Source organism: Balearica regulorum, chromosome 8 (genome assembly GCF_011004875.1).
Source record: "Balearica regulorum gibbericeps isolate bBalReg1 chromosome 8, bBalReg1.pri, whole genome shotgun sequence".
NCBI lineage: Eukaryota > Metazoa > Chordata > Aves > Gruiformes > Gruidae > Balearica > Balearica regulorum.
Window position 1 is genome coordinate 24975384 of NC_046191.1, and position 72089 is coordinate 25047472.

Consider the following 72089-nt stretch of genomic DNA (forward strand, 5'->3'; position numbering starts at 1 on the left):
TTCTTCTTACGTCTTTTATTCACTTTCGGGTTAAGTTGGTGTTGCTCAGAGCTGGAATGAAATACAATGAAATGACTGAGTAGAAAAGTAAGATTTTGTCAAAGGTCAGCAAATTCGGTTAAATGACCTTGAGCTATATACAAAGCAGCAGCACATAAGTACAGAGGACTACAGGTTCAGCTCCTCTAGGCTGCAAAGCTGAATTATTTTTTTTATTATTATTTTGTGGTATCTGTGTTGATCTTGATAAATCTAATTTGAGAGCGCACTGAAATTTTCTGATATACTACACTTGGTTTTCTTCAAGCAAATATTGAGCTGTGACATGGATATGAGTTGTTGGTTAGCCTACACAGTTCAAAATATACTCACATGACTCCCCACTTCCCCTCCCCTCCCCACCTGCCTGCACACATACACTGGCGTGGCCGCAAACTGCTTTTGGGGAAGGCAGCAATGCTAAAAATCAAGAGAATGTAATAAGGGAAGAGGGATGCTCTTCATGTAGGAGGGTGGGAAAGAAGACAGCAAATAGCCGCACTGGGAAAAGGAAAAAGGGGAAACATAATTTGAAATGAAACATTGCATGCTGGGACAGAGTTAATTCCTTCATCACAGCCCACACGTTGTGGGCTTGTAACTACAATTGTATTGATAGCACAGCAGTGTTTTAGGTGTTGCTGAACAGTGCTTGCAAGGTGTCAAAGCCTTCTCTGTTGCTCACTCTGCACCCCCAGGGAGCAGGCTGGGGTGAGCAAGAGGCTGGGAGGGGGCACAGCCAGGACAGCAACCTGGACTGACCAAAGGGATACTGCATGCCACGTAATGCCAGGCTCAGCAATAAAACTGGAGATTTGGTCTTTCCAAACTATTTGGAAGCTGAGTGGGCATTGGTCTGCTTGTGGGAGGTGGTGAGTGACTACCTTTGCACCACTTCGCCTCCGCCTCCCACTCCCCCCCCCTCCCTTTTTAAACTGTTTTTATATTGACCTACAAGTTTTCTCACTTTAGCTCTTTTCGTTCTCTCCCCCATGCCACTGTGGGGGAGTAAGCAATCTGCTGGGTGGGGGCTTACTTGCTGGCTGGGGTGAACGCACCATACACTGAGAATAGGAAATAATCATAACCATACTGATGGTCAAGTTAGAAATTAACCTGGAAGTTTTAGAGACTCTGGTGCCTTTTTTTTTTTTTTTTTTTTTGCACTTTATTATTTACTTTACCTGAATTATCACATGGGTAGTGAAAATAAAAGGATACATATTTTTTCCTTAATTTTTCTCCTAAGAGTTGAAGAGATTTTTAGAAAAAAATAATTAAATACACAGCTCACACTGGCTTTCTCTAAATGCTAAACCAACTATAGCTGCAAACATAATTACTTATATCTAGACACATGCCAAATTTAGGAAAAAATATGAGTTAGTTTACAAGTAGGTGTTCAATATAGGGTAGACAGACTGCTATGCCAGTTGAAGCTGGGGCTGTGTTGACAGACTTGGCCAGCAGTCAGTAAGTTCACCCAGACAGCATGGCAGCAACCTGCCTCTGGCAATATTTTAATATTTATTCCTCCTTGCTTGCCTATTTGTTCCCATATTTTTCAGGCCTCTGGGTGAAATTCATGCTGCTGAGGTCAACTGCACTGATGTCAACAGAGCGAGAACGTCACTGTCAGAAAATGCTGTAGCGAGAATCCTAGCAAGCAGACAGAATTACAACTTCAGTACAAAGTGCATAACTGTTTTTCTTTTAATGTAAGCAAACATGGTGGTTGAATTCAGAGAGAAAAGGCTGTGATTTTGAGAAACGTGATGGTTTTCACTATGCATACATTTTAATTTATGCACAAAGACCTCTTGACATTAACGCTGACAGGAGCACACTACCCTTTCTCAATATGATGGATCTTACTCCCTTTGAAGGTGCTCTGTTTTCATCAGAAAAGCAGTCCCCATCATGATGTAGGAAGCTATGCAGGTGTGCACCTTGCTTTTCCTTACTTAGGTCTTTCTAGAGCAACAAAACAAAAGGCACATGCCGACACACAAAAGCATCCGCGCCAGCTGCCCCGCCTGATGTGCTGCTGATTTTAAGACTTTATCACTGAATCAATGTCGCTGCTTTGAAGCTGTAGCCTGAACAAAGCATACTACTTAGTAGTCACAACAGCTTATTTGGAAAGAATATTTTTTTATTATAAAGTGATTAAAAAACTGTGCGTGCTTTGGGAAGTACAGCCACAGAGACAATGCATTGGAGACCTTCAACTTAAACACATTTCAGCAGAAACTCTGCCTGCTGCCCTCCTACATACAGGAGAGCTTGTGCACACTTAAACCACAATAAAAGGCTGCCACAGCACTGTCTTTACTGCTCAGTGGCAGATAGACTGAGAAGTTGTTATATTCATGCTAGGTAAGGCTCAATCTGAGTAACAGCAAGCAGATTTTTTTCCAAATAAAATAATCTGAACTACCTGGGGTGAACTTACCCACTGGCCCTGATCTTCCCACTGCAGAGAGAAGGCAGCAGCTGCACAGCCTCCGTCTAAACCAGAAATTCCCAATTTAGAGAGTGTTTCTGCTGGTTCAACTGTGGATGAGCAGGGGGAGCTCAGCAGGGTCTCTCATCCCTTGGGAGATGAAACCAAAACAAACTTCTCTCTGCCCTCTCTCCCTCTGGTAACATGTCTCCTCCCCCCCATCACCAGTCACCATGCCGGCTTCTCTTCTCTAATTAAATGAGTCTGTGAGTCTGGAGCTGACTTGGAAAGAAAGTCAGTGGCTACGACACAGAGAACTTTCTTATTAGCTTGTGTGATGAAGTAGGAGCCTGTTTGGTCAGTTGATGGCTCAACCTACTTTATTTTAATGAATAATCCATGAAGTGGGATACACAGAGGTGCCATGTCAACATAGTCTGAGATCATCACCGTCACCATCAGACAAGCTTTGAAATTAGTTCTAAGTGGCAGTACTTTGTGGGGAGTCTAACAAAACGTGTATAAGCACCAGCCAAAATAAATTACCATCTTCTCCCCTGCAGAGGCATACCAATACCTGCCTGATGCCGTCAGAAGTGCCAGCATAGCATGCCACCACACTGTATATGAACTAAAAGGAAAACTATAAACTGAGATTTTTTTTATTCAAGAAAAACGTTGAAATATGTGAACTGTGACATTTGCAGCTCAAATGATCTACTTATGAAATATATGAATTTTTAACAATGGAAGAGCTTTGTAATCTGTTCAAGGGTGGATTTTTTCCATAAAAATTCATCATATAGAACTATTTTCTGTGAAATATTAATTTAAAATAACAGATTGTAAATATCAAAATTCAGATCATTACTGAGGCCCACATAACATAATTACAGCATTAAGAACTGCTTTGAAAAAAATCAAAGGGTCTGACCCCTGATGCTTTCAGCCAAGTCCAGAAACTCTGAAACAGTTTCATTTGCTAGCAGTTTTGTAACGCATCTCATAGCAATGAGATTGGCTTGACAAAACCCTTCGCCTGGAATATACTTTTGATGTCCGAGACAAGCCTGACATTTCCGCTTGCTATTTAATTTTTAAGTAACTACTGCTTTAAAGTTCTGAGTCCAAGTTTCCTGCCCGAAGTAAACCAAATCTCTTCATTTTTACTTTCATTTTCCACTTCTGCTTTTCTTTGCCAGTCAGATCATTTGGAACTGAGCCCCAGTGGCACAACAGGCTTCCTAACCCTACAGTTTCCACATTTTCCGTACAATTGATCATCACTTCCTCTTTTATGTCTGAGTAAAATAAAGTTCAAGGCTGTGCATTAAAATCTTCTAAATATAGTGCCATTTCGGCTCTCTTGCAGCTAGAGCAGATCTCCGATTTCAGTGCTGGAGACATGGAGGCATCTCACATGGTTTCTGGATGAAGGAAGAAACTCGGCAACTAATACACTGTAAAAAATAGACATTTTCCCAAGAGGGAGCCTGGGTGGAATTTGACTCCATGACATCACAAATCAAAAAAACAACTTCCCTTTTCCAAGTCTGTGTACTACTGTCATTCAGAGCACAGCAGAAGACAGTAACAGGACAAGAGCCTTCTCTCTCCATTTCCCCTCAAGCCTGCAGCTATTGGGGCGGGGGGGAGGGGGAGAGGAAAAGACCCTTCATAACAACAGAACGCATTCCCTCCTAAGGGCCAGGTAATAGCCTTACAGCAAGCAAGTAGCATGGTACAGCTGCCCTAGGAAGCCCCAGAAAAGAAAGGGCCCTACAGCAAAGGCCATTAGCAGAGAACACCAAATAATATATATATATGTTTTTTATTTTATAATATATAAGCAGAAATCACATATATACACTTATATGTATGTGTGTATAATAATAATGATATATAGTGCCAGGCAGAAAAACCCATTTACATCAGAAGGTGATCTCTGGTCCTGACACAGGTGTCCAAAGAACTTGCAGTAAATATGCTTTACTCATGCTATGAGGTATTTAAAAAAAAAATTATTTTAATTATGCATCTTGACATGTCCTCCTCCTGTGCAATGGCTGAAGTACCTTTGACAGTGGGTTTTGTTGTGGGTTTTTTTAATAAGGATTGAAAATATGAACGTGCGGCTCATTTGTGCAGTAGCTCACAAGACGCACTTTCCTACCATAGGGAACGGGGCGTGCATCTGCAACGACGCTCACGTGTTCACTTGACTGTTGTGTGTGTGTTAGTAGGACTTGAAAGTAAGACCTAGACCACCAGTCACACCTTCTCAGAGTCTGTATCTTAGAGCTAATCCCACAGCTTCCCATCACAGCACTCATCTCAGTTGTGGCAGATTAAAACGCAGAGCACACCTCAACCACCACGTGTTTTTTTTAAACTTTAGTCCCTGATGAATTCATTTCCAATGAAGTTGTGTATTAAGTGAAAAAACTCTAACGAGTAATGTTAAGAAGTAACCCCAAACAGAAATCTACCACCAGTTCACTGTGTTTAACAAAAACTACTTGTTGACTACTTCCTCACATTCATAGGAAGTTTTAATAAAAGGAAATTCTAAGAAGCAATTATTTTTCCTCAGTTCCTCTGACAAGATGGATTCTGCTTCAGCAATAAAAGATTAAAAAAAAAGGATCTCCATTAAACTAGAAGCCACTTGGAGTGCTCTTCTCTTCTTTTCCCAATGTGTTAATCGGACACTTCAGCTTTTCAGTGACCCTGAGGAGGGCAGAACATTCCTTTCAACCTCGCTGCTGTGTTTTTCTGATTACACTAGCAAGCCTTTTTGGCCGGCAGCAATCCAGGCAGAGCCAGCTGGTTTGGCGCAATCTGGAAGGCTGTTGTAATAACAGACAGAACAAAAAAAAAAAAAAAACACAAGGAAGAGCCTGGCGGCTGTATAAAACTCCCTCCGAGCTCCCGTCCCCACAGAAGTACACCGGCCTCAGCAATCAGCATGACCAGCCAGTCTCAGGGAATCCAGCAGCTTCTGCAGGCAGAAAAACGTGCTAAGGACAAACTGGAGGAAGCCAAAAAAAGTGAGTAGCTGGCCTGGTTTTACTGTAGTTTTCTACTGTAAGTTCTTCAGCATTACAGTGACTCACAGAAAGACGACATTATTTCACCTGGATACATCACAGCTGTACTGCACCTAGTCTTTCTTCTCACTTGCATTAGTGCTGTGCCTTGACTGCAGCCAGGCATTTAACCAAACCTGAACATTCAGAGTTTGCTTAAAATTCTGTGTGCACATGTGGGCTTGTGTGGGTGTGTGTGCACGTGCCTTATTATGTTAAACAAGTTTTTCTTTGTTATACACATCCTGTCAGCTAGATTTATTCTTGCTTTATCTCAATGCCAATAATGTCATTACAGCCTTCCTCAGGTATTTAAACTAGAAGCCTACATGTCTCTTGCTGCCAGCTCTGGAGGATCAGACTCTAAACTCTCCATTTCCCTTTATAGGTCTTGTATAAATTTTTCCAGTGTTCCTCTTTACTTACAAAATCTAGTAACTTGCCTTCTAATCTCAGCTGGGCTTCAAAAAAATATATGAAAACAAAGGGAGACTTCAGCACAATGATAGTAATGAAAGTCATGGTACAATCACGAGAACTGTCAGTACTGTGATAGGTCATTCCTGTAAGTCTTATTACATGGTACAAGCAATCAGCAAGTGATAAAAAGTTTAATTTACAATAAACATCTTGTTTGCTAAATGCCTAAATGCCCAGGGCAAAGCATGTGTAGATATCAAATAATAATAATGCATTCATATATTTTTATTCTAGTCAAATATAAGCAAAAAAGTAGTAACAACAAATATAAAAATTAAAGTTATCTGCTAGAATAATTTCAATCAAAGAAATAATTCTGCTGGCAGTCTTTCCATTATCTATTTCCTTCATTTTCTGTATTCATCTCACAGTGATTTAATGCAAAAATATGGTGACCTTATTCTCCTGGATGTAGGTACCAACCACATGAGTCACTGACCTGCATTACCAGTGAAACATTAGTACTGTTTCATGGAGTTATCTTGATTTAGAAACCAGCAGTAGGAAACAACATTGTCCTGCAGGACTCAACTGAAATGCATGAAGATGTCCTGCGCTGCAAGAGCATGATGAAGGAATATGTTTTGTTTTCCACAGAGACATAGAAGCTAAACAAAAATAATATATGCAGTTCCTATATCCCTTCCACATAGAAATCAGCATTGCTGTGTGTTCATTAATCATTAGTGCAACATGTTAATTTATACAACAGCACACAGAAAATAAGTAGGAAGGCAATACCCCTTCCCTGAGCACCCAGTCACCACCTGTGCCTTGCAGAAGCAACAGAGGGGAAAAGTAAAAAAAATCTATCTTCATAAAAGAGAAGGCTTACAAAAAGGTGTTTGGGGTTGCTGCTCCCAGCCTGAAAGCGAGGAATAATTAAGTGATTTCACCCTTATCTAGCTAAACGGGGTGCTCTCAGTGGAATAGTTCTTCCCTTCTCATCGGGCAGGGGAAACGCACTGTTCCTGGGAGCAAGCAGCAAGATGGCGCGTGACCTGGAAAGGCATGGCCCCCGTGGAGGGCCCGGGGGTTTGGTCTGAGCACAGGCTGCAGAATCAGGCCTCTAACTATGATAGCTTGATGTTGATTGCCCTTTACTTTTGGTTTGGTTTGCTTTTGTTTTTACAACCAGAGAAGTCAGATTGGCTTTTTCTAAAACAGCCAATTAAAATGAGTTTTCATAAATTAACAAACTCCAAAATGAAAAAGCATCATTATAACATAAAAGTAATGACCCAAGACAAGTGTCTTGTGGAATCCAGACATGGTTACAGGTGCGTTTACTCTGCAAAACACACACTCCTCTGTCATCACCTCAGCCCCACACTGAGTGTTTGTGATAAGCGCAGGGCTGCTCACAGATAAAGCATCTTCCAGACACCTCTGAGTCAGAAACTTGACTTAAACCACTGCCTACACCTACCAGTGCATTAGTGTAGAGGTAGGAGTTATTCAGCAGCTACAGAAAAACAGCTGTTAAGAATTTTGCTATCAGTAAAAATATTTACAGTAAAAATATTTCATCAGTATGACTTTCTTCTCTATTACTTTTAAAGCCAAACATTTTTCTGCTTTTATAAAAATTGTGAAGGAAAATAAAAATTTCTCATACATAAAAATCTGGAGGAAAAAAAAGAAAAAAAAGATGGGAAGGGGGTAAAGAAGACAAAGCCAAACTCTTTCCAGTGATATCCATTGAAAGGGCAAGAGACAAATAGCATAAATTTAAACATAAGAAAACAACTCTAACTGCGAGGGAGGTCAAACCCAGGAACAGACTGCCCAGAGAGGCTGTGGAGTCTCTACTCTGAGACATTCAAAACCCACTGGATGTGGCCCTGACCAAGCTGCCCTTGCCCAGCCTGCTCTGAGCAGGGGTTGCAGCAGCCCTTGGAGGCCCCTTCCAACCTCAGCAGCTCTGTGCAATCCCAGCAAAAACCTTGAGCATTTCCAAGACATTTTATTCCTAGGTGTAGCAAGGGCAAAAAGTTCAAATAACTGCTGATGTGGCATGTTCATCTATAGCCTAAAGACTTTGGTGGATCTTTTCGTTCACGATAAATACTGCCAACAGTTTGTACTAGGGTGTGAACAGCAAAGGACTTGTTAATTTTAGATCTCATGGATCACATAAGTAAGGTCAGGCCTTAATGTTTCGATTCAGGTTTTTCTAAGGACTACTCCACCACAAATTGTGTGCTAAACCAAGCATTATAGCTAATCTAACAGAATAATTACACCTAGAAAATCGTTATTATAGTCAAGAGTACAATAGGTTTGCAGTGAGGTTACAAAACAAAAAAGTTTCCATATTGTCCTTAATGTCAATATTTTTCACAGCAATGTCACTACACCACCTTAGATACCTAACTATACCAGCATAACTTAAATACTGTGGGACAAAGATGTCTCTTCCCCAGACTGATTCTGCAGTTAGATCAGCATAAAGGATCGCATAGTTTGAGTGTAAAAAGTACGATAAAATGAAATACATGAAACGCAACCGATATACCCAGTACAATCAGTTAACCTGTGCACACACAACTGGGAGAAACAAGGCGAGGCCATGCTGCTTCACCCCAGGAAATACCAGCCCAAATCTACCTGGTACCAGTTTAGATCAGCAGCTTCTGCTCAGGGCTGGGCACTCTGATCTGGGCTGCAAGTGAAAGCAGTGAACCCGCCCCGCGAGCGCTAGTGCGTCCCATCCCTGCTAAACTCTGGATATGACCTTTGTCACCACAGACAGCCCTTGCACAACACCACTGTACGAACGAGTCCGACTATTCTATTTGCACTGTAACGAGAGAAGAATGAAAGGCAGATCCTTCATGGGACGCAACCAGGAAAAGTCATTTTCAAGGAAATGTGCAAAACTACCCTTACGCAAACCCTTCAGTGTTTACAGTTGATACATAACCAGATCAAAACGTAGCGTGAACACACATAATATTGTGTATAAACAGATAGTGGGCCCAGTTTTTGCTGACATATGTGCAGCTGTTTGTAATGCAAAATCCACTTTGGATAACTGAAAAATTAGCAAATAAAATTATATTCATAGACATGAAGCAAAGCAAAAAATGCAGGCTCAAGGTCCTCTGTACATGCTTTTTCGTACTTCTTGCTCAATACCCTTTTATCCTGGCTTGCAATATCTTTACTGTATCATTGGCTGATGGCATTTATACCTGGCAAATTATGAATAGTTTGTTGGTAAATGCACACATGCAAGACTGAAACTATTAAATTGGTTAAACACAAACCAAAACAGTCTGCAATCCTTTGGCCTTTTATACACAGCACTGCTTTATCTATCATTTTTGCTTTAAGCTTAATTCGGATCCCAGAAATAACTGAGCACTGTCAGAGCCAAGACATCAATTCCTGAAAATCCTTTTGGGTAAAAGAAGGGAAGCAAATGTGTCATGAACACTGGGTTTAGCAAAACTTGTTTTCCTCTAGCTTTTTATATCTTGGCTTGAGTTTCTAGTGCCTAATGAAATGAAAACTCAGATGAAAGATTTCAGGAAATCAGATTAAAACCAAATATTAATCAAAATAAGATATTGTAAACAGAATTATATCCATGGTGCTGTCTTGGATAATATCCAGGACATATTTTATCTACTGAAAAAGCTGTACGTACTGATCAACTGCCTCTATTGTATTTTATTAAAAGTGCAAAATAGCCTTCTCAAAATGAGCATCCCTAAATCCCATTTTGCAGACAATTTAACACTCTTGAAGACAACTGAAATGGTCCTATTTAAAGAAAACAGGATTAATTTTTGGCAACTTCTTCATATGACATGATTTCTGTGCAGAAATTCAGCTAGAAGCCTCGATGATATGTTTGAAAACAGAAAGCCAATTTTAGCATGGCAGTTTTTGGAAAGTAAGATAACTCGGTGTTTAGGCAAATTAGAATGCAACATTTTTGCTTTTTACTGTCTTTTTCTTGCAAGATCTGAAAATCCCCAACCACCTAAAAAACCTCACCAGTTCTTTTGGGTCTAACCACATGTAGGTATTTCATTATCACAGAAATGCCTAGAAAGAAGAATACAACCTTTCTCCATGCTAATAATGCCTTCCGAGGTTAGGTAAGAAAATCTAATACAGGGCTGACTTGTTACAGAAAGTTGGTTAAGGTTTGGCCAGTTGAACACAATACCTAGAAATTTATAGGCTGTCAGCTACCGTAGTCATGGACAACGGTGGACAAGGACACCAGGCATAGCACAGCTGCTTTGCTGCTCCCTGTCTTCAAGGGTGGAAAGGAGGGACAAAGTGGCGGCAGCAAACCTGGCCCCCACAGCATCCCCTTTGGGGCAAAAGTCTCTTCAAACTTGGAGCTTTCTGTACCTCGCCCTTATGATCGTAGAGGAAATGCCATAAGGACAGCTTGGTTTGCCCATCCTCCTGTATTTCTTGCCCTCTTTTTGCACGATCTTGGCTGAATTTCAATGCTCTGCCACCCTTCAGTGCGTAAGGTTTGATTTCAGCTCGGCTGTGCTCTGCAGAGAATCCTGTCCAGAAGATCAGTGAGACTTTGAAAAGGCAATCCCCTAATGCACAGCTAAGGTAGCAGACAAGTGGTTAATAACAGACTGATCAATTAATTTTGGTTTGTCTCTAGTGAAACAGCAGGTTAAGCTCTAGTTTCTGCTTAACTTAATCAGGTGCAGCATATGCACTATCGCATATGTTGGCAGTTGCCGATTCTGTCCACAACGTTGTTGAACTAGCAGTAATTTACTCACAGCTTTTCCACTTAATTAAATAGGAAGCAGCAGGTTCCTGCTGTGCCAATCCTAAAGGCATCATGGAAAAATGAAATGGCTGCCACCCTACAGTGACACCCTATGTATTGTGCTTACTCCAGTGCACTGTCAAGAGCTGCCATGTATGTATATATGTACTTTTTGGTTCACTAGCTACATTGTCAGAGGCAAATGAACTGTTGTTTTACAGTTAATCTCTTTCCATTTTATGCATTTTAAATGGATTTATTTATCTATCTGGTGGCCAAATATGCAACATATTTACTACAGATGGCCCCCCAGATGGAATTTGAAATTAAAATCCCACTGATTTTGAAATAATTTAATTTGCTTTAGAGATCCAGTTCCTCAGCTGGTGAAATTGGCAGAGCTTCATCGTAGTCACTCCCCCCCAACTTCCAGCTCCAGAGAATCGCCCCCCAGCTCCACTCCTAGAGGAAAACTCTACAAAAGGCTGATCAGCTCCAAATTTGGAGAGGAGAATAAGGGAAACTTCAAAATACAGACCTAAATCTGGTTCCAAATTTTGTTGTCCAGATTGATACCAGGCTCCTACACAAATCTGTCTGTCCACACATACTGGTCTCAAGACTTCATACAGTGAGTGGCAGAAACTGAGTGAATCAGCCCTTGTCAAACAAATACAAACTCTAGGAAAGTACACGTTAGGTTTTAAACTGCCTCTCTCCCCCTTTATACATAAGCACATGCCTCGGTGGCAGAAGGACCCCGAGAAATATAATGAACTACAGAAGAAAGCACTGCGCTGATGAACTGAGAGTCAGTAAAGCTATCTAGTTTCTCACCAGGTTATTTCTTCCTGTAAAGAGCCTTTATACAATCATGCGCCCCAGGTCTCACAATAAGCACATCCATAAATCAAACAGTCCAGGAATCAAGCCTTTAAAAGGAATTTCACATTACCGGCATCTCTCTGCTTCTACTCACCCATCTGCAGATAATGACTTCAGGAGGAGCCATCAACTGGGCAAATAAGTTACTGCTGGATCAGGCATTTTACCCAGGTTTTCGTTGAATCTCAGATGTATCAAAACCAACAGTCTTCCTCCCAAGAGTCATCTTCCTCATTGTGCCATGCTCAGTGGAAGCAGATTGCTCTATGCCACACCTGATAAGGCTTCATAAGCCCAGCACAGGTGCGACCAATCCAAAGTAGCAGCCTGCTGAAAATAAATCAGAAATACTAATGCTCGTCTTTCTAGCCTAGTTGGAGAACATTCCTTAGGGTTTCAGAAAAGATACCATTTTCAACTTTTGTGCTTGAATTGAAAGATTTAAAAAAAACCAAACCAAACCCAAAACTTACAAAAATATTCACATTGCTCAGTGATGTTAGGTAGGTGGTTACAATAAGTAAATAAATAAATGGATGTTTCCTGCATCAGATCAAGATGCCTTTTTTCAGTTGCCTAGCCTCCACTCCCTCATTCTTATAATACCCTGATTTAAGCAACTAAGCAATAGCTTTTTCAGCCATTGAAGACATGTCTCCCGTTAAGAAAAGGGAGCAAGCTTATCCCTTCCCACTGCTAAAATTCTAGCTGTAGAGCAGAAAGAGACCCCCAAAATCAGCATGAGCCCAGGTCTCAGGTATAACATACCAACTTTCAACGCAAGAGGCTTACAGCCCCACCAGTTAGAAAGTGACTTTTTCCTCACCAAGTAGTGTAGCAGAGTCCTGCGGAGATCCACGCAACTTTGCCAACTTTATACAAAACAGGCAGATAGATAGAGATGCATCACTGTGGGGTGGTTACAACACGTTCAACACTTCATGTAAAAACTTAAGCATCACGTTCCCATCAAACCTTTTACTCCTATCCTTTACATAACATCCCTGCTAAACCCAGGAACCACCTTATGCTCAGTCCTGCGGTGACTTATGTGGGCTTGGTTTGACAAACCTTTAGCATTTTACCTAACACAAAGTAACTATTCACAGTGAACAAAACGAAGTATGTAAACAAGCCTGTTCAGGAGGAAGGCTCTAGTTTCCACTGCAACCTAAAATGCCACCTTACAGATCCCTCTCCTGTAAAAAAGGGGGAAAAAAAGACTTTTTAATCACTTTCATATTTTCTATGCATTGGTAGAGAATACCATTGACATCCTTTTAATCCCTCACTTCTGCATTTAAAAAATGTTAAGGGAAAAGGGTGGGGGAGAAGAGGACAAAGCCCAGAGGGTTGTAACTCAGTTTGATAGTGGTTAAGACATATCTTGCCGTAACTTGGAAATCTGCCAGCTCTAAGCAGAATCCAGTTGGTGTGGGATGAAGGGATGCTGGCAACCAATCAATATAGCAAATCTTACAGAATAACGTCTTTTCCCATCAGTGACAACTAAAATCTGTTATCTGGCTGCTACTATTGCTGATGAAGGAAAGATAGATATTTATTTAAACACCAAGCTGTGATTAAAAAAAAAAAAAAAAGCAAAGCATTTGTGTTATGAGAAAATACGTAGTTGCAAAAAGACTTCTGTTGTTAGCAAACCAACAGGCTTTTCATTTAATGTGTGCTTTCGCACAGGGAGTTGGTCTCAGAAGATGGGTACTTGCACGACTAGCGTTCAGTCACAAAACACCCTACCTAAATCACTTTGACTCTTCTGACCATTCTTGTGCAAATAAAGCTGCTGTTGACTTTGCTCAAAACTTTGTCCATTTCACTATGCCGTGTAAAATACCTCTGATTTAGAGAGTTATCTTTTGTGATACAGTGACAAGTGTGAAGTAAAGCCCTGTTTCTTCCCCCCATTAGGAAAGGGAAAGAGGCTGAAGCAGGCCAAGGAAGAAGCCATAGCCGAGATAGACCACTACCGGTTACAGAGGGAGAAGGAATTTAGGAACAAGCAAACAAACGTAAGAAACCTGGATATGTTCTTTTGTAGTGTCGATCTGCTCAACGGTAAAACAAATTGCTTCAAACAGTGTTACATGGAGACTTCTGCAAACCAACATGCTGATACTGATTAAATACAGAGATATCACCTATGATACATTATGCTTCATTTTGATTTCTTCACAGTCTTTGAATGCATTTGTAGAAGGTATTATGGACTTTCACCACTAAAATTGTCCAGATTCTGTATTTGGTTCATGCTTGTCTTTTGAAGACTTATCTCCCTTAAGGAAAAATACCTTTGGGTCCTCTTTCTTTAACTCCAAATAGACCTCATTCCTGTCTTGAAACTGGAGATTTCGGTAGGGTGGATGTTTCAGTAAAATCAAAGATTTAAAATCTTTCTTTCTATTTCTGTTCCACTTTAGCTGACTTTTTTGACTGCATACAAGACTGTATCTTTGATGAACTGAAATCACCAAAACTTTGGAGTTTTTCCACTACGTTTTCATAGTAAAAATGGTCTGGGCAATATTTTCATATCTGAGTTATACCACATTTTATACACTTATGCCATCTTGCAGTTTTCTCTAGTGTTTTCATGAAGGTTCACACACCATTCTCTTTTTCTTGGTGACCTTCCCCTTAGGTTTTTGTTCTTGTTTTTTCCCCTGCTTGTTTTGTGCAAAGGCAAGGAAACTACACGTGCAAAAGCAGCCACAAAAAACCCAAAGAGGTCAAATAAAAACTGCTTTACAAACCTGTCATTTCAGTCTCACTTCACATAAAACATTTTCCAGCAGAGATCACAAGCCCTAGGAACAGATATACACACACAAAGTCTCTAACGTACACTGCCAGCCCCCCGACGCACTGTCACACAGCCAGGCCAGGTGGAATTGTCTCATATGTACAATTTCAGATGTTTACAGACACTAAATAAAAACAACTCTAAAATTTGTTCACCTTTTCAGTCAAGCCAGACTTCTTGTTTTAAGTCTGAAAGAGCAGAAGGAAAAGATGTTGCTTTGGTGTGAACTCAATTTTTTCATCACAAACAAAATTCAAGCTGCAGGGAAAGGCCACTGTTTGTTGACTGAACGTTTCACCCAAGCAGGACAGAGCCCATATTGCTCCTCAAATGACAGCATGTTGTACAAGATCATTGCAGTCCTCCTTCACGTTCCCTGACCCCATTATGTTGAACATTTATCTACCTAGACAAATGTCATCATTATTAACCTGTGCCTGGAAGGCAGTCAGGAGTTTCAGCTAAGCCGGTGTAGAGGGATGTCTGATGCCCAGGTCAGATCGCTGGCTCAGGTATTCAGACACAAAGTGTTTTTAATTCTTTGTCACAGTCTCATTTAATGCTGTTCCTCCTCCTACTTGGTGGTGTTGTATCCAAACTGGGGTAAGTTTTCTCATAATATGAGATGTTCCACATTAGTCCAAAATGAACAACAGCAGCAACATAAAATAATGATTCATTTGAGGTTAGAGTGACAATACACAAGATCTTTTTTCAAAATATACAAAATTTAAGCCCGGATCTCAAACCAATCTTGCGAGTGCTCATGGTGTTTGTAAACAGAGTCTGAGATCACTGAACTCTGGAGATGTGCAGCTTAGTTCTGAATTTTATGGCTTCCAAGTCAGTGTAACATTTTAGCAACTTTGGAATGACACCAACATAAAACCAGTATAGGCAAAATAAGGCATAGATCTTCAAGGTCAGCAGAAATCAGAGTAAACAGAGCACTATCTGTATCCTGACAAGAAAAAAGTCTTCAAATTCAGAAGCAGAAAAAAGGGAAAAAAGTACATAGAAGAGTAAGAATCTACTATCTTAATTTACAGTATTAACATGAACTGAGAGAGCAGGTTCCCAGTCTACAGAGGCTCTTCTTAAAATTATAATACTTTTCTTGAGGTTTTTCCAAAAGTATTTAGTAGCTGGATAACATGCAGCCACCTGGGATCTCTAGAAAGTTATTTTCCCCAGTGGAAAAAAATCAGCTTCCTAAATCTGGTCTAAGCTGCACAATCTTTCCCACATGAGACCCTTACAACTTGTCTAAAAGCTAAAATAAAACGGCAGCTAAAAATAGTTACTATAGAAAACTATATTCTTTTCCCGATATTTACAATTATGTCTATGTCCTGTATTTCTTCCAAATCAGAGTGTTTTACATCTGAATTACGGACAAACCTTACTACCGTGCCAGGTACTGATAAATAGAATTGTAAAGGTGATTGGTGCAAAAGATCTTAACTCAGCTGCTTTTCCTTCTTTTAAGGACTAAGTTGGGCTGAAATCACATGGAAAATAAAGCTAACGACTCCTCCTTTATTTCTGGTCATCCTCTAGGTATTCCACTAGCGTCACACATTAGCTTCAGCTGCTAGTCCACCCCAGAGAACTATGGCAGGAATAAGACGAATATGTTACTTGTTCCTTTCTTACTCTGTCAGTGTGCAGAAATGTCTTCTGCTCTCCCCTGTGGAATTCTTTAGCTGGAAACCAATTTCTCTGCTGGTATCTGAAGGACTTTTCCATAAGGGAAGAATTCAAGGGATGTTGGGGCAGTGGGGGAGGAGGGAGCAAAGTCACAGATTTGGAACGCGTGCATCTGTTTATAACATAACCTTGCTGAAATGTTCAGCGAGCCTAGAGTCAATTAAATTCTAAGCGAATGTCCTGATATTAACTGTGCCAGAAGCTGTCTGGTATTTCGCCAGATAAGAAAATGTAACATTAAAAGACCTTGTCTGAGGCCTGTTGAGGGTTATACATCACTAACTGCTGAAGACATTTCAAGTACTCTGAAACTGTAATTATGCATTGTCAGGAAGGCTTTCCCATGTTTTGCTCCTTAGCCACGCTCACATTCATTCTCAGTGAGGCCAAATGAAGCACATTGGTGATAGAACTTAGCTGACTAGTCATTAAAATAGAAAACAAATTAAAATGAGCGATATAAAAGACAAAACATGTACAATGTTGTTCCCACAGTGAGCTAGGAAACTTTCGTTACATGGGGAGATTCCCATTGCTAATGAGCATATGAAAGAGTTCCCTTTAATTCTGTGTTTATGTGTATAGTTCAACCTAGATCATACCCTTACTTTTGGAAGCACTGTGACATGTTTGCGTTATGTTTATGCTAGATGAAGAAGAAAACTACAATAAACATAGTCATATATAATCCGTTATTTTACTCAGAGGACTTCTGCTTTTCAGGTAATGGGCTCCCAAGGTAACCTCTCTGCTAAAATAGAAGAGCAAACAACAGAAACCGTTCGAAACCTCACTAGCAGCTACCACAAGAACATGGAGAGCATGATGAAAAAGCTTTTGAGCACAATATGCGACATCAACCCTGAAGTTCACCCAAACTTCAGACATGCAGTTTAAGATCCATTAAGATCCATGCTGGGGAAGGATGTTTGCAAAAAGTAGCCTTCTTTCTTGATAAGCATAAATATTTCCTCATCTATTGTTTCTGTATGTGTGAGAAAAAAGAACACTAAAAGCCAAAAGCACACAGTTCCACATAGGCTTTTGATATGACAAGAATTGCCCAAGGTGTCACAAACATTTGTTGGAATATTGTTTCCTGTTGGTAGCTAAGCCCTTGTCATTTAGACAGGGGGCAAGTCAACAACAGCAGAATAAATGATTATTTGACACCAGCAGCTTTTCAGTGGGAGTCTTTATTCCTTTTCTCTTATAAAATGTTCTGTACTAGGATGCGATGTTGCATAAAGTCTGTTTATCCCAATCTTTGTTGTACTTCAAGTCACATGAAAGAAAATCACAAAACCTTAAAATAAAGCATTTCTGGTTTCCCTGTGACACACAGAGTGGACAGGTTATGGAGCATATAGGAACTCTGTAGCTTTTGGTCAAAAAGAATAGGTCAAAACATTTTCAATTGTTGTATGCTAAAGCAAAATGTAGCTGACTTGTACAAAATTATGTTCAAAAGCCATACTCAGAGTATTGTCCTGTTGTTTAACTACACCACAAACTGAGAAAAGGAGTAATCATTATTTATGAAATTGCTTTGGTTCAAGGTGCAGACTAGCACATCCATCATTATCTGTACGGTTACACCCAAAGCACAGGAATCCATGGGCTCAAACTCTACACCTAGTTTAGTTACATTAAATAGTACCTTAACCCACGGGTTGTTCACAGAAATCACGTCACTTAGAGCTCACTTCTGTTACCCTAAGTGACCTTGAGTAATACTTCCCTCTGCAATGGCAGAGATTTCCTTTAGAATAAATTCTGCTGAAGTTAGGAAAATACAATATGATCTGGTGCTTTCAAGGTGAAGCCCATTAAATCTGATGGGAGGTACTGATAAAGCGGGGGTCTGGCACATGCTTGCATCATGAACCCCCTTAATGCCTTGTCTCCACTACAAAATTACACTGAATTAGAAAAGAAGCTTGAAAAATTGCAATGACTAGCAAACAACAGCCGTGACTTTGAGCCCACGTAGACACAGACAAATCATTTCAATTTCACAGCAGCTAGTCACAGGCAATCTCCTGTTCCAGCGAGGTTTACACAGCTGACATGCTGTCATGTGTAAAATGACCGTAAAGCTGTAGTCAACTTAATGTCAGCAAACATGACTCCTCAAGGCTGTGCCTGCATGCTACATAATCTCCCAGCCCTGATTGTTACAGTCTCCTGTGCTTGATTATATTCTCTGGGGACGCAAGGGTGCCGAGGAACAGGAAAGAGACTAGAAATCCTATTGACATCAGCTGAAAGGCTCATTTATTTAGGAGTGCTTTGAATCGAGCTGTGATAGGCTTTGACTTACTGAGGGGATGAAGGAGCTCCGGTCCCAGCCTACGTGCACGAGCCCACACACGCACCCTCCCACACGGCACATGCAGTCGGGATTGCCGCATTGCCCAGGCACACGCGCCTCCAGTTTGGGTCACGGCCACCGTCCCAGTGTAGTGCTCAACTGTAAAGCACTATTTTCTGTGAATTTAAATAGTCACCAAGTGGACATTAATCTCTCACAAGAGCTCACTGCAGTGGTCAGGACTGCTCTGCTTTCCCTTCTGGGCTACCTCAGCACCCTTTCCACTGGTTATCACTTCTAAACACACCGAAGTGTTGCAGGTTTGGGGGCAGAACTAAAGCAAGGGGGTTTCCATGGCCAGCTGTATGGGATGACAATAGACACCCCTGTACAGCGAGAGCAGAATTGCCACAGTGTGGTGGGCAGCAAGCTCGAGATGCAGATTTTCAGATGGCCAGCAACCGAGATGATGTGAAATAAAGCTTTGTTTTTCTGCATCACCCTGCTTCTTTTTATGACATTCCCCCTTTCCCTCATTCTTGCTAAAATCTGTCTCCTGTCACCAACTGTTTCTCTTGCAAAGCTTCTGCCCCCCTTTCAAGACAGTAGTACTCTCTACCCTTCTGGTCCTAACGGCCACGCTCACACCTCTTATTTAAACCTTCTTTAAAATAGATTATCGCATGAATACACCCTCCTTGACAAAACCCTGAGCACAGGGTGGGGGATGCCGCTGTGCCACCTCCCACGCAGTGACACTGCGCTGCAATCATGGCAGTGACCTGCCTGTGCCCTTGCTATCACCTGCATACCTGAGACATAAATAGTGTCTTAAGTACTTCAAACTTTCTGAACATGATTATTTTATTGAGCTGTGTCCATAATGAAGAGCTACCGCTTGTGAAAAAGGAATTAATTCCTTATGATTAGCTCTTTGATCTTGAGATATACATCTGAGAGCTTTGAGCACTCTGTGCATTTGGTCTCTTCTATGTTCATTCCTACTTCTGGACAGGGAAAGGGTGGTTACACCACCTCTTTTAGCTGTACAGAGGTAAAATTAGACTTCATGCAAATTGGCAAGATATGGGGGCTTCTTTTAAATGAAGAGTGTAAAGTATCAGCTGCATCAATGGAATATTGAGGTGCCAAGAAAATGCCTGCTGAATTTACAAGAGCACAAAATACCTTGTACGTGACATTCGCATATTCAGGGTAACAGCAAATAATCCTTCCACGCAAAACAAAAAGGAATAATAGAAGCAAGGAGGTTTAATTTCCACATGCTCTCAAACGCATAAAAAAGTAAGAGTGCTTTCTCTGTATTAGCAGTTACCCACCACGGATGATTACAAACGCCCCTTGATTAAAACAAGCCCTCAAGGTTTAACCAAGGGGTTGAATGATGCCTGTAAGGGCCCTGACCACACACTCCCTTTCCCCCCATGACGTGCTTCTCACTGTGACTCACATTCCCAGCTTGTCCTGAGCCCGTCCCAGTGCCGCCCTCACCTGCTGCGCTCCCTGGCTGCCAGCTCCTGCCCTGCCACCCCCTGGGGAGCATCCCCAGACCCCAGGGAGCCCCCAGCCCTCACACTGCCCTGACACACTGCTGCCTAGTTACGTACCAATGCAAATAAAATGGTGACATTGCAAATACAACACAAGCAAATCTGAGAAATAGAAAGCCACATATACATAGCACACATACCTTTGTAAGCCTTTTTTTTCATAAATACCTGTGAAATCAGAGTCTTGGCAAACACCTGAAGAGCTCCAGTGAAGGTTTACATATCTCTGGCCACATTCTTCCCTTGGAAATGGTGGTTACCTGACCACGACACCACTTCAGACAGAGGGACTTTCTTTCACAGCAACAGTAATTAGCACTTTCAGTATTTCAATTAGTATGTTCTAATTATCAATAAATTGATAATCAATAAAATGAATGGAGCTGATTCAAGGTCTATGTCTGATCCCATCAAAATCAACTGAAAAAAGCCAGTGTGAGATACTAGGACTGAAACGAACTCGGGGAGTTTCCTAGATTGGCCCAATTCTACACTAAGAGATATACTTGGAAGTCCATATAATCTGTAAAACGTAAGTCATTCTCCTAAGTGATCATATGTAGGATATAAGCATATGTGTGAAGCTCTTACAGAACAAGATATTTCGGTCTCTGACGTTGTAGTTCAAGGACTGTGAGCGATGTCTCCCTATAAGATGGGATGAGATGACCTGCCGTGGCAGAGCTCAGGAACCACGGCAGGACAGGCGACAACAGGCTGCCATGACGTACGATGGCTGGAGATGTGAACCCGCAGATACGTACTTTCACAAGCAGCCTTGCCCAGAAGCATCCATAACTGCAGACCAAGGAGGAAAGACGTCTGTGTGTAAGGATTTACCGAGCATCCCTGCAGCGAGAGGCTGTGTTGAACTTCAGGTACGTACCTAGGCAGGGTGACAATTCAGACTGAGTCTGGGGATGAAACATAAACATGTTTTAGGCCACTACACAATACCTTCCAACATGCGTAGTGGCATTGGCTATTAGCTATATTGACATGCGGGTCAATTAAAGGTATAGCTATTGTGAAACAGTAACAGTTCTTAAAAGAATGTCCCTTACTCCTATGGCACACTTAATGGGAAGACATTACCTTCAACTGGAATTTCTCTTAACTAAATTGTATGAGAGCGTGCTGCATCTTTCAACTAGGGATTTGTTTTTTCTCAAATAGTAGCATGCAGATTAATCAAATGTTATCTAGACACAATTCTTCTTCTTCAGCCCCAGCCACTTGTTAGGTTCCTATTCTAGGATGTCCTCACCAAAAGACTAACCTGTGAGAATCATACCTGTGTGGCACCTCATTCTCACCTTCTCCATACCCTGGGGCAAAGAACATTCCCTGACTGTCCAATAACTGAAGGGGGAGCCAAGTGCTACTGAAAATAAACATAAGGGGAGGAAAGGATACCAGGCAAAGATTTTGTGGTGACAGCAGCAATTCAGTTCTTTTACATTCCAGGAACTTACCACAGTCACGTGTTGACTAAGTAGGAAGCTTGAACATTATGTAAAGTTACGTTCTGCTTCACATATGCAATGCATACACTTCAAAATCATTTTCTCCAGTTCGTCACGGAAATAGAGGAAATGCCTGTTACACAATACACAAGTGTCATATATTCCTGTCAGGTTCACAGTGGCCTGTCCTTCACAGATTTGATTATTCCGCATTTTATGGTAGTATAAGGCACTTCAAACCCCGAGTCTTCCCCGAGGAATGTTAACGCTTGTTAGAAGTACATGGCCCAACCAGTATTACTACAAAACACTTGGAAAATGTTACATCGGAGTACTATTAATACACTCTATTGCACTTACAGGACATGACTGCATGCGGAAAATCTGATGACTTGCAAGCTTATTAACGTACTGAGATTCCTCGGTGCTTTTATGAAAGATATGCCACAACTGAATTACCTGACCCAGGGTAATTCCTCAAAGTCCCTCTTGCCTCAGATATCTGATTTATTTACAGGTACATCAGACTCCAATATGCACCCAAATTTCCATATCACCTTTTGAAATACAGAAATTCTGAGTTGAGCTGTGCTCCAAAAAGTGCTAGTTTGGTGAAAAAAAGCTTTCCATGAACTATCATGCCAGAAAAATGACTTCAATTCTTGCTATTAAATAGACTATGCTTTAAGAAACACAGTATTTATAATTCAATTCACTTGTAACAAACCGAATAACATAAATATCAATATAAAAAAGATCAGCAATGTCAATATAACCTAATTTGTATAACCTTCTCTATATATTTCATGTAAATATTTATTTTACAATCCTGTGGCACTGATTTATTACAGAAAATAGGCGGATAGATAAAAACAGATATCTAACAAACATAATTTAACCATGCATCTGTCAATTTGGAAAATAAATCTAGCATTTTGTGGCAGTCCTCTTTCCATTCAGACTTGTGGAAAATAGCACAAATACATGTGCAATCCCATTGCTGGCAGCGGGATAATTCATACACATGCTTAATATTAAGCAAAGGTGAAGCATGGTGGCAGCTCAGAGAGCAGAAGCGAGACCTCCCAGCAAGGACAGGCTGCCAGGGCATCCTCGCAGGGTGCTGGAAATTGCTCCTGCCGTGAATTTTGATCCCCCTCTCTTCCCTGCACCCGGCAGCTGCCCTCTGCCTCGCGCCGGCACCGCTACTCTACTATCCCAGTAACGTACGCTGACTCTTTAATAACCTCAGGAGCTACTTTATAACCCTGGCTCCCCATGCATCAGGAGCATGTATTTTACCTCTTACTTGTGGTTTCCCAGCTGTTAGCAGTAGTGAAGAACGTTTAATAAATGAAATAATGGTGTCTTATATCAGATTAACGCTTCTTAACAACATATCTACTAGTATTAGTTTCAAGGAAAAAAAACCCAGCATTGTTTCCTTTTAACACTTAACTGCTCTGTCTGCATGTGCGATGGGAAATGTTTCTCCTGCCAAACCTGTTCCGCATATTTTCCCTAATGGCTTTTCCATTCAGCTCAGGAGTAAGTAAATTAACATTCAGCACTTTTCTCTCTCTCTTTTTTTTTTTTTTTTACAACCATTATTCTTCCATATCATTTCTTAAATACCCTTTGGAGTTACCCACAAGAGTGACACTGAGACAATAATTTACTCCAAGATAAAGCATCAGCAGAAACTTCACACATTTCCATAACTACTCCAATTCCTACTAACATACACAATTTTTACTTACAGATACGTATGTATGTGAGCACAAGTATGTCCCATATGTATCCCTTATACTAAAAAAGTTTAAGTAATTTTTGTTACTCGTTCAGTTTCTGGTTTTGACCATAAATAATTATCTACCCTCAAACAAAACTACTTCCTACCTGTTTGTGTCAAATTCAAGCCTGAATTGTTCATCAGTTTCCATTTAATTACTGCTAAAATATAGCCAGCAGTCACCACAAAGGTTTTTAGACCTGACCTAGGAGAATGCTCTCCAAAGCAATTACAGGTTTCCTGGAAATATTCCTTCTGAACTTTTATGTAGAAAACTGTTGTGAGAAAAACATCTTAGACTTGATTGCCAGCTGCTGGGCATCACTGGAAGTCGGATGATACCAACAGTGTAGCAATCAACTCAGTTTTGCGCAAATTTCCAAGCTCCACATCGGCGTATATCTCTGGCACTTGCTGCGCTGTGTTGTTCCATAACATCCCAGCACTTCTGCTGCTCTGCTGATACTACTGCTCCTATCTGACACCAGATCCAGTAAGAAAAACACCTTGCGACAGAGGGAGTTGCTAGACTAGCAAGGCACGAGAATAAGGACGATGCGCGTGGTCATGTTTGTGCTAGGCTAGGTCTGTGTGCAGCCACTTTGACTCCCAAAATAGCCTGCTGTCAAAGAAGCGGGCTGCAGGGTACACCAGAGAATTAAAGAGAATTTCAAAGCAGAAGCGTGTCTCCGTAAAACTGGCATGTTCTGAGAAAACTTTGCATGAAGAATTTTTCAATTGGCTCAAGCTTTAGATTGTGATGTTGTATTATTTTCAATGAGAGTAACTTTAAAAAGAGAACTTTTTCTGAAGCACATTGCGATACCCCCTGGAATACTGTCTGCTTGGACAGAACAAATGGGTATGGCCACGTTCAAGGCAACATGAACATTTGTCACAGCTTTGATCTGTAGAGAATTTCAGTAATTCCACAATATAGCACGGTGCTTTAAAAATGTGATTCACTGGTTTGAGATGTGACTTGTTCAAGCACCAAGACCAATATTTATACTCTTTGGTGGTTAAGAAAGATGTCACATTCAGAAGAAAATATGTTCTACACAGAAGCATGTGGACTTGTCAGCAAACACTGAATGCAGTCATATATACTAATATGTTATTAATTGCTTTGTGGATAGAAAAATCAAATCCCTGATGCACTGCAGAATGAAAATATCTTCCCTCTCTGAAATGGTGAGCAAACTTGTATCCTAGACACAAACATGTACTCCAGCATTCCTCAAAATCTTGTGCAGCTTTTAGTTTAAAACTTGAGATTCATTCTCTAATACCAGCTGGAAAAAGATAAGATTAGATGTGTACTAGTTAAGGCAGCACGTAATTAAAATTCAAAGCAGTAACAAAAGCTGCACTATGCTGTTTATAGGTGAGATGCAGGCATAAAGTTTAATGAGCCTCTTTGTTTTCTCACCCCCCTGCGACTTGTTCCAACTCTTTTAACTATTCTTTTGCCTTGTAAACTTCGGGTCCACGAGAGGTGAAGATCAGTTTGAAGGTGCATATAACATAACGAGCGTGTCTGAGTTTGTGTTTCACTGCCTTGCTTCCGCTCAGCTGCTCTTGTGAGGCTGGAACCTTGCAGAGTACTAACAGCAACCAAGTTCAGAAGTCAACCAATAAATTGGTGCTGCAGCAGTTCCAAATGCTTGCATAGGAAAAACATTAGTAGTACGTGCACAAGCATTCGCTGACCTTATTGGCTACTACTGGAGTTCAGACTTCAGCGCGTCTATGAAAGAGCTGGGAATTGAAAGAACAATCTTAACAGAGACCTATAAATGAAAGGAAGCACACTCCAGCAACATGGGTTTGTAGGAGATCCGGTTCTTGACCCAAAACCTGAGGATAATGCCCTAAGGAAATGGCTAGAGGTGCCATATCCAGCTCCTCTGCACTGCTTTCACCAGCCATTGGGGTACCCTACATTTTTGGGGGATTTATTCTAGTACATCCATGAGGCAGAGAAGGTCTATTTTCCAAACATCACACAGAGGTGCTGCTGTGACTGAAGGACTTGAAGTCATCTCTCCATAATTCTGTATACTGAATTCATCTCCCTTTCACAGGATCCTTGCTCAAATTAAACATATCTACCACACCAAGGGCGTGTAGATGCTGCAGTAATTGGTTTGTTGGTTAGTCTCCTTGTAGCCACTGCTCTCATTGTGAAGAATGAAAAAGCCAAGACCAAACACCCCAAAGCTTTCCTGGCCTCTTTCTTTCATCTGGTCAACGTTTTCTCTCACATCAAATGTAACCTGCTTTCCTTTACTTCTAATGTGCATCGTAATTTATTCCCACCATAACTTCCTTAATTTCTACTTACTTTATGGATCTCACTTCCATTATCCTCTATTTACATTTTCAAATCAGCATCTTCGTGCTTTCTCCTCTAACAGAAATTCCTCATAGACACATACCACTTCACGTCCATCACTTCATTTTCCTCCTCCAGACTCCTTTGCCACAAATCCTACCAAAAGAGCATGACATCCATAAAATGAAATGTGTTATGAGACTACTGATTATTATATTACCAAATAATGTCTCAATAATTTATTGTTTTCTCATATCCCAGTTCATCAGCTGCCATATTGTGCTACAAACTCCTGGAGATGGGAACTATCCTCCTCTCCAACCTCAGCCTCGAGTCCCACCCTCAGTGCAGTCCTGGTCCATGACTGCGGTGCTCAGGAGTTACCAAACACAAATTACTACTACTAAACAACAGAGTTGTGTTGTGCCGAGCCCTACGCAAACTGAGGAACAGTGATCCCTGCCTCAAGCTGTTTTGCAAGTCTGCTGCAGATGTCTGGGTGCCGATGCATACATTCAGAGCATTGCCCACTATTGCACACGTGAATCTGACTTTGCCAAACACTGAATAAGTGTTCACAGCCTACTTACGTTGACACAGCTGTACGGAAACACTTACAACTTGAACAAAATGTTTGCTAAAATCAGCTTAAACTTCAAAAGGGGGCCAGGCTGAGCTAGGGCATTAGCCTTTTTAAGTGAAAAGCATTGAGTAATTCTGACCCATACATCTTACATTTGGCAGAAAGCAAGAATATTCCTTGCGTTTATTCCTGGGGTGGGATTAAAAAGGCACATTATACAACAAACAAACAAATCCCATTTGCATTGTTTTTACTGAAAGACTTTAATTTAACAGCTCTGACCTGGATTAAAAATGATGACCCTCCAAATTCCAAACCTTCTTCATATAAATACCAGCTGCCCATTTACAGCATCATTTGAGCCAGTTCTTAATTTGTAGCTGGCTCCCCACCACCTGCCATTAACAGCTTATCCAAAGCTGAACCTGATTGTACAAAGAGAGGAGGAAACCAAAGTTAGTTCTTAACCAACCTATGATCTATCACGCCTAACTATAGCACGTCCCCCTCTAAGCATGGCACTGCTCTGCTGGTGGGCAGATTAATCTATCAGATATACAAAGAAGGGAAGGGTCTACTGCTTTGCAATTACTGTGGCCTAATCTTATTAAAATAACAATATCTATACAATAATTAGGTGTCAGAAATAACAGGTACTGCTCTAGTTATGCCCTCTTCTTTGACTCACTATTTCAAGAGATAGTGATCCAGTGGCCTCTAGTTCTGACCTTTGTCAAGTATTCCTGAGATCTGCAGCTCAGCTTTTCTAATCTTACCTTGAGTCCTCTTCGGTGACTGCCCCCCCCTTACAGACTTCCCAATTACCTCAATATTTGCAGTATTCCCTAAAGCACCACTACATGGAACACTATTAGCTCTTATCTGTTTTATCTATTAACCTTAGGAATATTGGCAAGCTATTACGGGCAATCACTGCGTTTACAGAAAAAGGACAGAAAAGGGGCCACTTTAAAAGCATATGTGGAAATTGCTTGCCATTTAGGATACATTTCACATTTTCTTCTAAAGGAAAAAGAACTAGATATTTCAGAAGCAAAACCACGTATCTCAATTAAGCCTCCCGGCTGTTTTGCATTTGGTGAACTACTCCTGTAATTTTTTTAAAGATGCTTCTACTTGCCTGTATTTTTCCCACACTTTTTCTGTTGCTCACTCCTCATAGAGAATCCTTCAAAAGACAAGAGCCACCTGGGGATGAAGATATCCTGGATCTCTAACTCCAGCCCCATACCCTGTTTCCCAGGTTGACTGCCAGGTTCTTAGGTTGGCGATGCTGTGCATCTGCCTGGGGATGGGAAACAGACTCCTGAAGAGCAAGAAGCTTCAGGAGAAATAGATAGTTCGGGAGAGAAGGAGCAGTCAGCACAGAAGAGACAGTAATAGGATGAGACAGTAGTTAAAGCTAGAGGAGAGATCTGCAGGAGCAAAGCTCATCCCCATTCACACACCCTCAGTAGAACCAGCAAGTTATTTACAGATTTATTTATTTATTTTCTAATCAAAGTGTTTGAGGCTTTTTGAAATCTGAAATTTAGAAATATTGTCTGTAAAGACAACCAAGATCAATTTTTCCCCTCTCACTGGTGGTTTGTTTGGTCTTTAAATTGCAGATTTGGCTTTGCGATCACATTGTATAAGATTGCTGATCCAGATAAAAGGGGAAAGAATTTGTCTGCTTCACAAACCAACTCAAAACACAACATTTTGATCTGTTGGTTTTGGTTACTGCTATTTTTTTTAAACAGGAAAAAAACCCTCATAATCTTCCAGTTTTCTAAAAAGCTCAAAATGTTTCGTGAAAACGATTTCTCATTTTGAGCGGCAGAGCAGTGGCAGAGGTGTACAAATGCTCTAAGCACAGGGAGGAGAAATCCTGGGGGCTCTGCTGTACATTTGGGGTGAGATTTCACACGCACCGCTCTTATTCAGCCTCCTCCAAAGAGAGGCTAACTAAGTAGTCAGGGTGATTTAGAGGTGCTGAACTCTGCTGGCAAAAAAAAAAATCCCAGGTGTTTGGTGTTTTCCATGTTTAAAGCTGCTGTTTAATCACAATTTTATTTTGAAATAGTGCAGAATGCTATCGCCGACTAGAACTCAGTGCTAATTCCATCTCTAATCAGTAGATGGCACCATGAATTCATCAAACAGGACGGAGACCAGAAAGAAGTATAAATATATCCTAAAGAAAAAAAAAAAAAAAAAAAGAGGAAAAAAGCATACACCCAACTTGACACACATAAAGCAGGAATTAAATTCAGAGGGTGTAACTTTCTCCCCATTCCACCTCTCCAAAAATAAATTCAGCTGTGGATCATGCTGTGTTACATCCCAACACTCAAACAGCAGCTATACCTAAAATGTCCCCAGCCTTGTCCTGTCACTGACCTACATTGTCTCATGACCTCCTGTGAGATTAAAAAAACCACCAGAAACAAAACAAAGCAAAAAAAAGCACACCTCTGTCCTCCTCTTGCTCTGAACAGCATCTCTGGAGGAGAAGGCCTCCCCTGGCTGGAAGGAGGACCCAGGAGGAACCCACGGGAGCTCAGAGGAGAAGGTCCAGGCAGGGTTGCAGCTCCAGCCCCAGAGGTTGAGCTGGCATTTGTAAAGCCTCACCTGGGGCTTCTGCTCCACCGAAAAACCCCTTCAGCTCTGAAGCTGAAGCTTGTGTGCAAATGCATGCAGGGGGTCCGTGAGTCCATCCCGCTAACCACGGGCTATTGGCAACTTTAAGGCTGAGAGCAGACAGGTGGAGAAGAGTTTGAGACTTTTTTCTTCCACCCAAATAGCAAAATTTCTACCTGGGATTCAAAGGTTGGTAGAGGCAGCCTCAGCCTCTCCCTCACCAGCGCCCTGCGTCCCTGACAGAGCTCGGCGTGAGCCAGCAGCTCCGCAGCAGAGCCTTGCTGCCCACAGCGCACGCTTGCCAGGAGGCGAGCTCTGTTCAAAGGAGCAGTTCAGCATATCTGGGTGTTTACTGTTCTCCTGGCCCAGCTGCGCTCATCCTAACCTGCGCTGGTAGGATAACTATTTTGACAGGCGCGGAGCTGGCACCCACCCGGCACCTCTTCACACCCACCGGGCTCCCACAGGGCTTCGCTGGCGGGTGCGAAGTGCAGAGAGAAAGCGTGTTCCTGTGCGCACGCCAAGTGATGTGCAAGATGTGCTCACCCCCAGCAAAAATCTGCTGCCTTAAATATGGGCTCCCCATGCTCTTACATATGAACAGTGAGTGTGAAAATCCTGCCTGACCATCTGTTCCTTAAAGGTTTCTTCCTTTTGCTGCGTGTTAGAATTTCTCCCCAAATCTTCTTCAGCAGCACAAATCACATCAGTGACATTTATAGGTTAAGTAAATAGTATGCTGCTGACATCATCTAAGCACGGTAACAGGCATAGTCAGGTTGTGTATGGATAGCTTTAATGCTGTGGACTTCAAGCTCCATTTGTCTTGCTCTCAATGAGCGGTAATTAAAATCTGCAGTAGCAGAAGTATTGCTCCGAGAAGCAATAGCTCTACCATGCAAAGCACAGAAATTTCGCCAACAGAAGAGACAATTCAATCAACAGTTTCAACCGTGGCACAGAAATGAAAACTCTGACATTTAAAATTTAGAGAGAAAGGCAGCACAACAGTAAAAAGATAAGCCTACCTTGCATTGTATGGAGTCATCTCAGGCCCAAGGAGGAGATGCTGTAAATTTTTGCCATCTCAGGCTCTGCATGTCTGGTTGTTGCAAAGTGATTTTTCTTCCTGGCCATTCCTTGTTATTTTCCCAGCCTGCCTAGCAGAAACAACTCAGGAATTACCAATACCATCGGCAGTGACACAATTGATTAAGTATGAGCAATACCAGCTTGGGTTTTGCATTCAGTCAGAGCTCTGTAATGGCAGCACAAGGGGCCTCGCTTGTTGAGCAAGAAGGGCTTTATGTCACTTGTCCCTGCAGCAAGGCACAAGTGAGCTTGACGGAGAAGGCAGCAAACATACTGTCAGAAGCCATATTCGCAGGGACAAGGCAGAACAATGGAGATTAAATGACAGTGCAGAAACAAGGAATTAAATCATCCCCGAGGCTCAGATATTCCAGGCTTCCCCGTGACACCTGCTAGAGGCACAGGGGAGGACCTGGAGCGAGTCCCTGTGGAGGTCTCGCCGCCTGTACCAACAAATTGAGGGAAAACCTGCAGAAACCGGTTGAGGTTCTTCTAAAAATCATGGGCCACGCAACTTTGTGTCCAGCTGCACGCCCACTTTTCAGCCTACTTTTCCAGTGTGAAATCTGGACTGGAAAACAACAGCAGGATTGCTTCGAGCCCAACTTTTTTTATTCTTTTTCTTTGCACGCAAGCATAACTCCTGCCTGCCCTCCCGCTGCGACAGTGTAGTTCACTTGCAAGTAGTTGTAATAAGAAAGGAAAAGAATTGTTCACTATGCATTGAAAGAGGTTACGCAGGCCACTTATATGTGGCCTTATATTCTTATTTAAATTAAAATAATCTTATTTAGATTAAAAACATGAGGGCAGGAAAGGTTGCAAGCAATTAGCATAGTCCTGTTGCCAATGTCCCATTGCTAAACCTCCGAGGTTGCAAGGAGGTTCCTCCATACCATGGATGCTCTCCACGGATACAGGGCTGTGCTCATGCAACAGCAAGACGCTAGCTTATGTTTGCATGATATCAAGGACTATGAGGTCTTAATGAAATTACCCTCACCAGTACTAGAAATGATCCTTAAATGGTGCCAAAGTGTCCGTTTGCAATGTCTTCACCAAACTGGTCTCCTGTGCCTGCTTACAACAGAAGAGTAAGTTATGAAACGAGCCACCACCTGCTTGGTGGTCAATCTGAAATACAGCAACCCATGATTGCTGCTCTGCTCTGCTCAAACAAAAAAAACAAAAAAAAAGGGAGTTGACTTTACACAATTCAATAGCAAGGAGAAAGTGGCCAAAGGCAATATTAATGAATTTACACAATTCATTCATGCTTGTTATCAATATGGGATTGTTTCCCTATACACTTTTCTCCTCGCTAAACGGGGCAATTTTCTACCAGCTTCAAGCTGGATAAAATCTTTTTAAAACTAGTTGCTTAAAAGCAGAAAAATAAGCACGGCTAAGCAAAATTAAGATTATTTGTGCCACGGTGTATTTAGTAGGATATCATTAGGAATTAGGAATTCCATTTAGCCAGCAAAGATATGTTTAAGCTAGCGACCAAAATACACCTTTAAGATGCCCAGAGTGCGTGCCTGCTGCCCCTGCGCGGCTGCTGCTCCTGCAGGGTAGCCGTGAGGCTGGCACCATCCTTCTGCTGTCCCTTGCCACCCCACCTCCGCTATCACAGAACGACATGCCTTTAGCACCAGTCTATGGTTGTCATAACTGCCAGTATTTCCAGTTTTCTGCGTACCTGCAGCTGGTTGTTGCTCTGATAACTTTTATATTGCTACAGAGCAACAATGACTGATCTTAAGCCCGAAGGAGTATTTTCACTGTAAGCACCACTGTTCAGCCCTTGTAAGTGGAGCCAAGTAATTCACAGAGAATTTTATTTGACAAACATAAACATGGTACGTGTGAATTTTCATTAATATTTCACATGAAGAAAACAAGGCCAAATTAATCAGGTATGTACTGCAATTTAGCCATTATGTCTGGGGATAAGCAACGTGGCTCTTACACCAAACCCACACCTCTCTGCAATTCACTCACTGTTTGAAATTAGCGAGGATATTTCTTTGCAAACAGCTTTTTTTGCCCGCCAGACCTTCTCTCTAGAGCTTACTTACATATTTTGATTTGTAGCTAAAGTCTGAAAAAGTTTTCCTTTAAGTCCTCCGTCTCACATTCCCTGCTCCGCAACGCACAGTCCCTCCAGGGCCCTTCTCACCTCGCGGCCACCGCAGCTGCCCATGCTTTTCTGGACCTCCCTTCGCAGGACTCCACAAGGCGCAGGAGGAAAGAAGTCACTTGGCAGCAGATCCTGACCTGACTGCATCCCACCAGCTGCAGATGATGATGGAAACAAATCCCACCAGCCTCGGCAGTCTTCACATCCATCTGCTAGTGGATGTGAGAAAAAAAAAAAAAAATTCTTCAAATTGTACCTGGGTTGTGGAGCAGCCAGAGGTTTGACATACATTCACAAAACCGCAGGAGCTCTACCACAGGGTCGTACCAGAGCTTGGTGAATTCAGCCTGAAAGGCACGGACATTTTCCAAGTGTGCAGCCACGGAGCTGTGGATAATCTAAATTCTGCATTTTGTTGCAAAGAAGCATCTAATTCCTCAAATGTAGCGCTGAGCTAATGTCAGCATTAACCTAGAAAGCGTGTAGCTGTATAACAGCAATTTGAACTCAGGTTTCAGAAGCAAGCTGAGAATTCTGTACTAACAAAATGCACTTTATGACATAGTCCACACCTAGTTTTAAACGCCTCACAGACCCTTAATGGTTTGGAGGGGTTTTTTTCTTGGTGTGGGTTGTTTTCTGGGTTTGGTAATATTTCATTTACAGGAAGGTTGAAGACTGTATGCCAATATATGCACTTGCACCATATTTCTCTAAATATGTTCCAGGAAATGCCATACTCATGAACTGCTCTGTAATGTAATCCTTCAGACTGGAGCAATTCATAAGAACCGGAGAACAAAAAAGCTTTTTCAGCAGGTATAGTTAATCAGGAAGTGAGTACATGGCACATTAGCATCCCCTAAGGGTTTCTAGTACTCAACGGGAGTACGGTCAGTTTGTTGTTTTGCTGGGAAAGCTGTCACAGGACAGACGTCCTCATTAGAGCTCCATTTTCACGTTCTCTGGAGTTCGGAGCAGAAGCTTTACCATCTCTGCTCCGAGACCTTTATTGGTTGTAACCCAGGACCGACGCAAAGGAAAATTCTCAGCCCTACAGTCCAAAAAGTTCACAGTGTAAGAAGCAATTCACACTAAGGATAAACTGTGAAATGCATTCTTAAAAGTGTTTTATTATCCTTTTTTATTCGAGCCTGGTACTGGAAGTAGACATCTTTCTTTGACACAAAGCCCCTTGTCCCACTACCAGTGTGAGAGCTCGAGGGACAAAACTGCAAATTGGTTTCCAAGTCTATTTTAGGAATGGTTTAACTATTAAAAGAAGAAATGTGATATTCAAATCAAATGGCTAAATTTTTCAGTATTAAAAGGTGATGGGGTGAGATCTGCTCTGATAGCACAGAATAAAGAACGAAATGCAAATATCTTGGTGCAGAGCAGCTGTGCACGGTCCAGCGTCTGCTGAAGTCACGCGTTTCTGCCTGCTGAATGTGGTAGGGGATAAAGCCATAGGGGAGCTCCTGGGGGACAGAAAACCAGGGGGCTGGGGCTGGCATTCCTCTCCCGGCACAGCTCGGGCAGCGTCCCAGGCTGCAGTGGGCGATGCACAAGGTGAGCAGCACCCTCGCTGCAGCATGCAACCCCCAGCACCCCACAATAAACTCCGGCTGCCCCACAGTCTGCAGTGAGATTGTGCACCAGGGAACATTCACCCAACACCATTGCATGAAGCCCCCAAAAAGCAGTAGTTTAAGGGACACGGCAGCTCTAAATATTGTGCTTTCCTCCCCGCTGCTGGAGCGGACTCAGAACAGGATAACGAATTACATGAGGCTGGCACGTAAGGCAATAAGCCTCCAAACGTGGAGGCGCACACCTCTCTGGAGCCTGGCAGGCGTCAGCAGGATGCGATGCAGACGCTCGGGCTGTACCTGTGCAGTATTGCTGCATACGGCAGCTAAGCGTGGTCCGTACAGACACTGAAACCCAGTTTATCTCAAACTGTTTCCAACACTAAGGGAATATAAATATACTCACAATATACATAAGCAAACCTACATTTGTTTACAATTAGCAGAGAAAGGTTTCTTACTGTTTCTATTAAACTATTTTTGATTAGTACAGTTCTTATCGCTCACTCGAAAAAGCGGAAGGCTTTTATAGGTCTTTTGCCGTAGAAGTAACACAAACATTATCAGGTGACATCATAACTCAACTGCACCAAAGGGAATGGTGCATTGCTAATTTACATGAGCAAAGGATCCAGCCTCCAGGGTCCTCTGTGTTTTCAAATTAAAATGGACACACTGCAACCTTTAGTCTAAAAGAGGGTAGCCTGGTATAAAAAGTACTGAAAAAAACCTGCTGGTTCAAAACCAGCTGTGCCTTTGTACTAGCTTTTTTGTAAAGCATATTGCATGTATTTTCTTGGCCTGATTCATAAAACAATGCACCCAACCACACACAACACAGCGGGCATGAAATTCAGCCACGTGCTGCTTTGAGTGTGTCTGCATGTACCACTGCTCCAATAATCCAAGTTTAAGTGTCATCGGCACTGGGGGCAAGTCAGTGCTCTGAAACATGTCTGCTTACGGGAAATCTGTCCTACTCTGCTTGTCTAAGGGTTTGTCTACACAGGGGAGATTTACAGAGGCAGTTATACTGCTGTAACTGAGCATTAAACCTCTGTAGTCACACTGATGCAACTCCCTAGTACCAATGTACTTACTTGCAGTTCAGATTAAATTGCTTTGAATGCAATATAATTATTATACTTGCATAATCATAAAAGGAAATATCCCTTTGCAGACAGCTTCTAAGAAGTGAAAGGCTTTTCTGCCCTGGAAAAGACTAGGCAGATGTAAATAATACAGCATGAGCTTTTTTCTTTCTCTGGTTATCTGTGTCTCTTAACAGCCTGCCCGTCAGGCAGCTTGGGCTAACGAAGGGGGGCACGGGTTCAAGGCAACTAGTGTTTTCACATGTTGAGTGACACCAGGTAAGTCACCTGTTCTTGCCTTCAGGTTTGTTGGTAAAACCAGCATTTTTTCTGGCAATTCTTTAGAGGAAAAAATGACAATTTAATACAGTCAGTGTTTAATTTTCCCAGCTCTGATACTTTGTCATCTTAACCTTGACTAAAATAAACCAAAACGTCTATTGCTCCAGAGCTCCACATTACCACGATCCCCACTCAAATGTGACTCCTCTGCTCAACGTATTCAGTCCCGACACTTGCAAAAGGTTTGCATATTCAGAAACAACTGTCCGAGCTCAAAACTGAGCTCTTCTGTGTGAATTTAACTGGTGTAATTCTCCAGAGACAGGTGAGGAAGAGCAAAGACACATTTGAATAAACTTCCTCTGAAGCCACAGAGGAAGGAGAAGTTCTTTGTTTTGGCATGGTGTTTTACCTGCAGTGCTACAGAGATGCACGTGGTGACTGCCATCTCACATGTCCAAAAATAGGTCCTATGACACCATCTTGGCCTGCTAGATGAATGGGATACACAGCAGGTCCACTACCTGGTTTAAATGACCTTAGAGTCTATCTGCTGATAGGTCAGTGTTGGTCTAGTCTCAAAAACCACACTTGTGTATTTGTAAGACTTATTGCAATCAAAGAGCTGTGCTACTGCTCCAGAGCATGACGGGCTGCTGCGGTCACAGCTGCACCTCCCAGCCAGGCACTGGGTCACAGGAGCCCACATGCCTCTGGAGACCCCAGTACAGCATCTCTCACTCATTTACCAGCCTCTGCCATGGCTTCCCGTTCCAGTAAAGGCTTTACGTGGTCTCTGTAGGCACCAGTCTGAGGTGCTTCTCTTTACGCCCTCTCTCAGGCTCCGTTAGCACTAAGCTGGTGCAGTACAGCAGTCTGCTGGTCTGGGATGGGCCCCCTTGCCCAGGGCAGAAAAGCAACAATATGGTCAGCTACAAGGAGAAGAAACCACTCTGATGTGCTGCCCTCCGCTTCTTCAGCATACTGTGCAGGCCCTAACTAGCTAGCTTTCAAATTTAGGGGATCAATAACGTCATGTATTTGAGGGCTGGATGATGCCTGGACTGTCAAAATTACTCCAGGCTTCCTTTGGGGAAGCTAAGTCAGAGCTTCCTTTTCTGAGGTTGATTTTCTTCGCTTGCTTATCTGACAGGTAGGAGCTAGGGACAAACTTCCTTCTTATTTTCAGGTGCCTGCCAGCACACAGGGATGTGGGCACAGACTCTGAAGATTCCAGCAGGCACCCAGCCCCAGCAAGAAGCAGCAAAGCCAGCACCCTTGCCTCTCCATGGCACCTATGAGACATGCTGGGCAGAGCGCTCCACAGTGGGGACAGGTCTGCCTGACATCAAAGCCATGTCTCCACCACACTGGGGGCACCACGCCATGCTGCAAGGGCCCCGTCAAGAGCACGGCTGCCCTGTGCCCTCCACTTTGGGTCTGGATCCTGTGTGATGCCATATGTTGATTACACGCTGCACCCTGCCCATGTGTTTCACGTAAGTCCTGGCATGCAGGAAGCATTTCAGAGATAAAAAGTCACGAGCAACGTGAAGGCTAAACAGATAACAGCTTGACATAAACGAGAAAGACAGCACCTCTTCAAACCCAACCTGCAAATAAGTGAAAAAAGCCAGTGCTCCCAAGATACCCGTCTGAGATGATTCAGATTAAAAGCCAATGATGTGCCACTATACTCCTGAGCACACCTTGGGACATAATTTCCCTGCCCCGCCCCCGAATTTTGAGTAACAAAGCGTAAATCACATGAAAAGGTATGTGGGTCCTTCTCCATCTAACCAGCACAGGCCACGGTCAGGAGGCTAAAAGAGACAACACATCCTGCAAAACACCCGTGAGAAATGAAATGTGGTGAACGTGCCGACACGTCCCATTAGAAAGAATGGAGCAAGGCAGAAATGTGCTAGCACGCAGTCAGTCAGGTCAGCCTTACTGTTCTCCAGATAGAATATGATCTGGAAAGTGTTAAATTTCAACTGCCATCACAATCTTTCAGGAACATGAAACTATTGACTGTTGGGGTGGGTTTTTTTCCTCATAACAGGGGAATAACACGGAAAATTTCCATCCATACTGTTCTCCACAAAGCAGTAAGAATGAAAAAACTGGGAACATCTCCCACAGGAACAGTTTTGGTTAAATAAACACTAAGGTGGAGATAAAGATAGAGCTTGCGTGCTATTCATCAGTGAAGATTAACACTTGGACACTTTCTGCATTATCATATCTTCATGTTTTAACACAAAAGTCATCAATATCCTGAAATGCTTAAGTTAGTGTCTGTCTCAAATATTCACAGCTTAGTAAAATATAGCTGTTATATGCTGCAAATATTCACTTTGCATAATTAAATGATCAATTCATGATCTTGCAGGTACTAAAATGTACACACACTTATCTGATAAACAGAAATTTAAAAAAATTCTACATTTCATCTATTAGCTGATGGACACATTTTATAATCAGTATTCATTATTCTCAGAGTATCTAAATGTACAACTCAGGTATGTGTCACATCACAATCTAAGGACTAAGGTAAGTGTGCAACTTCATACCTGTGAATGAAATTGCTCATATTTGCTAAACTAAACAAATATGCAAATCCTCAAAGGCATGGAGAATAATTTGAGACATTAAACTGTACAACGGGAAAAAAGATTGCATGAGCAAAGAGATGACGAAGACACATTAGATCAGCATGACATCTCACTTTTGTGGTACTTTTTTAAAAGTACTAGATTTTCAGGAGATGCTGAATATTTACCTTCAAAGAAAAATCAAGCCCATCTCAAGGTGCCAGACGAGAAGCCTGCCCTTGGAATAGACGGCTTGGGTTTCACTTCCACTCCGCCAAGAGATGTTCTGCCTCACCTCAGCAAACCTGTAAAATACTATGATGGAAGGTGAATTGTTCCAGGGCACGTAGATATCACAGCACCGCGAGCCAGATAAATAACTGGGAGAGAGTCATCAACCACAGTGCGAACAGTAGTTTCCTTTAGGGTTTTTCTTCAGCTTGTTTTAAATTTGGGCTTCCTTAATTTTTAATCTCTTGCTTGGAACCCAGCACTGAACAGGGAGAGGTGTGGGTCACCCAGGGCAGCATCTTGAGCTCCACTGCTACAAGTGGCTGTTCCAGGCAACAAGAAAAGTAAGAGATGAAGGGCATTGTGCACTTTTTAGGCATAGGTTGTCAGTGAAGTTGCTATGCACGACACTTTTTTGGTACGGGCACTCGTTTCTAGGAAACACTTTGGTAAACAACTTTGAAGTCAAAATGAAAAATTACAGCCCGAGTGCTTTTTTTGCTTTTATCCACCGTACTTTCATGACTGTACTAGTCCATTTAAATGGCAAAGCAGTGCTGAATGCAAACAGCCTCCTTCTGCAGGCTGTCTCCACAGTTCAATTACCAGTGCTTTAACAGTGCTAATTAGCATTCCTCAGAGCTAGATCTCTTTGAGTGACAGGTAACCATGGAGAGTCACAATCCTGTAGGTGATCAGCAAGAGTCTGACTTTTCTTTTTAATTAAAAATTAGAAATGCCTTAAACAAAAATAATAATTCACCGATTTATGCTATTATCCCAGGGTTGCCAAGCTGGTGAGAATATAACATTAGTGTTGTTAAAATGAAACAATTTTTAAATGAATAGACTAGGGCGATAGAAAGGAGAGCAAGTTTATTATCTGTAACAAGAGAATGTACTCGTAACGATGGTACAAAATAGTAGACTCTTCTCCAGAGAGTTGGCATGGAGACCAAAAATAGGACACTTCCCTGAATGTGGGATGGAATTGCCCCAATTTATTTTAGATTTTAATAAGACAGATAGATAAATACTAAGTTGGTTGCACAAATAGAAATTTCATAGGAATATCATTTCAGTAAAATTTAACCATGAGTTATATTGAGAGATAATATTGCATCTGGTCCAAGTGAGAACCAAGATTGAAAACTGAATCGGCCAGATAATCAATTAGTGAAAACTGTTTCCAATGCAACTATGCCATTTCCCACCAGCTAATGATCTAGTTCTCTTCCCAGAAATGGACTCCAGTAGCAAAAAAAATCATAGTCATATTTTTGAAAACTGCAGTGGGTCCAAATCAGCAGTGTTGATTAATAACATTCAGATTAGGTTGTGTCAACAAATAAGGATGAAAATTTTTAAGCTGAGCTTGCCAAAGATGGGGGGAAGGATATATGCATATTTGTCATTATGAAATATTCTCCAAGACTAAGTCATTTCAACTCAGCAAGCTCATTACTTACTCGTAGATTCTAATGACAATGATTGCATAAGACAACAAAAAGGAAACAGATGCCTGAGCAAAAATTATTCTAATAACAATGATCACAGTTCAGAACTCTAACCATTGTTCACAGGTAAAATCATGGCTGTTAATTGTGAAGCATCAAATACTTATTCAATGAGGTTTTTTTAAGCCTTCCTCATATAATTTTTTTTCTATATGCAAAATCGTTAAATCAATATGGTTCTCTATGCTATGGAGGTATTTATATCTTTAAGAGAGTATTCATGCTAGTAAAATTTAACTCTATATGGGAAGGAAGAAACTAAAGGTAATTGCATCCCTATCAAAATTTCTGTCAGATTGAGTAGGACTATTTCCTTCTCAAATCAGAATGGTAAACAAAAAAAGTTAATTTCTACAAATGCAGGGAGGAACACCTTCTTAAAAATGCAAATGAAAAAACAAACCCAGATCGCTTTCCATCTTACCAATTATAAATGTATAGCAGGCACTACTAACATAAATACCTAATTTTCAGTTCATTTATTAAATATTTTAAGCTTACAAATGGATGACAAAGTATCTATGTATAGTTGTCAGGATAGGCAAATAGCCAGGGCTAATCACAGTTTTACTCAAGTTTATAATACAGCCAGATAAAGAAAAAAAAAATTAAGATGAAAAGTGTATCTGACTCTAATACTATCTCTGCTTTTTTCCTTATTTACAAAAATATCAATCACTGAGATTTTTAACTCCACTGAATGCTCTGAAATTTTTATTTTGGAAGGAGAAATTTCACAAGCAGACGTATCAGGGAACTGGCTTTGTGCTGTCAGGAGACTTAAGAACTACCCAGCCCTGCAAGCTCTTACCAAGAGGAAATCCCAGCAGAGCTGGTAGCACCGAGCTGACTCGGTTTCAGCCAACCCTGATGGTTCCCAGTAAATTCAGTTTGATTCCTTAGTAGCTATACACACGCACGTATCCAAATGTTAAGGTCTTGTAATCTTCTTCTTACTGTCATATTTCAGGGAAATAATAAATCAAGATTAATAGTAATGCAATTTTGTTCCAAATTCGGTCTGCTTATGTACCCATGTAGAATGGTTCATTCAAATACTGTAAATTTAGTCACCAGCACTGACAGAAAATTCTTAATAAAAGACAATTAATTGGTGGAAAATAACTCTCAGAATAAAGGCAGCCTGCTTTTTGAGACCAGGTCCTTCAGCTTTTTTTTAAAGCTGTTCTGCTTTCCTTAATCTCTACTGCAATGCAAAGGGAAAGAGTCAGCTTACACAGGAATGGGGCAGGCAAAATAAACCCACCATTCTGTGGAATAACTGCTCTTGTCCTTGTTCTTGGAAAGAAACTCTCTCTCTTATGGATCAGCTAAGATATCACCTACTTAAACAGAAAGCAGATTTAAGCAACTACAAAAATGACAAAGATTCCGGTCAGTAAGTTCCAAGTTTAAAGTTATCAGAATGTGTGCAGCGACTTGATTAGAAATAATCATTTTCCCAAATTCCAAAGAATTTAACAAAAAAAAAAAAAGTGTTTAGTTCAGACTTATTTTAATTTAAAAAATAGAAAATTAAACTTTCTATAGTATTACTGTGCTGTTTAACAGTTTATATCCTGCTTGCTTCACTCACCTAAACAATCACATCCCAGGAAGTTTACGTTTTCGAACGTTAATTATCCTGTCCGAAGATCATTGAGTTTGCCTCAAGAACACTTTTGCTGGTAAACTGATAAAGTATCAACATGTTTATATGCTACTAAAAGGCTATAATCCAGTCTTTGCAGCACCAAATCTCATTTGAAATACGAAATGAGCTCTCTGCTAACTCTTAGCTGAGAGATGAAGTTCAGTGACAAAGGAAGCCGATACACACACTCCCCCCCAAAACAGCTATCAATCTCTCAGCAAGGTCTCCTGACATGATAGTCTCCGTGCCTTGCCCTGTGACTGTGGAGCTGGAAGGGTGGTTAGCTGGGATCTCCTGGTTTCTTTTGCAAAATCTTTGACAAAATCTTGATTGCTCTCATCCTTCCCAAAATCAATGCCAGCAATCAGATTGCCTTCAGTAGAACTTGTACCAAGACTTATACATGCTCCTGTTACCAATTCTGTGATTGATTCCCATGGATATTTCTGTATTAGTAAATATTTATAAAGTTATACATAAGCTATTATTTCTCCATTTCACTGACAGGACCTCCCTTGGCTATGAAAATTGAGTGGCGTTTTTCTGAAACCACAACCATGCTCTGCTTCTCTTCTTTCAAGTCTTGCCTCAATCAGCTTAAAACCAAAATCACCTCAATCTGTTCCGGTCTTTATATTAGTCCACTTGTAGGTAAGCATCATAGGGTAATATAAACAATATTTCCATTTTTTTCTTCAAGGGGTCCATAGCCCTTCACCAGCCTTTGACCGTGGAGATGTCTCCCAAAAGCACGAGTCTTCGCAGGTGGTGCTTTAACACGCTGCCCCTGTCCCTGCTGTGATAATCTCATCTTGCTTTCATCATTGCTTAACATTTCTAAATGTTTAGAATTTGATACAACCCATTTTCTGAATCACATTATTAGGAGTACTATAAATCTGCTGTTCAGAACTCCCTCCGGATGACTGAATAATTATATAGCTGGAAACACTTCCTTCAAGATAAGAAGCAAAATGTACTGAAAATATTAAATTATTAAAGTGAAAAAATTGTTCTACTGAAAAACAGGGCATGACAAGAAAACCTATCTGACAGGAAGTTACAGGGCAAGTTTGTAATTTACCACTGAATTATACAATGAGTTTAATTCTATAATACGTGTCTCTTGCTGCAAAGCCCACGCTGGACCGAGTTCTCTCCCCGTCTCCGGGGAGGTGTGCAGGCTGGGCCCCGCTGCAAGCACAGCACGCAGGGTGCTGGTGCTCTGTCTCCAGCCGGCGTGCCGCTCCTCTGCAGCTGACTACAGCACACCAGGAGATAAGCAGCAAAGGCTGAACTTTAACATATTGTGGAGCAAAGTATTACGAACTGGTACCTGTACACAAGCCCTACAGGCTCTGCACTGAGCCACGTATCAGACTGTCATCTTCCCTTAATCTAAATGACACTAAACTGTACTCACCATCAGCTCCAGAAGAGCCATCAGGTGTATCCTGCAGCCTGAGCTCAGAAGCAGGTACGCTGTAGACGGTGAGCAATGAATTTACCTTGCTCCTGAATCAAACACAGCCTAAGAGGTCAAAAGTTGAGTGTGGCACTCACTGTTACTTGTTTTCCTGTTATATTTTGTGTTAGGTCCATTTCTGAGTCATTTTATAAAGACAGCAAGCTGAGACTGGATTAACGATCTGCTCTCAGTCTCCTTTATGAATGCACACATAGGAGTAATATTGTTTACACATGGTTAAATTTGTTTAAACACGCATGGCACAAGGAAAGAGAATACAGAAGTCAGACATTCAAGAAAATAACTTTTGCATCTCTCTAAAAGAAGGTGTTGAAAAGCTGCTGGCAGTTGCAGAAGCCCTGCCTAGTTTGGCTACTCCTTTCAGACTCCGTGCCGAAATGGGCAATTTCAGTGCTGTCCAACATAGATGCTGCCTCTTGACTTTCCCAGGAACAGAATAGGAATTGATAGCTAATGAAAGCGTACAATACTTTTTCATTTGGCAGCAAAGGGCATGAAGCACATGCAAAAGCCTAGAAAAAGTAGGATGCATCTTTTTATTGCAAACAAGAAGAATTACTTGCAAAGAAAGGAGATAGTATCACAAGTTCATATCTTGAGTTTAAAATGTACTTACGCAGATAGCTTTGCACGTGCTACAATAATTTCAAATGCACAGGGGCTAAATCTAACTTCCAGTGATGTTAAAAAACTATTTCCTACTTATTTCAGCAGGCCATATGTGATTTTATATTCAACAGAACAGGACAGAACGTATTTCTCTTCGGTACAAACTGAGTATCTCGCAATGAAAGGATGCATTGTTTTGTTCTAACTAAAGAGAAATAGCTGATGAGTGAGTAAGAGCGTGATCTAACGCCAATTGAAATCAATGGAAAGATTCTCACTGACTTCTCCAGGCTTTGGATCAAGCCTCAAAAGAGCAGCTATTTCTCTCTGATATAGCAAGGAATCAATTCCCTCTCCCAGTGGTACTCTAAATAATTCAATATTTTGCCTCAGATCATTTCCTAAGAAAAATGATGAGGATGTTGTTTAACCGGGTGATACCCTGAAGTGACAGAGTTTACAATGCATTCAGCCATGTAAAATCTCCTGTGTTGTACATGCCGCACAAAGACAGGGCAGAGTCAAAGCGCCGCTCAGACACCGAGACTCCCTGCCCGCTCAACGGCCACAGGACAAACACAGTCACGTTTCTCCTCTCACTGGCCAGAAAGAGCTGTACGAATTTTGCTAAATCTTGAGGAATGCCTGCACCATGACATTTCTTTAAAAAAGCAAAATTATGTTTTCTTTGCAGTAAAAACACAACCTGTTTGCACAATTTGTTTTGATACTCACAGAAGGGCAAAAATTGCAGTGCTGATTGTGTTCTTATTTACCAACAGAAATGATGTTCTCCTCATTCTCCAATGCTTTTGCTTTATAGAGCAAAACACAACATGGAAATGATATCCTTTTGAGCTCTTTTGTTCCACATGAAAAATGAATTAGTAAAAAGCAAACCAACATTAGACTGAGGAACTCCCCCCCCAAACCACAGCAAAACCTGACTGATTTTTTCTCTCCTGCCATAGTCAGGTAGCTTTCTATACACTAATCCCTTTCTCCTGTAAATTGGAGAAGCCTGCAATGAGTTGGTTACGGACGGTTGGAATAGGGGCCGCAGCACCCGTGCCGTCCCCCACGCACGGGGGCCGACAGGAGCACAGCCCCGCTCGCGGTCACTTTCTTTCGGCCGGTGGCAGAGCAGCGCTGGGAGGTATTCTCCCCATTTGCACAGAAGGAGAGCAATTTGCAATAAGCCATTTTAAGGGTGGAAAAAAAAAATGCCACTTCTCCACTCCCACCAGGCAGCTACCTAGCAACAGCTGACAAATGCACAGGATGAAATTGGTACTGAGCTACAGCTCACGCGATTATCCCCCTTCCCTATCACTTCTGATTGAGTTACACCTGTGGGGAGCATCTCACCAGCAGCACCTCTGATGAGCGCAGACATGGCAGCTCTGGCACATTCGCTCTCTTCCATTCCAAACACAAAGCACAGCCACAGTCCGGTATTCCATCATCATCTATATTGAAATACTAATCAGCAGCTGTCCAAGCATGCTCCTATTTTCCTCCCAACCTCCTTGCTGTATGCACGTATGCGTACTCACGCTCTTGCTCACTGTCTGTTTCAACTGAGCTGGATTACAGGAGCAGGACCTGCTCCCAGGAGCAGGCGTTACCTCAGGTGCACTGTGGTGCCAGTCCCAAAAGCTTGCCCTGACTCCTACGCAAAGCCTGGAAATCCTCACGTACAGAGAGAAACCTGCCGCCGAGTCCAGCTTCCCCTGCCAGGAACAGACAGGGGCTTCCCCTCGCTCAGGACTCCTCAACGATGTTTTCTGGAGATCAGCTAGGCATTGCTGCCAAAGCCCACCTGGCTGCTTGTCCCACCACTGGCACAGCTGGGACAGCCGCAGGGCACGGCTGACTGCCCAAAAACACTCGTGAAATCATCCTCATGGGTGGTACAAAATACACCCACCGTCCTCTCAGACATCAGGAAGCGTGTGGCCTTGGCAAGGCCAGAGACAGGATCTTCAGTATCCTTGCTCTGCCATTTGCCTAACACCCCACGTACAACCTGGGTTTTATTTTTTTCCCCTCCATTAAAGTACTTCTGCTCTAGTGTTGGAGAAGATTACATTTGCTAAACTGAGCTCCTACTCAAGCAAAGAGACTCAAAGTAGTTCTGACAGGTCCTTCAACTTTGTCAGAAACTGCTCTTTCGGTTTCTCATGTTATTGGGATATTTAGGAATGATGAATTTCAAAAGGCATGATAATAAACAGATAATGAAAACCAAACAATTTCCAAACTTTTAGTCAAAGAAAAATTTAGCTGTAGATAGATAGATGTATTCCAGCAATTTCCATTATTGCTTTTATATTATGGTCAACTGAATCGCCTACTTTTCTGGAAAAGGCTTTTTAAAGCGCAGCAATACACCATTAATTCTATATCTATTAATTTAAGTATCTTTCCCAAACCTTCCAACTCAGATTCCTCCTCCAAAACCAATTTTTGATTAAACAATTTGTTACAATACCAAGGGGGATTTGGCAAAATACCATATTTAGGACTCATTGTACAAACCCCATGAACTGTCTCTTTGATTTTGATTTGCTGTGTATACCTCCAAAGATGAGTTAATATCAGCATCACTCGGGCATCTGAATTGCCATAACAATGCCTTGTGAGCTAACTACGACTAAAAGCAACAATTTGAATTCCTTGTTTTCAGTTGCTTTTTAAACTTAAGCAACCTAGAGAAGAATAAATATAGTTAGAAGCTTTTTTATAGCACAAATCATTTAATCTATTTTACGTATGAAGTATTTTACCTTTTTGCATGGAAATTTAGGCACTACACACAGAAGACACACGCTTCTTCCCCACACACATGCACAAGCGCCAGACTCAGTATTCACCTCCTTTCATTCTGCGTTAGATTCCACAGCTCGACTGTTGCGCCGAACAGACCACGATAAGCATCCGTGCGCATCACAACAGCCTTGTCGATAAGGCACAGAGTGATGCCTACGTGTGCCTTCACCCTGAACCTCCAACCATTTTAAACAATAGGATGAGACTCTGTCACAGTCCCATGAGTAAAAGGGAGAGACAGCACAAGAATTTCGTAGTTATACATATCTCAGCACACAAAAAATTAGCTGCTAAAACACCACTTCCTTTTCTAATGAGCAATAAATAAAGGAAATTGGAGAGCTACTCTTTATTACAAGAAAATTAAAAATGCTTAGGGCATACAGAAAGCAAATATATTGGGGAAGATGTTGCATCCAGTTCTCAAATGTATTAACCACTGACTGAAATGGGAGAGGAAACACTCAGCTTTTTCTTTAACCAACCCTGGGTTTGTGTTATTAAACACTCCCCCCGTTGTCGATAAAAACCGGCAGTGCAGAGACCCCGCACTATCCATCTTGCCTCTTTTCCACTCCGAGCATGGCTCTGTGCCATTGGGAGGCTCCCAGCCGGATCCCACACTGTCAGGAGCATGTGTACACCGGCTCTGCTGTGAGACGCACAAAACCGCATTGCAGCCCCTTTGATTCTGTACTTTCTGTCCCTGCCCAGATAACTTTTCAGAAGCTGACAGAGCCTTTACAATTTAATTGGTGTTGACACCTTTTGAAGCAGTGCCTTGAGGCGCCGAGGGTCATTGTCTACTTTTTCCTGCTTTTCTGCGGCTGCCTCCATTTGGCTACCTTGCAGCCTGTGGTGCTATGGTGGCCCCTGCACTCTTCATTCATGTTTGTGCTTGTACCGGGTCCCGTTACAAGGACCCTTGTTAAATGCCCAGCAGGCAGCACTGAATAGAGATTTTGACTATCTGGGATTTGAAGGCCTCTAGCAATAACGGAGAAAGCCCTGTAAACACAAAAGTATCCCAGTAGCAGTGGGGCGTTAACGCAATCACGTATTTATGCCACAGGACCTCAGGACCAAGCTCCTTACTGTTGATTCACTGGCTATTAAGCCTTGGTAATTAGGTGGTTTCCCGTGACTTTTCTTTCTTGGGATTCACCAACTATCATTTTCCATATGTCCCTTTTTCCCAGAGCGGCTATACACCCTCACACATTCAATAAGCTAGGCAGATGGTACCACATACCAGCCTCTGAACAGCCAAAGCCAATTCAAAACAAGTAAAAAGGCTCAGCCTGGCATTCCCAAAGCCGCTCAGGAAAACTGGATCCAAAATTCACGGAGGTCCCACGGCGTCATGACAGCGAACACATCTCTCCAGGTTCAGCCCTGCAGCAGCCGCGAGCAGTGAAACGCTTATGGGCAGTCGCATCCCACAGCAGCACTTGCACAAAAGGCAAACAGGAGAGAGAGACTACCAGCACTTTGAGAACCTTCTTTCACTTCAGAAACAACTTTTAACATGCTTTTCAGTCACTTTTTCCAGATTTAAATAACTAAGGCTTTCAGATTTCCTACTCAAAACGCAAAGGATTCACTCACTTTATTAAGTCCCAAACGTCAGTCAGCTTGCGGCCAGTCTCACAAGTCAAACATGATGGCTGGGCTTTGCATTTACCAACCCTCTCTCTGCCACATTTTAGAGTCTGCTTTTCCACATTCATTCTGAATTCCAGAGATTCACCTGTGAGGATCTAACAAATCAGACTTGTAATTCCAATACGATGCTACCAACTGCTCTCACTTCTTTGCCTGGGGGATGCTCGTCCCTGCGTCCATGATCACACCGACCCCTTGTTTCCACTGCGGAAACAGCAAGCAGAACCAGGCCCCTGCACACACCTGCAGCCCACGGAAACCAGGATCTGACTCCAGATCTTTACTCCTTGTTGCCTCTCTCCCCACAGTCATGCCCACAAGCTTCTCACTCACAGCCAGCTGTGGTCACCCTCCTTCCCTCTGTCCCCAGCCTGCCTGAAAGGTGGCTGCAGCTCCGGGCTCTTTATTTGAACCAGCACCATACCCTATACATTTCCATTACCTCAATTAACGTGTGACCATAAGAGTTGACAAGTCAGAATAAAAACAACTTTCCACACACTGAGAGCTGCATTTGACCGTGATAAAGGACTTATCTTTCTCATGCTCTACAAAATCACTTTACATCTTTCCACGTGCTTCTCTGGCACGGCACATGGGGCTTTCTGGAAGTACAAAGTCCAACAAACAGGGCAAAAAAACCCCTGTAGGTGCATGGAAGAAGGGGGTGGTTCTGGAGAGGCCAGGCTGGCCTGGTTAAGAACAGACATGATAGAGAGTTTCACAGAAACCACCCCTGATGACAGGTATGGTGTTCCAAAGAGCTAAATGTAAATAATGCCAGGAACAGCTTCCAGCTGCGACACGCTTCACACAGCTCTGCTGGCTCAGCCAGGAGAGGTTTTCCTTTGGCTGACAGAGGAAAATGCCATCTGCAGAACACGACTGTCCCACCAACAGCATGAGCGGAGACAACTTGCTGCACGGACTTTGGGAGAAAGTCACGGAATGAGCGTTTATTACATCCAGCTAGGTGTCTGCTTCCTTGAAGACTAAAGTCAATCAAAAGGGCACTACAGCGGAGCTAAGAGCACACATTGGGGTAGAACCTTGCTTTTCTTCTATCTTCATCATCTCATACAGAGTCTGCAGGAGGGCATGGCAGCTAGTAAATAAAAAGTAAGGAAGCTCCTCTAGACTAGCCACTCTCTATCGTCTAAGTTCAGCTCAGATTGCTCCTCGCAACGATTAAACTAAAAATACTACTCTTTCCTCATGGAGGCAAGGGCTTTACAGAATGCACTGCAAACTACAGGATATTATCTATGTACATAAAGAACCACCATATCTGGTCAGATGAGAAGTTGATGCTTTCTTCCATCATTGTGCCCTGCCTCTTCCTGAGTCCATGTGAACTTTTGATACCCGCTACTAGATATACACCCATTCCAGAATCATGATGCTCATGTAGAACACCTGCTGTTTCCCTAACAAATCATATAAAATAGCATGAAGTACAGAAACTATTCCCACAGCTAGAACAGTTTTCTCACCTTGTACGCTTGTCTTATTACAAAAGGCTATGGAGAAAACATTAGCTCTATTTCTGAAATGTTTAATATCCTTTTTTTTTTTTTTTTTAATTCTCCTGTATTCTCTCCAAGATGGGAGGAGCATACCCTAATCAAGGACCTCTATGTACAGAATCTGCTGAGGCCAAAGAAGCCCCATGTCTCCTGTCCCTGACACATGTTATGTTATGTGGGAGCTCTCTCATGCACCTTTCATGCCCTGAACACAGGCAGGCAAGAAAGACTATCCCTGGTTTTTTAACAGCTACCAAGGATAGATTATATTTAGGTACAGTCTACTTCCAGCAAGGCACAAAAGCTCCTCCAGCATCTGCTACTCAGGCCTGTGTCCTTGGGGCCAAATAGTCAAGCTGATTACACCATGTTCCAAAATCTGCTTGTTTTAGGGAGACCAGGACTAAAAAAGTCAAACTTAGTATTTCTCTAAATTTAAAATTGACTTCGTTCTTCTTTGGGTTGGATTTATATCTGTTCCAGTTGTCTTCCAGAAATTGACCTCTGATTTACAGCACACTGGAGATGAAACTGTCCATCTGACTCTAGTTATCAAAAAATAGCAATACTGATCCTACCGGGCGTCAGAGGGGGAATTACAAATGAGGGAAGGAGCCACCCCAGCTGATTAGACACACTTCAAAATCCTTTCCTTTCTGCATCCCGCATTTGCTCTTTATTAAAGCAAAAAATAATAATGCGGTGTTTACTTAGTGCACAGGGTAGCTGTAAAATTTAATTAATCACTGTAGCTTAGCTTGCTGAGATTCTTAAATGAAAAGCCCTATAAAAATGTAAAGTATCCCATAAAGAAAACCCCTCAAAATTGCCTCACTTCCTGCTTTTGCATTGTACCTTATGGCACCAGTGGCTGGACACTGCCTACAGTCCTGATTCAGCAAATTACTTGGAAGTAAGCATATACCTAAGTCAATGGACACCAAAGCATGTATTGATATGGTTGACTTGGGATGGACTTAAATTGGTGCCCTATAGACAGTCTGTTTCCATATTTCCCGTCCCCCGCTGAGGGAGTTCAAATTACCAAAGGAGCCTTCCTTCCTCACTCCCAGATTTCCAAATGCAGCTCTAGTCAGAGTCAAAGTGTGAGCGCCTATTTAATAGTACCTTACTTCATGAATAACCTTATGGGTCTGAATGAGTGGGCTTAGTGCACAGTACATTATTGTGAACAATAATTACATCTAGGATTGCTGATCTAGAAAAAGCAAGATTTCCCCCCCCACCCCCCCGCCTCCTTCAAACAGCACTTGCCTGGTATTTGCCCCAAGGTGTAACACATGAATGCACACGGTGGTACAAAAGATGAATGCTGTATCTCAAGTGTTTCCTTTGTCTTCTGGGTAATTCAGTTTCATCATATGAATATATACTGTTACAAGCTGATAATCCCTACAGATCTCCTTTCTTCTAAATCAGATATGCTAGAAGAGAGCAAATACTCTTTTTTTTTTTTTTGCCCTAATTTACAGCCTTAAGATTAGAACACAGGGATGGGATGAGCACAGAATGTTTCCTCTCCCCTACAGATATTATTTTCACTCTTCCAAACCTCACGGGTTAATTTTTCAGTTACAGGGAAAAGCAGAAAGGGAAGAGTTCCCTTAGTGAGATACAATAACATGTGCAGGTTTTCTTGGATCAATTGCCAGCATTGACACTGTATCCTTCAGCTAGCAGTCTGTGATGAATGGTACCCAGTAGCATTGGAGAGAGCAACGGCAGCCAGGCAGCATGGGCGACTGCGTGCCCTCCTAACTGGCTGATGAATTGGGAAACTCAAGAGAGACTCGGAGTGTGGGAGCTGGAGTGGTAAATGTTTTCATCTTTCTCTTTTATGATCTTCCCTTTTCCATTTATATAGGACATTTTAGAGACTGAGCTTTGTTACAAACTATTAGCCCAAGGCAGTGGGTTGGGGAAGTGAGATTTCATGGAAAGACAGAGCACAAGAAAGTGTGAACAACTGGAACTACATGTGATATTAGTAGTTTGTTGTTGAAGGAATTTCTGTTTGGATTGTAGTTCAGACAGTTGCCTTGATGTACTGGAATGAAAATCAGCACCCAATGTGCCTAGAGAAAAACCACACAACTGTCAAAAAACACTCTCCTTTTTATCTCCCAGAACCTTGAATTCAAAATGAAAAGTCCCCATTCACCCACTACACAAAAAATACAGCTCTACAATCACAGTTCTGTGCAGTACCATGCTACAGAAAACAAGACAAGCAACTCCCCCGACAAAAGCACCGAAGTGAGACACTGATGTATCCAACTGCCCAGATATACTCTGTCACACTCCGTGATACTGTAGAGCCTGACTTTAGGCAATACCAGCTCTGGTAATAGCCAAGAGCCAGGGAAGCATCCATTCAGATTGATCAGGTGTCAATCTAGGGCAATTCTACTGAATTCAATTTTTATTCCGTATTTTCTTCCATACAGTAGAGAAGAAAATGGTATTTGCTAAGCATATTGTGACCCATATGTAAGCAATGCTGTAATATGTGTGTGATCAGTTTGTTCACCTGTGTTGCAGCTTGAGCTCAGTCTGGAGTAAGCTCTCTAGCCACCAGGACCCGTGGATCCAAACCAGCTGAGGATATGGGCTAGTGCTCGCACACCACTATAAGCTGGAAATGACATCATGTTTGTTGTGTACTTATAATAGTCAGCTTCAGCAGAGCTTGTGCATGACGGTTGTGCAACAGCTTCCCAGAAAACAATAACAAAAAAAATGCACACACACGGGTGCTCAGTCAAATAGCAATAGGCAGTCTACGAGTGCCAAGAATTTCTCTGGTCTCTTAACTAGCTACAGATCTTAACTACCAAGGTGAGAAAGCTGGAGCAATGACAACAAGGTCTGTCCCAGAAGCATGTGCTTGGGATGGCAACATGAGAGGCTCCTAAAAACACACACACAGAAAAATCCGTATGGGGAGTCCATACAGGGAAAGAGATACCTGGGCACATCCCAGAACATGGCAAACTCACTCAAATGTTTCAATTTAAATGAAGATGAGTAGTGATGTAATGCTATGAGGTCCTGCATAGTATATGCTTGGGTTTACTGCCAACACGTCAAGGTGGAAACCACTGTGTACCTGAGTTAACGCCATGGGCACATCACAGAACTGCATTAGATGGCTGGAGCTCTACAACTGACCAAAATTAAAAGTATTGCCTATAGCTTGTTCAGATAACCCTTTTTGTCCCTTTAATTGTGAAAGGACTAGTTGTGAGACTTCCTTCCTGTCAAATAAATGATTTGTTTTCCACTTGAAGGGAGACCAAACTGTCTACTGGGAGAGCCCTGCAATGGAAATGGCTGAGCAACAGAACTCCCAGTTGTGAGGAACTGAGGGCTTTAACCGAAGGGAAATGTTGTTTTCCTTATTAAATTAATCAGTTTACAAAATATGAGATCATAGAAGGAAAGAGGAGTTCCCCTTGTTAAATATTTACCATTAAATCTCTGCAGGGACTCCTACCCTAAGTCAGGAATTAAAGAACAAGAGAAATAAAGTCAGTTATTTCCTGCATCATGGTATACATGATGCCTGCAGGACGGGACAAAAATCTGCACTAAAGGTGGAACTGTCTGCTCCCTGAGTATACCTTTAATGAGTGTAGGTTCCTCTCTTCTTTTGCTCTCCTTCATTAATTTGTATTAAATTACTTCATATGAAAACTTATGATCTTTGGATAAAGTTTTTAACAATAAGAAAAAATGTTCACATTTAAATACATACCTTGATTTTCAAAAACATAGGCTACAATTAATGGATTTACAAACCCAACTTTATCTTCTATTAAAGTTATTTTTGCAATGCTTTTTAGTTTGTTTTTAGAGTATTTTGTAAAACAATTCCATATTTTGTAAAACAATTCCATATTTTGTCTGCCCTTGCTTTTATGGGAGAGGGAAATTTTGAGTTAACCAAAAGTGACTTCCAGGTCCTTCAAGCAGAGAGAATAGAATATGCATATTCTACCAAAAAAAGAAAACCAAACTAAACCAAAAAACCCACAAGCAAAACCACAAAGAAAACCACCATTTTCACACTTAGGTAGAAAAACATTTGAAAAATTGTAATAGTAAATCCCCAGACGAAAAGGGGGGGGCATCAGAAACTTAGGAGTTATTGAATGATGGACACTTGAATGAGGTATTGCCACATTAGAGGCAATCTGACCTGCACAGTCAAAAATCATACAGGCGATTCACTATGTCCATGAGTATTGATGACATATCTTTCTATTCTACCTTAATATGAAAAAATAACAATAAAAAGTCTTCCTTGGTCCACCACACCCACTAGAACATTTTCCCATCATCTTCCTAATGCTCAAAGCCTGTCAGCCAACTGCGTTCATCCAGAGCAGCAGCAACGAAAAGAAGGAACCAAGACACCAGTGAAGACAACAGAGGACGACTACAAAATCCAACAGCTTGGCCTGACAAATTGCATGTCGGGCTGTGTTCAACAAGCCAATAGTCTGACTGGTGTGGGTCACCCTAAGCAAATGTCATATTTTGTTTACTTCTACAGGAAAATAATGTAAAGAAGGAAGAAGTGTCTGAGGAGGCTGACAGAGGAACTCAGCAAGAGTGACGAATGTTTTGGTTACAGTCGCAGGTCACTCTGGCAACCATGGGAGATTCCAGGAATGCTTTCACCCATTTCTTGCACATAACAAAGCCTAAACTTGTCTGGAATATGTTTAGGTTTCATATAGTTCAGGCACACCTCATTTGTAAATAGCCTGTGTCACTTTTAATAGAAATAGTTGTTCTCAAAACAAGTCCAAATAAGGTTGTCAGAATGACTTCAGTCAGGAGAATCAACCCTTCCCATAATTCCAGTAGATGGTGTATTTCTGCAGCCTTCAGCCCTCAATATCTGGTCCCAAACACAAGTCCCAGCACTGTGGCATTAGAACGATGGAAGTAGCTGTCAATGACTGAGTCCTGAATTATTCTGACAAACACAATGTATTGTACATAACACAAGCACAAGAATCAGTGCAGGACTTGACCCATCTCCACTCACCTGGCTTTTGCCTGATGGTATCCTACCTACTGGTTCAGTTTGGGAACCAGGTAGAGTCCATTTCTCCATTAACTAACAAGAAGGCACCAGCGGGAGAGAAGAGGGGAAAACATTCTCATTGATCCTGTGGATCTCTCTGGTACTGTGGCACAAAACCTGGAAAAGATGAGGGTCAAACCACAGCATCGAACAAATAGAATTTCTAGCCTTCAACTTCGGTCTTGCATGGACCACCTTTTCACCTCCAGCTCTCTACGATTTCAGGCCAGAGCAGCCTGTTGTTGCCACTTGAGTGGTGCTACATGGAGTGGACAGAAATGCCTATTGAGCAAAGCCCATATGCAGAACAACCACTTGTCATCCTGGCTTAGAGACCCAACATGCTGTGGATGTGGAAAATGCAATAATGGCACCCTTGAAGAGCTTCAAAGGCTCATTCTTCCAAAGCAAGGATGGGGCACGCTGGAAAATGAGTACTCACTATACTTATTTTAACAAGCAAAAGATATCAGGCTTGGTCCTGTCAGTACTGAATCTTTTTGAAGCACTTGAAGCTTCATTTTTCTGCTATATCTCAATAAAGTCAAACTTCCAGAATTAAGCGCCAAATTTGCATGGCAATGAAATATATAAACACATGTCTTTTCCTGTAAGTTAAGAAAGCTAAGATGATATAATAGACAATCAATCACTGTTGAAAGTAAAACAGAAGGGCTAAATAAAAGGACTCCACCTGCTTTTAATTTGAACCCACGACACAAGGGAGAAGTTAAAACTCAAATAGGTATATACGTTCCTTTGAAAGGCTAGGTCTGTGCCTGAACAAAAGAAAGAAGCTTTTCACTTACCTCCTGCGGTATCAAAGAGCCCATTAAAAACCAATAAAATATTATGAAGCTTTCTCCCTTTGTGAAAAAGTGCAATTAATATCCTTCAGCAGATGATTATTGATTTTTATAAAGCAATTTACAGGCTTCTAAAGTCATGATTATTCAACCCTCTGGGTGCCAGAAAGGAAGAGTTTTCAGAAGTAGGAATCGTATTCTCATTTCCACATCAGCACGGCCAGAATTTACAGACTTCTGATTATTTTATTTTTTTTTGCCCTCAGGATATTTTTGTTGTTGTTGATGTTGCAGTGCTCCAGCACAGGATTAACCCTTTTATTCCCTCCCACCTGAGACAGATTTTTTTCCATGACCTGTTCTTGAAGTATATCGCCTGTCAGATATTCATCCACTACTCACGGCTGGCGGGTTGGATGCTCAGCAGAGTAGACTTCATGTCAGAAAATCAGCAGCTGCTCATATATCACACTGGTCATTAGTAGAGGATCATTCTGGACCTTTGCCCACAGCACCTTGCTATGGCAAGAGAAAGGCTATAAAACCCTAGGCCCTGTCAGCTGTTGTCATTTAGGTGAGAATTTATCAGGTCTCAGAGTGCCCTCTGACTGGATTATTATGAATAATGAATGAAGCTTTATGCCACACTGAGGCATTAATAAGACTGGGATGACTGGGAGAAATTCAGTACAACATCATAGCAGTAACTTTCTGTGAGCAAGTACACAGCTGGTGGGCTCGCTGGATTTAGCTTATGTTAGAACTGCAGCTGAAATGAGGAGCTCAATTATTAAGCAAGTGGCACAATGTTTTTGGTTTAGCCTATGGGTGGTATTACTGACCTACACGTGGAAAACTTGCAACAAAAGGCTTTCTACCCCCTAACAAAACTCATTTTCTGCTCTTAAGCTGAATTGGTGAACCCTCCTGAAAACAAAACCAGTGAATGTTTATCTTCATATTTACATTTAATCCAACTTAAAAAAAAGGATATGTAAGAGCAACCAGTTAACAATAACCCCCTAACATCTCCTAACACAGAAGTCGTCTAACCTGTTGGTGATACTCTGGGGATATTAGTCAGGATTACTGATTTTCTTCCTTATTTTTCCTCAATTCATTCAATATGTATCCCTACGGCACACGAATGAAAAACAGAGAAGGAAAGAGACAAAAAGACAGCCACTGACCTAACCGGGGCGGGGGGGGGGGGGGGGAAGGCAACAACAACAAAAAAAGCAGATGCACAGCAGAGACTATTGGCAATAATCAACCTCCTGGTGTGGCAGTTCCAGCTGCACTCCAGAGGACCAAGCCCACAGAGCTGACAAGCACTCGAGGCTGTCATTTATCTTAGTACCAGCTTCACTAGGAACATTATTTTATAGGGCTGGACACACTTTTACAGACTCTGTAATATCTTAGATGCATAATATCATTAAAACCTTGGGCTCTTGCTATCTCATGTTACTGTGTCCTCAGCAAAAACAAAAACTGCATTGTGTCTTTCAAATAAACATGTTCTCTCTGAACTAATTTTCTTCCCCCCCCCCCCGCCCCTTTAATTTGGCATGCGGTCTCCAGCAAATCCAGATCTTAGTTCTTCCAAATGGCCTAAAATAAGGAGGCAAAGAAACAGGACCCAGCCTGAAAGGCACCAACTGGAGGCACCATGTCTTAGAAACACAACTTTCTCAAACAGAAAGATATAATTCACAAAGAATATTTTGACTTTTTACTCATGCACGAGCAGGCAGTGCTAGGACTTGGCCTAACTCTCATCAACCTCTCAATTGTTCTTACAGCAGAGCCACTGATGCACAGCCAAATTATGAACAGAGAGAAACTTTATCTTTTAAAAAGGGAACATGCCTTTTTGGCAGGGGCCGGACATAGGAAATATCCATTTGAAAAGGTTCACTTTTCAGCTTACCTATACCATCAGAACTGGAAAATGGAAGAGCATCATAAACCACAACTAATGGCAGACTGAAGGCAAAATACTAACCTGATGGGCAGCCTTCGAGACCCAGACACTGGGACCAGGGACAAACTTGGGCACATGTTCACAGTGTGACCAGAATTTTACAAGCAATCGTGTCAGAGAGGTTTAAGAAGTTTTACTCTAAAATATTAATCAAATTATCAACTTGGATACAATATTAATGTTACAAGTTTTTTAATATAGTCATAATGTAGCAGCCCTCAGAACTATTATTATGTAAATTAAAAGGCCTTGACTTGTCCCAACTCAGTTTCTGCTTTTTGGTCCTAATTGCTTGGACCTGACCCTCAGATAAGACTTGTTTTCCAGTACATTCAAAACCTTTGATTATTTAAGAAAAATCTGACCAGGAAAAAGAGGGAAATATAAACGCCCAAAACCCCCAAACTTTTTTTTGAACAATGCATAAGAAAAGTTCCTAGTACAGCAAATTTCATTGTCATGCAGGAAGCCTGTACAATCTCTAATTTGCAGTGACAACGTGGCCCTTTTTCCATAGCTTTGCTACTTTTTTTGAGAAAAGGAAATAATAAAGAGACAGATGATAACCCCTTCATTCCTTTAGTACCTAGAAATAATGTAAACTGTTTCTTTTTCATTATTTCAGTGCTAGAGACCTCTAATGAGAGCAAAACAGTGTAATCTGGAACTCTGAAACCACAACGTGCAATTCCTACTGAAATAGAAAGATTCCTATAGATTTTTCCTTTCACTAGATTTAAAATATTTATCATTAATATCACTCACTGTATATTTTGTGGCTAATATCTTCATGTTTTTATTTCTTTGATCTAGAATGCCTCATATTTGCATCCTGCCACTTTTGTTATGTACAGAAAATTTAAAGATGACAGTGTAGTCATGTATGTTTTTTTAACTTGCAGATCTATTCACATCAGTCTTTCTCACAATGAGTCAAGAACGTAAGTGATCTATGCTTGATTTCACATTGGTCAAACAACCTTTCAAAAGCTGATCTGAACGCTAGAAAACAAAACTGAGTTTTCTCTTTTTCTAATTAATAATCTTTATGACTTTAGATGGTTTTCATGATAGTAAGAAATGTTGTATGCTCACAACTTTTCTTCTCTAAGGACCTCCTCTTTCACCAAAAACAGACAGAGTCCTATTTTGGATGAGCAGCAGCAAGACTGGGAGTAAAAAGCAGAGTCCCATAGTTAATTGAAGCATGATGGCTATGGGCTTGCAGGTTTTGTTTGGGTTTAAGGGGTCTGGGGGAAATTGGGTGAGAACAGGAACTAGCTGTTCACCTAACTTGAGTTTCCTGTCTGTGTCTCATAACCCTGCTGAGGCTGAGCCCTGTTCCTAACGCTGATGGTTGATAACATCTTGTTTCGGGAGATGTCTACTGAGAGTTTTCCTCCTGTTCCCCATTACTGCCTTCTATGATGGAGCATCCCCACGTGGAGTTTGGGCACAGCAGGTGCTGCTTAGCCCATTTTGGACACAGTATTATCCAGGCCCCCACCCATGGGAGGGGTGCCCGACAAGTACCACAGGGCTGCAGAGGGGCTTAATCGTAGTCTCTACATGGTGATGCTCTGTACAGACAACATGAGAACTAACACAGCGTCCCCCCGATACCCCTCCTCTCACTGCATCTCCTTCTGCCTCCCTTGGATCACAATCCATCCTGCTTTCCTAATATTTAATTAGTACTCTACAAGTTACATCCACGTAATTATTTCCACTGAAATATTTAGAGGGCAGGCCTGCAAAAGGCCCTGGGCACTAGTGCTGCCCGCACAGCGCAAGTACTGTTTTGCAGAGGCGAATGCAGGACCCCACTTTGCTGAGGGGATAGGCACGAGCTGGGACCTCAACATCACGCCCTGCTTTTCTGAGCTTGTTAAAAGATAAAAAGAAAAGTGGCACTTCGGATAGGAAGCATTTGCTTAGACCGTATTTATAAATGAGGTTACATATCCTTAAAAGACATTGTCCTTTAAGTGGTAGTATAGGGCTTGGAGAAACCCACCCAGCCTTGGCAGAGTGAATCCTCCCCATGTCATAAGCAATACAGCAGAGGCAAATGTGTTTGTAGAACTGGCGAGAGATTAAATTTGATTTCTTCTGTGTTTTTTAAATAACCATTTGATATTTCAGATGTCTTGCTGCAAGGAATATTGTCAACGACACCTGAAATGTGAGAAATCAATGAAACAACTAAACTATTTTTTTTTCGTCCCTTTAAAAAGAAAAAAGTCACTGCACTGTGGTAGGTGAGAGTTTACCCGTGCAGTTACTCCTGAGTGATCGTAAGGTTTCAAGCTGTTCTCATGTTTAACAAATGATTACCACAATTCACTGGAAAATGATAGAGGCAAACCTGCTCTGGGGGTCTCAATGTCCAGGACTTAGATAAAGCAGAACACAGTGATGCTTGAGGAAAGAAGGGAAGAAAACCCGTAATTTGTGAATAATGGCTAAAAATACAGCTTTGGAGGCACTGGAGTGATTTGTGAATTCGGTTGCATACTTCAAATAACTAAACACATACACAAAGTTGCCTCCTCTGTGCAATGCTGAACTTTCACACAGGAACTCTCTCACCTTTCTTGGGGAGTGCCATTATAATGGAGCCAATACCTTTGGAAAAAAAACTCTCAACAGAAACCCCCAGATCAGAGTTCATGCTCACAAATATGCCATACAAACTCAGTAGGACCCCTCTCATTTATTTGAGCCACCCAAGCTTTTAGAGTGTTCCTGTGAGCACCAGGGACCGCTGAGACAGCCATACATCCACATCCCTTTCGGAGGAAAGTATCCACTAGTGAAATTGTGACAGGTTCAGGAAACAAACCTTCCCTCTCACCCTCTATCCCTCCAAACAACTCATCCCATACCTTATGGCAGAGGCACTGCAGTTTACAGCTCATTCCAGGGCTAATTTTTGCCATCAGTAGGGTTCTGCATCCTTCCACAGGGAGCTCTATGAATCTCCCTCCCTAATTTGGGCCAAAAGCAGTAATAGAGATTGAGTACAACCGAGTTTCCCATTGCATGTGTCTTTCAGGTCTTTATAGTGGAAAGCACAATTAGAAACTCTTATCCCAGAAGGAAAATGTACAAATCCCTATAGGTCTACTGCTGTAGAAGAGCTAAAAATCTGCACTTGGGCAGGGGTTTTTTGACCATTTGGAACTTTAATCTATTTTCTCCTGCCTGCTGGAGCTATTTCCCTTTTTTAATACTTCAAACGTTGGTTAAACTGAATTTCCATGAGCTCTGTTGTCAGGCACACATTCCAGTTTTTGCTTTGGATGAAAGCTACAGGCAGCCATACTAGCATCTCTCATTTTAAAATATGAGACAGTTCATGCAGGGAGACAACACTACATCTTTTAATTTTTAGGCTGCATAATCTAAGAACATTGGTATAATAATCTTTTAATTGTACTTATGCTAACAGACACATCTAAGAACACAAACACTGCCTAACTAGCTTTATTTTATTATCAGCAATAATAAGTTAGCAACCCATTAATTTTAAAAGTCAAGGTATACACTGTAAAGTTAGTAAGAACCTAGAGTCAATTAAAATAACAACAATTAGGGCATCTTATTGATTTTTCAGCTTCCTCCAGCTACCCTTTACCTATAGCAATTTTGTGGCACGTACCACACTGATTTTGTAGCGTCCAAGGAAGATGATCATTTCCATTTAAAAACTGTGTTTACTTTACTATGATTGCACAAAACATACTGCTTAAAATCTCTGGTTTACTACCATGTATGTCTAAACTATGCAATTTATCGTATTTCGTAAAGCTTAAAAACATTTTTCAAGCTTAAAATTTCTGAAAACTTGGATTAGGAGAGCCTGGGATAGGTGGAAGAAAAGAATAGTCTTAACCAGCCCATATTTTGTTTGTGCTAATTCAAGGTTCTCTTCTGGAGAACTTTTTTTTTTTTTTCCTGAATTTATTTCCAACTACTTTTGTTTTCCTTGAGGGACCTTTGAAACACTATATTGCTACTTTTCATGTTTTTTATTTGCCCTCTGGAACAATAAAGGCTCAAAGGTTCATAAATATGCATTCTGTAAATGTATTATGCTGACAAAGTGTTGCTCAGATAGCTGCACTTGCCTTTAGGGAATGAATAAGTTTACAGCATGCTTAAACAACAGCGTAAGGGGAAAGAGAGAGAGGGAGAGAGCTGTGTCAGCGTGTGGGCTGAAAATGGAACAAAAGAGTTATCCTGAATGCACAGAGAAAATAGAAAATAAAAGTTAGATAAGACACCACTGCGAGTACCTTGCAATAAGCAGGGGTGGGGATTTGTCGGTGTTACTGGTGATGTGCTTGAGAGAGCATCGCACCTTGTTTTCCAGGAAGGCTGCGCAGCCAAGACATCATAAAATATCAAGCTTCGTTTGCTAATTTTGGCACGTGAATCAGGATAACTCCTTTGTTCCTCCCAAAACACTCGGTTCCAGGCAGGGTCCTTGTCCCAGTTAATTCTCACCCCATCAGACACAGATCTAGTTCTGCTTCACTCATCTCTGCCTCACTGGAAGCTTAGGGCTGATGCTTGTCAATAAGTACACTTTGGGCTGGAAGAAAACATTTAGCGATTAAAAATACCATTTAAACACATACCTCCAAATTGGCATATTAATTACTGTTGATGTGACAGTAGGTTTTGACAGGTAAGCCTTAGGAACAGCCAAAGGAGGAGGGACGGAGCATACATTTCTATCTGAAATAAAAGCTGCTGACAACCCTTCCATCACATTCTTAACATCAGGCATTTCTTAAATACTGGAAGTTCACGTCCAGGCTTAGGAGCAGGGGTAGCAGGGAGGCACATCACAAATAGCAAAATGTCACATGTTCTACTGCCCATCAAGCTGCAATAAACCCAGAGAAAGCAGCATTTCACAGCGATGTTTCTCCACTTGAGAACAGCACTACAGAGCCGATCCAGCTCAGCCTGCTTCCCTCCCCACCTGACAGCATATGTAAATACACAGACATGCTACTCTTCACAGGACGACGACTTCTGCAAAAAGTAGTGCCTTTACATAAGGCTAAACAAACATGCCAGTACTGTGAGGCTACAGGTGATCTCTTCAACCTATAAATCTTAAATGCCTGACATTTTGTATGGCTAAAATCCAAAGTAGCCAGCCAGTTGCTACCTCAAACTTTTTCATAGTCTTCAACCTATTGGCTAAATGTCTCCTGAGCAAATATATTTTCCTACTTCATCATCTAGGCTTGTGTCTGGTTCTTTTCTTGGTGAGTGTTTCGGGATCATCTATCACATAGATCAATACTGGCTACTAATACTATTCTTTGTGGCCTGAGATCATCTTCAAACTAATTTAGTCTTTCAAAAGTCTTATACCTTTCCTGGTCTCCTTCACTTCATTCTTCCATTTTATGTTACATCTCTCTTAGGTCAGGATTAATATCTAAAGCTTCTTGATATTTATTTCCTAATAACTTGCTTTGTTTCCTCTTCTCAACTGTGAGCAAAAGCAATTTCCATCTGAACATTTAAAGGATGCTCTTTTAGCCAGGTAAACAATTAACAATGCTTGCAAAAGTAAAATATCAACAGACTAAGAAACCCCCTTCAAGTAATCTCTGGTATGTTGTATTATACTATTCTCAAAAGCTGCCCTCTAAGTTGAAACCAAGTTAAAATCTAGTATGGACTACATACCATGAAGAAAAACTATACAGCTTCTAATGTAAAGTTGTTCTCTTCAGAGAAGGCAAGCCTTTGCAAAAATAATCAAGCTACGCCTCATCAAAAACTTCTCCAAATGCTGCAAAGAAAGCATTGCAAAATATATTTCCTGACAACAGACTCTCAAGATACGTAAGTCTGCTTTGCTGTCTGGTGTTCAGCGAAGCCCCAGACGCTACTTAGGGCAAGTTTGGGTGTTGGAGAACATAGCACGTTCATTTAGTCCTCCGATTACCCCTGACGCTTATCCACCAGGGAGAGCCTGCATTCAACCAACTCCACAGTTCCCAAACTGGGGTGAATGATGCACATCCGCCTCAAAGCATGGAAAGGCATCTGTGCTAGATACAAAGGACTCGAAAGGAGTGGCGAAGGCTGTCTGAGAGGTTTGCCCTGTGAACAAGGATGAAGGGGCAGTCAAATAATCACATCTTCTCCTGTGAAGATGTGAACCAATGTTCCGACTTTCCCCCTCTCACCCAAAGGTTTCCACGTGAAGCAGCAGGGATCTAACAGCCTGTGAAGCCTCAAGTTTTAACCCAAATGGCTGAAATTCTCTGACAGGCATGTAGAGTTTGAAACAGAAAAGAAAATATAATTATTTCACGAGTCCTCTCTATTCTTGTAACTCCACTGCAGGCTGGCACGGCCCTGGCAGCACTCAGCCAAACCCCAAATCCTTGGTTTTTTGTAATCCGTATCTCAGGTCAATATATTGCTCCATGTCCACTGACACTTTTGTCATCCCAATTTTGCTTTGCTGAGAAGTGCTTCATCTGCTTGAGCATACATTTCTTTCCCTACAGCTCTTTTTTTCTTAAAGTGATCAAAATTGCAAACTTTCACATACAGTATGTTCCTACATCTAAAACTGAAATATGCACCCAGTTATTTCTCAACTCTTTTCAGGCAGTGACTCTGGATTTAATGTAAAACAAACTCACCAAAAAAAAAAAAAAGCCTACTTGCAGAGCACAGAATAAATAAAAAAAAAAAAAGGATTTTCCTTGCCTAAGAGTGGAGCAGTCTCCCCCCCTTTCCCACCAGTGCAGGATCAGTAAGTTTTCTAAAAAGTTTGTCTTAAAGTAATTAAGAGATTAACTTGCAAAAATAGAGCCATGCATTCCAGGAGCGTATCTGGGGCAAAAGCATTACAAAACTCCCAGCAAATATATTAAGCATAACAGAGCTTTAATCTATGTTTTCAGAGCAAATCTCAACACCCGTTCAACCAGCAAATTGACTTAGTACCTCCTAAACTCTTGTGTAACATGACTTTGACCTAAAAGCCGCTGCTGTATTGAAAGGGCATCATATAGATGTATCACTGCAACGTAGGAGGTTTTTTCTGTAAGCCCTGAACTGTGTCAGACGCTTCCCCTGAGCTCCGTCTGCAGGCACAGACAACATCAGCCAAGCATCTTTGTGTGATTGTATGCAGTTTATTTCCCTGAAATGGCATTGATTGCAAATCAGGGAATGAAGTTAAATTGTCGGCCACTAGTTCAATTACACCCCTTGCTAGTAAAAGGAAATTTTCCTGGTATGGACCAGGCTAGGTTTTAAATTGAAATTGTATGCAATAAGTCTTTCTTTCAATCAGTTGAGGATGAGGGAAGGGGGGATACAATAATGCGACTGCCAGCCAGGTTGTTCAGTCTGCAAGCATTCAACAGCAGAAGAAAGAGGAGAGTCCTAGAACGAAGAGGGGGGGAAAAAGAAACAGGCTCCTGGGCTATTCAAGACAGAGACAGACATACTGTGAGGGTTTCCAACAGAAAGATAACAGATCAAGACAGGGGATACAGATACACACACGTTCTGCATCTGTCCCATAGATCTAGTTTAATAAAGCACAATTGATGATCATTTTTTTCTTTTCTTTTTTTAATCTATTATTAGGTTTTTCAAGCGTATAAGTGTTTCTTAATCAAAAGAACAGTTCCATACAGCTCTTGACATCAAAGGAGAGCATTTCCAAAGCTATTACAGTATCAAAGTAATATTCTGTGCAGAATCTAAGGTGAACCATTGGAATAATCCTTCTGGGATAGAGATAAAAAAAAATGCTGCATTCAATGTTGCCCAGAAGCATCGAAAGCAATCTATCAAAAGGGCCATAAAAATATTGGGCCACACTTACTTGATGCATGTACTCACTACTACTATTATTTTCCTCCATTTTCTCTTTGTCTGGTTAGCTACTAATCTTACCTTTGTCTGAAAGTTCCTGCTGTATATATGAAAGTACCAGAGCTGATTAGTGAGTCACAGGAGGAAATGACCTCTGATGTGCTTCAAATCCATAAACCTTTTATATAGTTGAATCATATTATGAAAAAAAGTGTTAAGGCAAAAATAGCAGCATTGTAGCAGCACTAAGGTGAGGCTGCCTGATATTAGCAATCCTTTTCATGTGCCCTTAACAGATTTTCACTATGCCAAAGTCAGTTATTAGCGACTTCTCTTCTCCTTATTCAATGTGCATTTAATAGCAAACTGTATTTAACTACAGCACTTTAGCTTGATAATCCATTTCGATAAAAGACTTTGGTCATCCAACCAACCATCAACTTAATTATATGCACTGTACAACACAGACTTCTCCCTTCACCTATGTGAGTGAAACACTGGTTTATTTGCAGAAAGGATGGGCCATTTGGTAGCAGCTCTGGCGAAGAGAACCAAAGGTGCAGGGGAAGAGAGGGAGAGAAGGTAAGGAGAAGTTACCAAACAGCAAGAGCTGTTCCATCTGACAACAGCAGTTAACTTGCTCCTTGAACTTAACATCTGGTAACATTTTCATCTTCTGCAAACTTGTAAAATGTTATGGTATTTTAGACAGCAGGAGTTCGTTTCCAAAAGAAATTTTAACAGTACAAAGAGACCACAAAATCCATTTCTTACTGGGCCATAGGGTTTTCTAATTCTTAACTTATAGCTTACTTCAACAATACCTTAGAAGTTCTCCATTGGCTTATAATTTTTTGAGAGTATTTTTAGCATTAGTTTTCAGCAGGCATAATATGCTTATATGGAAAGGTTGTCTCTTACATACCCTCATCATAAAGGGATAAACGTGGGTAGATATAGAGGAGATATTTTTTCCTTTGCTGCCTAATAAGGCCAGCATGGGAACCAGCGAAAACTTTGTTGCTACCAAAACACATCTAAAGTTAATACCCACAGAGGAAGATGCAGCATTTTCTGGAGCTATGGTTCCCACCTTCACACTCCTAGCTTGCGGTGCGGAGGAACTGTGCCTCTGAGGGGGGTACAGAGGTACGCACACACCCCTGCCACTACAGGAGAGGTTGGCAGCCGATGGTGCAGGATGCTCTTGCCCTCCAGTGCATGCAAGGGGTGGCCAAGGAAACGGAGCCAGTTAGAGACTATCACCTTCTAATAATTCCTTCTTCCCTGACATACTGCTACAGCTATATTAGAAACTGAACTTGGGGTTACATGAAGCCAGCAAACATTTATTAGTTTGATATTAAATGAGCTTTAAAGAAACTCCAGCATTGCCCATATGCAAGCAACATAAAGGGTCGCTCAGGCACAAAGACCCAACGCACCCATCGTGTGTGCTGTAGGAACTGTTTGTAATCAAGCTTCACTTTAAGACACAAACAGCAACAACAAATCCCTTTAAAATGGTTTCTCTTATGCATACGTATATTGCTGCATGATGGCTGCCCCCATATGTGGAATTAACACCTGCTCCTTCTAGGAAAGATTATTTTTAAATAGAAAAATATGTGATTAGGTGAGGATGCCTTAGCAAGTACCAAGTAGCTGGAGTGGCAGTAGGCACTGCATTTGCTACTCTTTAAATTAGCACCATTCCAAAGCATAAAACAATCACACGATCATCAGAAAAATGCAAGCCAAACCTGCTGTGACCCAAAATGCAATATTCTTGCCTCAGTCTATGATGAGATAACATATAATATAAACAGCAAACCTGGAATGAATGCTAGGCTTTTGTATATGTACTACTGTAATTAAAATAGGGTTGAAGTACTTGCAAATACTACAGATTAAGAACTGTCAAGATTGGAGAAAACTGAGGAACTGCAAAATTCATTTATCAAAAGGAAAACAAATTGCTGATGATTTTTCACTATGGTGAAACACAAGGTAATGCACTATAGGAAAAATAACAGAAAGCATAATTTCTTTCCTTTCAAATTAAGTCCGTTCGAAAATTGGTTACAAATTAACTGTAGAAGTAGACATACCTGCAGACAGATCTTTAAAAATATTAAGCTCCCACATCAGATAAAGGAAGTTCCAAAATAAAGAAGCCAGACTGCATTTTAACAATGCACAGGCATTCTGGAAGACATTGATCCTGATCAACCTCACGCACCAAACTTAGCATGCTGAATCTGAAGGTGAGGCAGTCAGAAGAAAAAGTTATACATCACCTTTTGGAGCAATCTTTGTAAAGCTCACAGTCAAAACCATCCTTGGGAGGTTTATCTGTTTGTTACACAAAGGATTTTAAGGAAATCCCCCTTCTGAACTGGGACGCTCCTTCTTCTCAACATTACAACTGTATTTTCCTCAACCTGGGAGAGGTTAACAACCTCCACCACAACTGGGGACAGATCCTCTGCTGCAGATGGTAGGAGCACCCAGAAGAGCAGCTATGCAGCTGAGCAGCTCACAGGATGAGAAAGAGCTGCTTCAAACCTGCGGTGAGCTTCCCGAGCGAGCTAAATTAGCTATGCTATTACTTTGCAGGATTTACTAAGCTTGCGTTTGCCTCTTCACTCATGCTTGCTGCACACATACAGGGGAAAAGCATGCTACATATCTTTAGGGGTAAAGAAGTAACACAGGCTGCTCTTCCAGCTATCTCATTCTATTTGCATTAATGTCTTGTGATGGATTTAATAAAGCTTTCGTAGATCTCAAGCTTCACGAAAAACAGATAATCTAAGGGAGAAATTTGCTAAGTATTTGTCACCATGCTGTCCTACAGGGATGAAAAATTGAGAACATGTTCATAGATAGCTGCCCCTTAAATCCATGCATGAGCATTTGTGCTTTTGAACAACCTGATGAATTACTGAGGTATGCCTTTGCCTGAAACAAAGTGAATAATCCTGCATGGTCAAAAAAACAATCACTATGAAATCACAGTGAACTGAGCAGTTCTTTATAGCAAGATATATGCTTATATACTTTGCATTTAGCATAGGCCATAACACTAAAGATCATTATTTATATCTTTACTACCTTTAATGGCTTCTTATTTGCACTACAGAAAGCAAGCAAGAATCTTAGGAGAAGTGAAATTCTATGTGGAGCTATTTATTACAGGTAAAATGTTTCACATATTCACTTACAAGACCTCAAATATGGTGTAGATAAAATAGTATGAGAAACTGAACTGCTCCGGGGACAAGATGGAAGGAGGCAGTTACAGGAAAAGATTTCTATCCTACGGAAAATGTCAATTTTTTTCACCTGCATATTGCAGAGACTTGTATATTCTCTTATTTCCTCTGCCTCACTTGTCTGCAAGATGACAAGTGATGCCTAACTACTTTGGCATATCATATTACATTGTGTCATTCCACCACCTGCCAATGCAATTTGTTAGAAACAGGGAAAAGAAAAAAAAAATACACACTTTAGCCAAAAATAGAAACACTCATCTTGTATTAGTAAATAGATCAAGAAATATTGATCTACAAAAGTAAGCGAGCACGAGTAATATAAGTATCAGTCTCATAGGCAGATCGAAGGATTTAAAGGCATTTCAGTATTTGTGCATTGATAGCTGTGTGGAAGACAACATCTATCTCAGAACAAAATACGATTCTGCAAAACACTGCTGCTCTTTATACTTTCCTTAAGGGTAGCATATCTGGTGACGAAAGAAAAGCTAAAGAAACTAGAAGTTTTCATAAAAAAATGTTATGGAACTATAAGCAAACATGCAGTTATCTTTGCTAGCAACAAGAAAAGGAAGTGCCATTTAAAAAAAAAAATCACTGCCTGGATCCTCATTTGTTCTTAAAGTTTAGTGCTGAATCAAAGAGAAGTATATTTGTTCTACGACCACAGAAAAATCCTTCATTTTTATACAGTCCACATTTATCAACAAAAAACAAAATCGTCTTTCAAAAAAAACCAACACTATTTATTTTGCTCTGCAGCGAATATTAATGGACAAAATATAGACAGAGAAAACAGCAAGTTTACTAGTACTAGCCAAATTACAGTGATAATTTCAAAAGGTCCTATGTTTTGGGTAATTGTTTTGTTACTTGTAATGCTACACAAGTACTTTTAAGAGTGAGATCTGAACTCAAAATTTTTCCCTCAAAATCCTGCACACTGTGGCCTCTCAATTTTCTCAATAGCTGTCATCTGCAAATTATGTTTTTAATGCATCCTTTGTGATCCACATAAGTGACACACAACCTGCTCAGAGGCTCCTAGTCCAACTTCTGTGTAACTGGGACTGGAGCAAAGTAGTTCATGATGTTACCAGATTCTCAGAATGGAAAGGGATTTTAATGTCCTACTAGGGAGATGGGGAAAGAAGCCACAAAAGCAATCTCAACCTCAAATCACAGCAGAAGTACATAAGAAAGCAAGCCAGATGCTGTGAAAAGGGTGGAACATCGAAAGATTCTCAAAGCACAAAGAAAAAAAAAAATCATAGCACTGAGCAAAGCTAAGAGGTAAAAGGCAGAACTGAGACCTAAGCACGGTGTGAAATGCAGGATCCCACAGAAATTGGGAATGCTAAAAAAAGGCCAGAAGCACTGTAGGAACTAGCTACACTCCAGAAAAAGAGCTACAAATATACAGGAGGAGGGCAGAAGCTGTGAGGTTTGCGTGCTGCTCCAAAGTTGCTGGACTCCTCTAAGACTCCTGCTCACTTACACAATTCGCTGTGAAGTATTCTGCCTGGAAACATCTGTCTGGTACACAATGGAAACCCCTACTGTGCAAGCTGCGTAGAAAAATAAAATGGAAACAGAGATATCATTAGGGCCAACCTGCACACTCAGAGTGATTAAGGTAGTAAGTGTTCCATGTTTTTCCATACTGAGCAGTAGATCAGTCTTTTCAATAGCACTCAAGTGATTTTTTTCAGATATCCAGTTTAAAAGCATCTACAATACCCACATCCACATAATAAACGTACATAGAAATAATCAAATCCCTTTATGGTGTCCAAAGATGGACATCCCTAGAGTTCAATAGAATAGATATTCGTATGCCATACATCTTTAAGACTTATAGCTAGTTTAGCATTATAAAGAACAGGTACTACCATGATAGAAATCATTCTTGCTCCATTCTTCCTTCTTAACTAGTAGGAAAAATAATTTGATTAACAGAAGTAAGTATGGGCAGAGGTGTAGAGGAAGCATATAAGTAATGACATTGTGGTTTTTCGTAGAGTTCTGGATGCAGAGTTCTGGCACAAGTGGGTACTACAGCCATTGACTAACTCCTATAAAGACAACTCTGATAAGATACACTCACTTATTTTGGTAAGACTGGCAATACCCAGCATACAAGTGAGCTGAGCACCACGAGGTAAGCCACAGCATCAGTCATTCAGCAATAAATGCTAGCACATATGCAGTTCAGCCTTAACTCACTAAGCTGACACTACCTTGCTCATAATATGCCCTATCGCCAGGTAAGAGCGTGATTCAAAGCTGCACAAGCAGACTAGTTGCCCTAAGGTGAGCTCATACCAGGGGTTCCCCCTGAATAGCTCATTCAAGGGTCAATACCCTTGCAGGTAAATGGTAACACCAAGAGTACACATGGACAAATCTACTGTACCTCAATATTATCTGGGCTGACTGAGCTCAGAAGTACCACTTTTATTCATTTACAAACTAAACAAAATGCTACACAAAACAGAATAGCCAAAAATGCAGTGTTCGTTCATGCAATCATCATCTGTTAGAGTTTGATACCGTACTTATTTTTTATAAATACGTCAACATGTTTGTCATATGACAATCGTATAAACCAATTTCAACTGAGGCATGTATATGGTTCCTATTTATGTCCTGCAGCAGAGCACAAGTGATTCTGATATACCTCCAGCAGTGGGTGTTCATTGTAGGGTACACATAAATTATTTTAACGGAATAATACATCTCCAAGGACATTTTCATGGATTAGATGTCAGGAATGAAATATTGCATTTCAACTCAGTTAGGACCTTAAAGAATGAATATAAAGACAACTATTGAGAGGTCTGAAGAACACAATTGATTTCTTTGCAGTTTTAACTGAGGCACTTTATGCAGTCAAAGAATTTCTATTTCAGGTTTTCATTACATAAAATTATGTATGAAGTTATGTAAAGATGTAACACTGACCATATTTTAAGTTTATGAGAGAACTGCAGAATATCTGATATAAAAGCAAGTTGTGTTTTAGCACTGCATTTTAAACACAGAATTTTACACTCAATTACTGTGAAATAAATTACAATTATGATCTATAGTTCTTTTTGCAGTAGCTTGACGGTCCTCTACAAAGTCAGAAATTAAAAATCAGAAGGAAATAAAGAGGCCAAATTCCAACAAGAGCCCTATAAAGCAGGCAGAAGTTATATGTTTGGAAGGTACTTTGCTGCAGGCAAATGACCGCCAGCATTCCAAATCAATGTGTGAGGCAACTTACTGCAAAAGTTTATTTAATTAGATAACAGACTGTACTCAACACAGAGAATATTGTCCAAGAGGTGTACCATGGGATTCTGATCATGATTCTGTGATTTGGGTACTACTCTAATAACAAAATCACACCATGTCTGAAATTTAAATTTCTTACAGAAAAGAAATATAAACCATTAATTGCAAAACATATGCAGAGTTCTCATAGCACACCATATTAGAATACCTAACTTGTTTTCATAAAAGCTTGCAGCAGTTTTGAGAGTTATTAATGCTGTTTAAAGAAAACATTCAAGACTGAAAACAACAATAAATGGGAAGAATATGGTATCTATGAGTAGTATGTTCCATTTCGTGGGTATTACCTGAACGTCATCTGCTTCTACCCATTTGGGACCACTGTCATCAACCTGTGCCCTCTCAGGGAATGAAAAAATAAAGCAATTGTCAAACAAAATATAGTTTTATAAACAGATTGCTTAGTATCATAAA

At 41.2% G+C, this 72089-nt stretch overlaps 1 protein-coding gene and 1 long non-coding RNA gene across 2 annotated transcripts; one reads left to right on the forward strand and one right to left on the reverse strand.

Annotated features, from left to right (window-relative positions):
- The first annotated feature begins 5278 nt into the window (after positions 1–5278).
- ATP6V1G3 (ATPase H+ transporting V1 subunit G3) lies at positions 5279–17410 on the forward strand. The gene is made up of 3 exons (XM_075760142.1): positions 5279–5535; positions 13631–13731; positions 16956–17410. The coding sequence occupies exons 1-3, from the start codon at positions 5454–5456 to the stop codon at positions 17127–17129; spliced, it is 357 nt and encodes a 118-aa protein (XP_075616257.1). The 5' UTR covers positions 5279–5453; the 3' UTR covers positions 17130–17410.
- A 4186-nt stretch (positions 17411–21596) lies between these two features.
- Positions 21597–54745, reverse strand: LOC142602778 (uncharacterized). The gene is made up of 6 exons (XR_012836570.1): positions 54343–54745; positions 37928–38054; positions 32217–32389; positions 29971–30102; positions 25723–25869; positions 21597–21716 (listed from the first exon to the last, which is right to left on the reverse strand). It is a non-coding gene; the product is annotated as an uncharacterized LOC142602778 (long non-coding RNA).
- Positions 54746–72089: the final 17344 nt, after the last annotated feature.

Excerpts from the sequence above, each read along its gene's own strand:
- ATP6V1G3 (XM_075760142.1), top strand. The coding sequence starts at position 5,454 with ATGACCAGCCAGTCTCAGGGAATCCAGCAGCTTCTGCAGGCAGAAAAA. Across the intron at positions 5,536-13,630 it reads ACTGGAGGAAGCCAAAAAAA|GAAAGGGAAAGAGGCTGAAG; the intron begins GTGAGTAGCTGG and ends TCCCCCCATTAG. Across the intron at positions 13,732-16,955 it reads TTAGGAACAAGCAAACAAAC|GTAATGGGCTCCCAAGGTAA; the intron begins GTAAGAAACCTG and ends TCTGCTTTTCAG.